Raw genomic sequence first — 72,089 nt, 5'->3', positions numbered from 1 at the left:
TGATGGCATTGGTTATAACTAATATTAAAAAAACCTGATAAAACTTTGTTGCTTCTCCTATACTTCTGTAAGTCTACCCAATATCCTGCTGGATTGCTGTACCTCTGCTGGAAGGGCTTTGACAGTTGTGCTGAATTGCAGGACTGCCAAGGGAATGTGGCTTTGGCCAAATGTCCACTAAGCACTAGGACAAAATTGTCAAACTTGGTCTTGCTTTTATGATCTATTCTAAATTGTGGGTTCAGCTCAGAAGTCAGCAACAGAAAATAGTGTGGCAGGTCATGAAGCCACTCATTTTTCTGTTTAGAAAATGCCTAGTGGTGAAGAATTGTGTGTATTGAATGACCAGCATGAGATGGGCTTTGGCTTATACTTGGGTAAACTTCCACCTACTTTTGGTACCTGCAGGTTGATCTTGAACTAAATCACTGCTTTTTTCCTTTAAATCTGCCAAATCAGTTTTGCTGTCTAGTGATCTTGATATAAAAGGGAATGTTCTTCTGAAATGGCAGAAGGAAATTTGGAATCACTATGTTAGCTTAAACTAAAGAATTTTAGTAAGTGTGAAACTACAGGCAAAAGGATTTGACAAGATTACCTCCTCAGCCTAGGAAAAGGAGGATTAGGAGAGAACTGTAGATGCATTTTTCTGTGGATTTCTTGTGCTTTCAGATGAATCTTTCCTGGGATCTTTATGTTTAGTGCAGGGTTCAATTTTGTAACTTGCATCATGTCTTAATAAAGTATATATTGTGCCTTTATGAATATTTAAAAACAAGCACTCAGTAAAGCTTTAATAATAGCTTCTAGTAAGCTTTTATGAACCATTAACAATGTTAGGATGAGCTAATTTTTGTGGTTTCAGCACAGAACCAAAGAATGGAAGATGGGAAGGTGTAGAATCCTTGCGGGATAAGAAAACAATTAATTGATTATTAATTGCCAGCAGAATTTCAGCCCAAGTCGATTCAGCTCTCATGTAAACTGGGGAGGGAGGACTCACCCAGTAAACCCTCACTGCTTAGCCCATGGGAGCGAAATTGGACCTCTGGGTATTTTTAGGGCAAAGCTCAGCAGTGGCTCATTAGTTGGCTGTGAACACAGTCCCTTGGGGGGACTGACTCCCACACACAACCTCTGGCCTGGCTGGAGTCCTGCCTTTGGACAGTAAGGGGCAGAATTAGAAAGAAGGTGGCAAAAAAGCACTTTTAGCACCTTCTGCAGTGGAATTTGGGAATAAGAAAAGAGGTTTTTAGGGTAATAGATGGACCAGAAATGGATGATATGTTATTTTATTGTGTAACAAAGAGATTCTTTGTAAAAGATTGAGGTTGGGAAGAAAGGCACGGGAACTGAACCAGCTTTCCACATTTTACAGTCTGAGTGTAATGTGTAGTCTATTTTCTGTCCTAAAAGGGAGGAGGGTTTTGGCAATTACTTTAAAGCAATCTATATAGAATTATTTGTGCATAGGAGCAGATCTGTTTCTAGAATTGCTGTGTCTGTGGATGACAAAGACAACAAATCTTACCTGCAGAGTATTTTTGGCAACACAATTTGTTATCTTTAATCAAAACATAGGCCCTGATTAATGTTTCAATTGTTAACAAGTCCTAAGAACATTAAAAAAAAAATAATCTCTACCACTTTTCTTTCTTCCAAAGAAATTTCTGGTAAAGGTTTTTTATGTTGGTTGGTTCATTTCTTCCTTGAAGCAATCCAGTTGAAGATGGTGTTTGGGGATCATTCTCTGTGAATGCCTTGCAAAAGGTGAAACTCTCCTCTGAAAAGCAAATCAACTGAGATAGACTTCTAAGTCTTCCACAAGGGCCATCTACATCATTATTGTTACAGTGTAAGGAGAAAGCTGATATACAACATCAGATACCTACGTGAGATCCTGCTTTGACAAGCCAGTGGGAAGTTCAGACCAATATATGCTCTGAAACAAATTAGTATAAGAATATTTTTTTCTTCTATCCTTGTTTTCTTCAGGCTTATGGAACAAGGTGACTGGTATCACAGGTGTGAAGAAGACAAAGGTGGGCAGGATTGTTCCTGCTTCCTTGACAAAAAAAGGCTGTGTATATACACTGTCCCTTTCATTAGTCACTGTAGGTGGTCACAAACCTGTGACTGACACTTGAACATAGAGAAGATTACAGTCTAACAGCAGCAGAGGGTGTTTCTTCCTGTGGCTGTTACAGGGGAGTTCTGAGCTCCTCATGGGTGTGCAGCCTGTGGGTGGCAATGTGGAGGGAGGGAGAGTGGGAAGAGCTAATGGAGGGAAAAGAAATCTTACCTTGGCTTCACCACTGGCAACATGAGCATATGCAATTATAAGATAGCTGGCAGATGACAGAGTTAGTTAATGTAACAAGCCCTGTAAAGCATTTAGCCACATTCTAGTGTTTAATCAGCTGTGTAAAGTGCAATATCTATCTTTCAATTTTATGCCATTAAGGGAGACAAGATTTTGATTAGGTACTTAATCTGGGCAAGAGGAAAACAGGCCCAGAGCAAGCCCACAATAGGCAGCAGAAGGGACATTCGACGAAGGATTCGATAAAGGAGAAAGACAGAAATTTAACATAAAAGAGAATTAGTGCAGCTCCTTTCAATTTAGTGCACAGATTTTTATGGACTAATCAATTAGAGGCTGTGGCTGTGCTGCTGGGAAGTGGTGCCGTGTTAGAGGCTTTGCCATATTAATTCTGTTCATTACACTGAGGTCACAGGGAGTGCTCTGGAGAAGCCCCTGCTGCTGAGCAGGTCACGTCGGGGGTGCCATCCCTTTGTTCAAAGGGGTAAATGGGCAAAAGGAACACTGGAAATGTGGGGCAGTTGCTTGGGTAGCAGCTCTGTGTGAGCACATGCAGGTGCTTTTGCTGTCTCCCGGTGTTTGTTCTGAAAGCTCATTTCTTGATTTTTTCCTCTATTGAGGAAACACTCTTTGAGGAGAGAAAATGAGATCCAGTGGTAGGATGCTGAAGGAGCACTGGAAGGTGTGAATGCAGTTTGCAGATCTACTTAAGTCTTCCTTCTGACCTTCAACAGGTTGCCCCAGCTGTTACCTTGAGCATTCCCTCCCCCAGCAGCAGTGAAGAACTGCCCCACCCCGTGGAGATGTGAAAGGAAAGCACTTGTTGGGTTCTGGGTAACCCCGAGCTGGGGACCAGTTCTGCCAGGAAATGAGGGGCATTCAGCTGGGCCAGAGGCATTGCTGTCTGGGGCAGACTGGCCCTCAGGCAGTGTCCAGGGCTGGCACCTGAGGGTTTGGGTCTTCCTGTAAAAGGGGAACTACTGTCAGAGTGGGAACTTGCATGGACAGAGACTGTACTTCTCTCTGAGGATGATGTGTCACAGCTTGGGACAGGGGTGGCAGAGATGCCTTGTTCCAGGAGAGAGAGCATTTGGATCTTTCAAGGGTTTGGAATATCTGTAGTGATTTGAGACTTGAACTGAGATGACTTAGAACAAACCCCAGTAAGGGTATTGGTCTCACAGAAGCATGGGAAAAGCAAAATGAGCCAATAAAGCCAAAGAAAAGACCTGGTACAAAATCAGCTCCAATTTTCTGCCACGGTTTTCCCAATGAAGACCTGCTTTGTCAACGGGGGAACTTCTGAAAGTGTAATGTAGTGGAGAAATTGAGGAGGAGTATTTTCAGGCTGAGAATGGGTAACATTCCTCCTCCTGCCGTTCAGGGGTTCTTCAGTGTTTCCGTAGTCTTCCCCTTTCCAGGCAAGAGCTGTCAATCCATAATCCAGCCTGTGTCCCTGGCAGAGCTTGTGTTTGTGTTCTGACCCATGAGCTGTTCAGGGAACAAGAAGGTCTCTTTTTCAGTTCTGGTGGGTTGAAGTATTTAAGACAGTATCTACTCCACAGTGTATGTACAGTCCTCACGAGGCTGGAAGACAGAGAATATCTTAGGAAAACTACTTATTTTGTTCAGCTGTGTCTTGTTTGTGGTGTAGCCTCTAGGACTTGCACCACAGTGTGCTTTCTGCATTGATTTCAGACCAGAGTAAACCTGTAAAGATCAAGGGAGAAGAGACTGCAGCTGTAAGAAGAGAGTCTTGCCTGATCTGTTCAATGCAGATTTTAAAGTAGTTCATTTCTTCCTCGAGAGTTTTTCTTTTTCTCCTCTGCACTGCTGTTCTGCCTCTCAGAAAGCAGTGCCTGCTGTGGGGCTCTCTGTCCTCCAGCAGCCTCTAAGGCTGACCCCACCACACTGTGAGAGTCCCAGTAGGACTCTCTGTGTTTCAAGTGGAAATTTGTCAGTCATTCTGGGTACAGGTGTGCAAAACAGTGGTACAGGTGTGCAAAACAGGCAGTTCTTGGCTGAGATGAGCTGATTAGTCCATGGTCTCTAGAAGAGCTTAAAATAGAATTACCACTTAGCTCCCTGTCTTTAGTGTGTGTGCTTTGGGAATTTTTTTGTCACCTTCCATCTAGTCTTCATTTGCACTGGGTTGTGTTGGGCTTCTGATGGTTCCCTCTAATTCTATGAAACCACAGAATCACTTTTGCTGTTCTTAATACAGTGGCTCCTTCAAATCCCTGTCTCCTGAGGATGATATGACGGAGCATATTAGTTTATGGTGAGCTGCAGAAAACTTGAACTCCCTGACTGTTCAATTCATGCAGAGCTATGACAGGTTATGCCTCCAGGCTACAAGTTAGGGAAATTATTTTCTGTTCAAACATTTCGTTTCTCTGCAACTCTATAATTCTGTTTTTCTTCCTTTCTTTTTTGTCTCCTCACAAGGGAAGAACTGTGATATAAAACACTTTGGCTCTGGCTGCTCCTTCCCCCCATCTGTAGATGGGGACTGGGAAAATGAGATACATTTTTTTCTTTAATCATACAGCCATCTTGTTTGCTAACCAAAATCATTTTATGGAAGTCACAGCTGAAAGCATAAAATGCAAAGGGAAAGGAACATGTTTTTTTAATCTCATTAAGTCTGTAAAAACTTGACATTTGGAAAATACGGCTGAAGTCCAATGTGAAATGGGATAAATAAAGGTGAATTCTAAATTATCAGGAGCCTTCAGCTAAGATTTGCTCCTGTACAACTGGAGCCAATAGTTGTTTTTTCATGGAGTGTAGTGGGACTGAGGTTATACTTTATTTAATAAAAATAAAGGGGAGGAGGGAGAAATATAAAATAAACTCAAAGGAGAATCTTTTTAAACTCTCCATTTAGAATAAAACTGGACAGCTGAGACAAACCTACCTGCTTGCACTTGTTCTTTTGCAGACAGATTTTTAGCTCTTCTAAAACTGTGTGCAAAGACTTTCAGCTGTGTTTAAAAGTCTGGTTTTGGACCAGACTTTGGTTGGTTCCCTGATAGGGGGACCATAAGGTGGAAGGACAAGCTGTCCTGGGAGTCAGGGACAAGTTGAAACAAAGGCACAGTTACCTGCAGGAAGGCTCTGAGCATCCCAACATGGTCGTAACTTTTCTTGTCCTTGAGGAGCTGCAGGTTCCTGCTTTATCCTCTTTGTGTCCACGGACTAAGCCAGGATCTGATTTGAACTGGGATATAAATGTACTTCAGGCAGAAAAATCCCTGTTGGCAGTTCCCATAAAACAATAAAATCATGTCAAATTTGACTAATTCTTGGGATGCATTGCCAGCAGAAAGCTGACAGTCTGAATTTGTCATCACTGGAGGGAGAAGTGTGTGTTTCTCTGTGTCTGTGCATGGGAGTGGGAATGGACTGGGGGAGAATAAAGCAACTATTAACAAAATGGAGACAGCATGGTACTCCATTAATGTTATTAATAACCCTATCAGATTTTATTGAAAAGATGTTCTCTGTATCTGAATTTGCCTCTATTTCAACCCATTTATTAAAGCTGAAATAGCTGGAGTCACTTCAGACCATATTTATTATTATTATTTGCTGAATGAATGCTGTGATTATGGGTCTCATGAGAATTAGAAGAGATAAAGTGTCATCTTTCAGTCTTTTCTCACCTTCCCCAGGGAGCAGTGGAGAGAATGTCTTCCTCTTTGTCTTTTTCTATTAGACTTCCCTCTAATTTCTATTAATAGGGTTCTGAGACCTGCTGTAACACTTGAAAATTTATCTCTTACGTTTGGAATGGTGATATTTAACAATAATGGTATGCTCAGAGGAGTATTTTCCCTTTATGTTTCCTCCTGTGCCTTCCTGAGCTGGCCATTGATTCCTAGAATTTTACTGGCAGTTCAGGGATCTTTCTGGATGTCTCCAAAATAACCTGTGGGCTCATTCTTGCTTAGTTTTAACATGAGATGAAAAGCTGTTTCTGTTTTTAGACATAAAGCTGTGTCAGACCCAGGGAAAAGAAGAGAGGGGGGTGGTCCCAGCCCAGTCTGGGTTACCTATGAAGTCATCCACGGATGTGGGTCCCCTTCTGTGGTTTTAGGCTCAGGTTATTCACACTCAAACCTGGCTCTGACCATCTGGTATTAGGTATGGAAATTATATCACTGTGGAAAACAGTTGGAATTGGTCTGAATGAGGTCATCCTTGGGAAGAACAAAGGACATGGATGGTGCTGAGGGAACTGATGGCTGCTGGGCTGTGCTGGTCCAGGGGAACACCAGTGGTAGCACTGATGTGACTGGGGCACTGGTGAAAGGGGAGATGGTGACCCCCAGCAGCTCTCCTCGAGGGGACCCTGGGACAGGAAAGGCCTCTTGTTCTCCTTGGGGGATTCACTCAGTGCAGCTGCAGGTTGGAGCTCTGGGTGGGAGCCCCAGAGCCATGAACTGCTCATCCTCGGCACAGGCTGAGGCTTCAAGGCTTTCAGTGAAAGGGGTGAGGTGGCAACCATTTGTGAGGATTAAGAGCCTTCAGACCTATTTATTTTATTCCCCTTTTTATGTACGTCTGAACTTCTTTATTTGCTTTGAAAAGAAAGAAAGAATGGAGAGGCTTCTCTCAGGTTATCAAGACAAGCTGATTTGTTTGTTGATTAGATGACTGGAAGCCATTCTGGCCCTTTTTGGAGAAGCTGTGGATTTCCTTCATTTGTTTGTGTACATCACCCAAACTCCTCTGTTAGTTAGCATACCCCTCTCCTTGGACTGTTTAGAACTTTGCTTATGCAAATATCTCCCAGCAATTCCATATACAAATTATTGTGTCACAAAGCTATTACTGGAAATGTGGAAAAAAGGTGAGTAATTACAGATACACAAATGCTTCTACAAGCAGTTATTTTCATGCACAGATAAGTCTATCCCTTGCAAGCCGCTGCTTTCACCAACCTGCATTCTTTTTTACTACCCCACTAGTAATTTTAACTGAGACAGAGGGTGGTGAATTACTAATTCTCTGTTTTTTCTCAGAGTATCCATTTGTTTGAGGTGCATGTTAGAGCCAGGCTGGAGCAGCAATCACATGAAACAACTGCACAACTCCTGAACAAAGCTGTTCTGATGGAGATTTAATGACTCTGGAGTGATTGCAGCAGTGTTCTGGGGCGGGCTGGCTGCTCTGAACCACATCTGTTCCCTCCTTCACTAATGTAAAAATGGTATGAAAACAAGAGTATTTGGGCTAAATCCAAAAGTGCACGTGTTACACTTGCAACTTTTTTGGGCATCTTGGGGTCAAGGTTGACTCTGCAAGAAAACACCACTGAAAGCAGGGTCTGTGTGTTGCTTCTTTACCCTGTATCTGCCTATTTTCCACTCCCCGAAATCTCTCTCCCTCTAATTGGAGAGTTTAAACTTCATCGTCAAAGATGAAGAAAAACAACCACTGTGTAAACAGAGTGAACAACCATAGGGGAAAACAAACACATATTAGAAGCCTGGAAACATGTTTTCCTGCCTTCCTGTGCAGGAACAATACCAGAAGGAATAAGGACAGCAACCTTATGCCAAAGTAGGGTTGAAAAACAAGTGTACAGTCAGCTGGATGTCCTGAGAACACATCAACTACTTAAGCTAGTAGAGAAAACTGAACTGAAACAAGACACAGTGTGGAGCAACACCTCATTGTCCCCTGCTAAAAGAAAAAGGTTGTCTCAGTCTAAATTCTCATCCTCAGCACCTTTGCTGTTTGCACTAATGCTGTTGGATACTTAACTGGTACATCTTCTTGGGGCCTGCTTTTCCCAAAGTCATCTGGTGAGATGGGGTGAGGAAAAGCTTTTTGAATGTACTGCCTTTTTTTTTTTTCCTTCATCTTAAAAACCTTGGCTTGATTAAGTTTTGGCATTACATTTGTTGCATGAAAGACAGGAACTCCTCTGATTATTTGGATTGTAGAGTCAGGTAAATCAAAGGAACAGATCAAAAGAAGAGGAAATATTAATGAAAATCTATATTCTCTGGTCAGCATTTTTAATAACTCTTGTAGAAAATCAAAAAGGAGAATCAGCTGTACCTTGGAAACTTGTCTGATAAGGATGATATAATGCAGAGCATTAATGCAAACTTCAGTACTACATACAGCTGGAAACAAAACTGAAAAATGGTGTTCTAAATAATAAAGCAATAGTTGACTGTTTAAAAGCCTCACAGTATGAAATTTGTCAAACTTTGACTGTTACGATTGGCCTGGGGAGGCAGAGCATAATAATAAAGCCCAAATCTGAGAGGCTGCTGCTCTTGCATCAGACATGTAAGTGGAAGAATTAATCACTCCACTTGCATTTCCTTTATGACAGTTGCTGAGTGGAATATGGGGAAAGTGTTTTTTTTTTTTAATTTTTGGATTCTTTTGGCTTCTCTGCTTTAAGCTATGTCTGATATTGCACAGCAAAGTGGAGAACTGGGATCAACAGTGCTGGGTAGATTTGCCTGCCAAAGCTTATCTGGAAAAGGCTGGTTAGCATAAGCTAAGTTCCATTCTGTGATTTGACCTGGAGCTTTCTGCACCAGGTGCTTCACCTCCAGGACAGTCAGGAGTGGAGGGTGCTGTGGGACCAGGATCTGGGGGCTAAAACTGAATTACTGGCAAACTTCACATTTTGGAATAAGTCAACCTCAGCCCTGCATCCCTCTTCCAGAACCTGTAGCAGGAAAAGACTCTGTCTGTCTGTGCAGAGCTGAAGGGTCAGTTGTGTGGAAATGCAGAGGGAGCACCAGGACTGATCTGGGTGTGATGCAATCTCAGCATCACTCGGTTGCTGTCAGTGTGGAGGCTGCAGGGTGTGCTCAGCCTGCTGTTCAGCTCCTGTGCACAGCTGGGAATGGCCAGCACACTTTAAAACCAACAGTTTCTTGGGTCACTGGGTTGAGGTAGGGGATGTTTTGGCTGTCAATGGGGAACATTCAGGAGTGGAAATGAGCTGATGTCCATTTCTATGTCCAATTCCTGTCCCTACCTGTGCTACAGTGAGGAATCAGGTGGGAAGGAGAAGCTGTGAGCCCCTCAGCATGGCCTCTGAACTGAGAGCACTTTGTCCTAAAGTGCTTTGTAAACAAAGATGGAGAGGCAGCAAAAAACCTGTAGGGGAGAACCAAAATATAACTAGATGTGCTTAAACAGTGTTTTAGAAATATTTGGACCTGAAAGATAACCTTTAATCTTTATGAAGAACCTTAGTTCCTTCCCATTGCTTATCTTTATTTTTAAACTCCATGCTAGTGGGTTTTAATAGGGTGGTTTTTTGGATGGTGGTTCAGTTAGACATGGAACTGTTAAATATTTTCAGCAATAGTATGTGAAATTTGGATAATCTGGGACCTTGGAGTGTAGGATTGTGAAAGCAGGTTTCCAGAACAGTGGGCTTGGAGTGAATGACTTCATGAAATGTACTTGGGGGGGGGAAGAACCCACTAGCTTCTTTTGGGGTCATTGTCCCATTCTAGTCTTCAAGCCTTTCATTTTCTTTTTCAACTGCAAGAACTGGAAAACTTAAAAGAAAGCTGGAGCCATGAGCTCGTGTGACTGTCAGCACTGTGGGCCCAAGCACAGGCCTAGTTTGCTTTTGTGAGGCAAAGCTGGACTGAAGCAACAACAACAGCAAAGCCCAAATGCTTTAGTTTGTCCCTGAGGCCCTGCATGGGCTGGGCTGGACAGTGCTGGTACCTGGGAACTTCTACAGCAGCTCTGCACTCCTTGCTGAGAGCACTTTCTAACCTACTGGAACTGACTTCTTTGCAGACCAGTGTGGTGGGTCCCCCAAACTCCAGAGCAGTCTGATAGCCCTCCAACAGCAATGGATAACTGGGATCCATCTCCATTCCTCAGCTGCCACTGTCGATAGCTTTGGATGTTGAGGTGGATAACAGGTGGCTGTGGTGCACACCGACCCCATTCTGTGAAACCCAGCGGGGCTCAGGGCAGAGAAAAGCTTCTTACAGGTGTTCTTCTACAAAGCTTCTTACAGGTGTTCTTCTACAAAGCTTCTTACAGGTGTTCTACAGAGTTGGGAACTTGGGGCTGGAGGGGAAGGTGTTGCTCGTAGCAAAAACTGCATTGCCCCAGCTACTGCTCTGACTTGGGCTAACAACTAGATTTATTTGTGCTTTTACCCTCATAGTTGCACTTGTTTAAAAATTGCTGGTGGAGTTTTCAGTGTGGGGAGGGCACGAGGTGTTTGTAGCAGTAATATTTCTGCTGGGTCTGTGCAAAGTGCCGTGTTCAGCACAGGAACAGAAAATGAGTGTGTTAAAAGATTGAGCTCACTGTGGAGCTGGAGGCTCAACCCTCCTGCCAGAGCCAGTTTAAACACTGTTACAGGGCAGAGTCTTTCTCCAATTTTGGTTTAAAACAGTGACAGACGTGGAGGTGCCAGAAATCTCAGAGTATTTCCTTGCCAGCCCTGCAGCTGTTAAAGGACACAGACTTGGGACAAGGCTCAAATAAACATCCAAGTTTTTGATTTTTTTTTCTATTGAATGTTTAAATGAATGAAAGGTGAGCTCCTAACCTTCTGAGATTTGTAACTTATTAAACTGAGGAAATGCAATAGAGAGCTCCACTCAGTTCCCAAACTTCCCTGAGTTCCGATGTCCCCTCCTGAGCTCTGCTGTTGATCCTGTCTGCCAATTACAGTTGGAGACAAACTGCAGAAAGAAGCTTCCTTCATAAGCCAGCCCAATATTAAACATATAAATAATGCATCCCTCAGCATTATTTATAATGCAGTAGCATCCCTGTGCTATATCATATGCAATTCCATGTTGCTGCTTTTTAACTGCTTTCCTGCCAGGCACGCCCTTCAGAAAGTTCTAAACATAGGCTGCTTGTTTGATTTTTCCCTTTCTAGTATGACTCCTAGTTATTCTGAGAAGTTTTCATACACAAAACATAGACATGGTTTAAATTACAACACTAGTGAGTGTAATACTGTGTATAATACAATATAAATTACAATACCAATTGGATCTGCTAGTGAATAACATTCTAAGAAAAATGACCAGCAAGACTATAGTATGCTGAGAAAACTGTTTTAGGTTTGCTTTTTGGTGTTAATGCTGTGTTTGGAGTGACTTTTAAGTTATTACTGAGGGATAATAGCAGAATATACTCTTCCACTGGTTAATTGTCCCAGGTAGACCAGTCTGGTTTGTTGTGTTCTTTTTTTTTGTTTTTATCAGAGAGAATGCTTTTGTGTCCTGCACACACACACACACACACACACACACACTCCGGAATAACAATGCCGAGGCTTATCTTTGTAAGATCAAATGAAAGCCGCAGTTGAATGTTCCATTTGTTTCTTAATGAGTAGTGTCAGGCTGCACCCTGTGCTTAACAAAAGCACATGTGCAGATCCTGTTCTGTTATGATTACAGTACAATTATATCATGTCTCTGAGAGATTACTGCATCTGGCCTTTTCTTGGATTAGGAAGTCGAGAAGGAGATAAGTTGATTAACTTCTGAGAATGCACCTAAATAATTAAAAAATAATTCCTTTCTTTGTATATATTCCTCTATAGTGAGCTTTGGGAGAACAGTTATTTTAGGTTTTGAATGGCAAGTTGGTTTGGATTGTTTTGGTCTGTTTTTTTTTTTTTTTCTTTTTTTGGGGGGAAGGTGTGTGGGCTTTTTTAATTATTCATTTTTACTTTAATGAAGACACTGTTTTTAATTACTCTGCAGTCCATAAGCCTGTTTTTATTTTAAAACAACCCAAACAAAAGCAACAAAAAAGTGAAATATGAATCTAAGGATGTTTCAGCTGGGAAATCAAGTATTTCAATTCATACATGGCAATGTGCTATTTTACAATAATTTCATGTTCCACTATTACCTCAGTAGGTGTGACACCTGTAGTTTCATGCAAGAGCCTCCTCTTGGGAGGAAAATGGAGCATGTAAAGTACAACAGTGGCTTTTCACATTTAAATTTGCTTTTAATTCATACACCGAAGTCTCAAAAGCTTGTGTGGGTAGGAGGAATCAACTTTATTTGCTTTTCAGCCCACTTCACAACATACATCTGTTTTATATAATCACTGCCTTTTACATGAGGACACATCCCATTTTCCAAGGACTGGGGTAGTAAGAGTTAAAATGATGCCTAGGAATGAATGGCTGCTCTCAGACTCTGCTGGAGCTGAGATTCAGTGCCTGGGCTTTGAAACACTGGCTGGTGCATGAACTGAAAAGGTGCAAAGAACTTCCCTGGTGTATTAGTTACTAATCACCATCTAACACACCTGAGCTTTCATTTGCTGCTTCAGGTCCATTTTCTGATCAGAAGCTGGTATTTGTTTATTACTGGGGTTTAACTTTGGCAGGAGATAATGAGGAATGCTGAGGCTTTGGGTTGTTGGCTCCAGTCTGTCAAGGGTGAAAGTGCAGTTAGTTCTCAACACGTTCGTGCTTTGGCTTCTCCCAGTGAGGGCACAGTGTTGGTATTAACTTGTAACAAAGCCTTTAACCACCATGGTGGTAGAACTTTCCTAGCTATTTTTAAATTATTTTTTATCATCATGAAGTTGAAGGAATGGACTGAAAAGGATCTTCCAGGAGTCCCCTTGATCCATAACTTGGCTCAAACTGTACCTGACTGCACAGTGTTCTTTCTGTGGGCTCTGCTCCATAACAGCTGCCATTTGCCCACTTTCTTCCACAGCTTCTCCTTGGGTTTGGCTTCCAGAACACTGATCACTTATTATTGACTGTCAAGGGGTGATAACAATCCTCACCCAAGCTCTCTTAAGAAAGTTCCTCACCTGGGAGATGCACAGGTGATTTGATGGTAGGGGACATGCTCTGTCTGCTCCCTCTCCTGCTGCCTCAAGCCATCACCTCGTGCTTCCTCCACTGGTTTTATTTCTGTGCAGTTTTTTCTTTTTCATTGCCCTGAATTTTGATTTTGGGCAGACCGTGTTCTGGCAGTGTTTGCTGAACGGTGCCTTGATGTGTGATTAATGCCCTTAGGTGCTATGGTAGTACAAATAATTAATGAAGGGCTCTTTAATTCTTTTTCATAATAAATGTTATGTGGCATGTTTGAAATACAGCTAAGATGGAGCCATGTGCACCGAAATAGGCACATCTATAGTAACTCTGGTGTATTAAAATGCACAGTTTTATTATCAGTAACTTTGTATGCCCTGCAGGCATTTAAAATCCTACTATCCTGAGTAGGAATGAGAAAGTAAGAGTTGCCAACAAGGAGCTTCCTTCATGCCAAAAGCCTGATATGGGGAGGGCTCCACAGTGCCTCTGTTCTCCTGCTCACTGCTCTGAAGTTAACACACACGTTCTCCCAACTTCTTCACAAGTTTAGCCTGGACCTGCTGTGTGTCCCTTTGCCTGTGCTGGGACCAGCACGGGAGGATTTAGTTCTTTGCTCTGGCTCTGAGTTGTGTTTCAGCAGCCTCATTACTGAAGCAGCAAAGCACCCGAGGTCATAACAAAGCAAAGAGCAAGGAAGTCGAGGTGCTATTTTCTCTGTGCTTTCAAGCTCTTATGATAAAAGCAGATGCAGGTGCAGTTCCAAGCCAGGGCTTAAAGGGGATGTCGTGGAGTGCCAAACCTAGTGAGGATACTTGATTTATATATTTTTATGTGTGAAGCTGGGGAAGGTTTTTACAGTTACAAGTTTTTTGAGCCTCCCTCCTGCTCAGAGTGTGAGCATGTGATGCCAAACTGTTTGCCTTGCATAGATAAGAGAGATTATTTCTCTCTCCCCCTTAAATAACATTTCAATCAGCACTGCTGGTATGAAGTTATGCTCTGCATTCAGTTTAGCTTGTGTCCAGCAAAAACACCTGGTTATTTTGGGGTGTTAGAGCATGGTAACTACTGGGGTATAATCCCTGACAATGATTGCAGTGGGGAAGAGGAAGCAAGAAAGGTAACACTGAAAAATCTTATTACCTTCATGAGGAAGGTTGGACTGTGAGTGTGGACCAAAGAGTACCTTCAGAGACAGGGAGAAAAAGCAGAGTTGTTTTTTCCACTTATGAGGTGTGTGTGGATCCATTTCTCCTTCAATGTACCCATATTTTTGTTGCTTTTTTGTGTTAAGAACAGAAACATCATTTGATTCATGAGACTGTTGTAGCTCTCAGCTTGTGGTGTGATGTGGAGGTTCCCCCAAACGCCCTGCCCCAGTCACTAGGGGATGAGACTGGCCCATGGCTCCCCTCGTTCCTGAGGAGCGTGAGGGCAGTGCCCTGGGCGAGGAGCCCACATGGAAACCACCGCCGGCCGCAGCAGGTACTGCTGGGCCCTCAGCGCACTGTTTGCTCTTGTCCTTCAACTCAGCCACCCAGCAGGCATTTATTTTTCTTTAGCTCCTGGAGAAAACAAACAGCAGAGTCCAAAAAAGACAGGATTTTCTACTCTCCCATAAAAAGGTAATGGAAATTTGAGAGGAAAGGAAGGCGATGGTATCGCCGGCTCTGAGGCGGCAATTCTGGGGCCTGGAGGAAGTGTTAAAGCCTTATTGAGTGGAGATGGCTGAGAGGGCTGCAGGGGCCTGCATGGTGTGAGGAAAAGGCTGGAGGAAACCCTTATCAGACCTGTTATCCTGTCTCTGTCATTCCCATGCAGATTAATGAGCTCCAGGATGCCCTCAGCCATGTTCAGACCGGAGTCTGTTTATCCCAAAATAGAAGGTGCTGTCTTGTGCCAGAGTGTCATATTCCCAGGCCAGCAGCACCATTGTGTTTTATTACCCCATTGTATTCAGGGGTTATGGCCAAACTTTTCCTCTTAGCTCCTTAATCACTGTTGATGGATGAGCTCCCTGAGAAAAGCTGCTGCGGGGTGGGTGTTGCTGGCCAGGACTCTGGATGGATCGAATGGTGCCCGGCACTTGCTGAGCCTTGGCTTGCTCGTTGTTCTTGCCCCAGCTCTTGGCAAAGCAAGGCAGGGGTCTTATCCTGCCTTGCCTGAAGGTGGGAGGAAGGAGTGGGATGGAGAGGAGAGGAGAGGAGCAGCTGAGCGAGTTCTGCCCTCACCAGCAGTGGGGGCTGCGCTGCCCTGCCAGCCTGTGCTCAAGGACACTTGTGGGATGTGCTGGAGAGGGTGAAAGCCAGATTTGTGTGTCCTGGAACATCCTCTGCCCTGCTGAACCCCCAGCTGTCCTTTCCACCCCGGTGCAGTGCTGAGGGAGCCTGACAGCAGCCCCAGGAATGTGCATCATTAATGCTGCAGGACCTGCAGCTCTTGCTGGAGGCTCCCGACTGCTCTGCCATTTCCCTCGTGCAATCCTGGGGAATTATCCATATCTCTGACAAGAGAATAGGTTACTAATGCACCAACACAGCTGTTTTGACACTTTTGATGAATAACATTCAATACTATTAATTGGAACAATTGCTTTTCATTTAACTAAATCACTAGAATTGCTAAACTAAATTGAAACGGAATGTAATTTTGCCTCGCTCTCCTTTAATATGGGCCTCTAAATGTCTTCTCCCTGAAGAATTAGTAACTTAATCACCTACCAGTGATAACTGTTTCATAGCCCTCAGCTGGAAGGCTTTCCTGCTAAGCAGTATTACATGGGAGTAGAGTGTTATAACAGGGAACAAATCCCATCTCTTTCCTTTCTCCCACTCTCTGCTGCAATATTAATCATATTAAAAATGATTCTCTTCCTCTTTCTCTGTTCCAGCAAGATCTTTATAGATCATCATAATTTCACCTCGCTCCTTTTTGCATTGTATCAATCACTTGGTGTGTCTAACAGGGTGCACAACAATTATATCTGTCCGTTATGTTAGAGATGGATTTTTGCTGTCAGGGACTGGGAGATGGGCTCTTGTTCATTTTCCAATAAACTTGTCATCCAGTGCACACAAGGCAAACACCACAGCAGAATACAGTCACCACACTGACCAAAAACCTGGAGAGATATCACTATATGGCAAATGTTTAGCTGCCTTTATTTATTTATTTATTTATTTATTTATTTATTTATTTATTTATTTATTTATTTATTTATTTATTTATTTATTTATTTATTTATTTTTAAAAAAGCCCCAACCAGTCATGGCAAAAATAAAAATAGCCTGAAATGTGTTTTCATTACCTTAAATTTACATGGCTAAAGAGCAGGTCCTCTGGCCAGGAGTTTCTGCACTCTCAAGACAGAAGAGAGTGGGAAAAGTGAAGGCAAATTAAATAAAAGGCAAATAGATATAATTCAGAGCATGTCAGATCCTCATTTAGACTTTGCTTTGTTGGATTGGGTGGAACAAAGTGGTCTTGTTGCAGATGAATATTCCCACCTGTTTTTTGGGTTACAGTTAATGAACTGAAATCTGCTGCTGGGGCTTTGCCAAGATTTCCCTTCAACACTTCTAAACTACTAATGACAAAAGGCCTTTCCTAAAAGCAGAGCTGGGCAGATTCCTGCAGGGCTCAAGGCTGTTGATGTCTGAGGATAAGATTCTCTACGTGCACTACCACTGCAGTTCAACCCATCACACCCCACTGATTCAAACAGTTGACTTTGGTTAATATGTCTGGCGAATTTATATATCTTTAAGATGTTTCTGAGGTGCTTGAACACTTTTTCTCTGTCTGTCTCAAAAAACTTAGGGTTTTTTAGCCAAATGTCTTGCCATAATTAGCTGTCATTAATTCTTATTTTTCCATGTACATATCTGAAAATTGTCTGCATCCGTAGTCTTTTAGTTCTGTGTCATCTGAGTGGTTAATTTACTTCTCTAGCTGTTGATTCTGTTTCCTGTCAAAGGACTTTTCAAAAAATTAAGACTAACATGGACTCTCTTCAGAAATTTCTAGTGAGTACCTGCAGCTGTATGAACCATGAATAACTAAAAAAGGTACTTCAAGGTGGAGTTGGAGCAAAATTTTCATTTGCATTAAAGAGGGAACTCTAGATTAAGTAACTTCACAGAAAAGACATGGAGAAACAGCTACAATATTAGGTGCTTATGTTAATCAAACTGCTGGAACTTGTGTTGCTGATGCTGTTTCCCTCTCAGTGGAGTCAGATGAGCAGACTATTGTTTCTGTGGAGTAGAGGCTGATGTGCTGCTTTAGTGCCTGTAGGATGGAACTGCATGTTAGTTATGCACCTGGGCATCCAGTTCATCTAAAATAGTATTCCTGCCCTGTTTTTAACACTCTTATAGCCCAGTCCTGTAGTGTGCTTACACATGTGCTGGGTTTCCTACATGCCATACAATGTGCTGGAGTCCTAAAGATTATTTTAGAGAGGGAATCATGGCTAGAGATGGGGTAAGGAGAAAGCCTGCAATTCTTCCACATGTGGCAGTGATTTACAGAGATTCATTGACTCACAGTCTGGCCACTCACAAGGTATTTCTAAACATAACTGAGTTTAGACCAGTATCTGGGAGGGGAAAGGGAAGTGTGATAAAGCAAGTGATGGAAACTTGCAGCTCGAAGTGTTTTGGCAGCTGAGGCTGGAGCGGTGCTGCTTGAAAGATGAGCACTCTGTGAATTGAGGGCATCTCAGGAGAAGTAAATCTGCCTTCTCCAACACAGACTGAGCACTGGCCCAAAGACCCCGGGTAAATAAGAATCAAACTTCACTGCAGGACATTTATGTGGTCATGATTTATTGGTGCTCTCAAAGCCTTTGAACCTTTGCAGCCCTTTGGGGGAAATGGTGTGTTACAGGGACTTAAATAAATAAATAAAAAATAAGAAGAAATACATGCCTATAGCTACAGGAAAAACCTATTGTGCCATTTGTTCCAAAAGCCTTGACACGTTCAGGGCTTTTTCCTGAATTTGACTTCTTTTCTATTTTTTTTATAGGATTTTGGTCAGTCAGCCAGTGCTGTAGGAAATAAAACAACTCTTTGACAGATTCTTGTTTCTCAGTCCCTTTCCCAGCAACTTCCCCCTCTGGTAAAGTGAACTGAGCTGCAGGATTCTGATGGAAAAATCAAACAAACCGGCCGAGCATGGCTGAGAAGTAATAGAAAACTACTTGGATCTCAAGGCCCTGCCAGTATAAGTTTAACATAGTGTTGTTCCTTCAGCAGATGTCAAATACCCTTTTTCATTTCCTACAATGTATCGTGTCCTTGGTTCATCCTCCTCTGAGCAGCCTTTGGTGCTGAGAGCTTGGGATGGAGCAGTTACCCCTTAGCAGTGGTTTTCTAACCCTCTGTACAGCCCCCCTTGCTGTGATAGAATCTCAGAAGGGTTTGGGTTGGAAGGGACCTCAAACATCACTTTCTTCCAAGCCCCTTCCATGAGCAGGGACACCTTCCACTAGCCCAGGTTGCTCCAAGCCCCGTCCAACCTGGCCTTGGACACTTGCAGGGATGGGGCAGCCACAGCTTCTCTGGGCAACCTGTGCCAGGGCCTCCCCACCCTCACAGGGAGGAATTTCTTCCTAGTATTTAATCTAAATCTCTTCTCCCCTCTTTTAGGTCTTTAAACATTCCTGCCTTGTCCTATCCCTATAGTCCATTTCCAGACCTCTTGTAGCCCCTTTAGGCACTGGAAGGTCTCTGGGGTCTCTCTGAAGCCTTGTCTTCTCCAGGCTCGACAACCCCAGCTCTGTCAGCCTGTCTCACAGCAGAGATGCTCCAGCTACCTGATCATCTTCATGGCCTCTTTTGGACAAGCTCCTGTGGTCTAGGATGGCACAAGGGCACTTGGCATAGAATGAAGAGTGTTAGTATTATTGTGGATACCATTTTGGAGATATTTTAAAACATACTTTTGAGAACAGTTTAAGATTGCAAACTCCTGAGAGAAAGGGTGGAAGAGCTGAGGCTGTGGGATGTAATGGAGAGAAGCTTCTGGAAGTGGCTCCCATATCCACTCTGTTCTCTGCTTTTGCCAGGAGTGTTCCTCAGTGTGGTTTCTCAACCCTTGCTGCGTTCTGCCTCCTCTAATTCTCCCAAAAATTTGATAATGGATGTGATAATGGGAGCTGCCTCTCCCAGGGAATGTGGAGCTGGTTGTGCACATCATGGATGGGGCAAAGTTGGCTCAGAGTGTCTGTGCATGGCTGTAAGCTCTGCTCTGAGTCCTTCACTCGGGAACTGAGCCCCTGCCCAGTGTGCTGTTCTGGGCACATCCCCTGTGCTCAGACACGAGTGTGTGCTGGCAGTTAATGAGAAATGCTGGAAGCCGAGTCCCAAGAGACGATTAAACCCCCCGAGCCAATTAAAAGAAGTGTAATTACACAGCAGGGACAAGTTGTTAAACAAGCTGGAGGTTATTGTCCTTCAAGTCAACGTACTGGAACAGCCAAGAAAAGCCTACCAGGAAACACTGGCAGGGCAGTTTTCTTGGCCTGAGGCTGCTTTCGGGGGAGCTCAGGAGCTGTGGGGGAGGAGGGGGCTAACACAGCACTGCCTTTTGTCTGTGTTTCTAAGTGGTCAGTGCCTAGAGCAGAGAGCTCTGGAAGGCAACTGCCCTGTCAGGGAGCTGAGCTGCCTCTAGAAGGGTGGAGGGAAAGCCTAAGCTGAAGTGCTTCTTTAGGCAATAATTCCCTGTGTTGGGAGAGAGGTGTGGGCAGATCACCCGCTCCAGGAAACCCAGTGTGTGGCTGGCACAAGCCTGGATGTGTCTGAGGGTTTGGAGTTGTACTCAGCTGTGCTCTGAGGGAAAATTCATGCACAGAGCAGACACGGGGAGAATTTACGGTGTCTGAGGAGTTCTGTGCTTTTATCTGTCCGTGGGTCTGCAGACTGATGACAGCACTGTTGTTGAAAAACATTGGTTTAACTCTCTGGGCTTGAATCGGTCATAGGCAAAAAGGAATTTGGTATTAGCAGTTGCTGGTGTTGGAGGAAATGAGTCACATCCCAGTGTTTCTGTACATATCCCATCACATGTGTAAACCTCAATCTGCCTCATCCTGCTTGTAGTGCTCTTTGTTTGATAAGGACCCTGGGAAGCTTCAGCAGGTACCTTCAGCTAGTGCAGGGATTAACAGAAGATGTTAATTGGCTGAGTCCTGTGTGTCCTGACCACCAGTGGTGTCACACACTCGGTGTACTTTGTGAGCACTTCCAGGGGGAATGTTCACACCTGACTTGCAAACTTGCTTTTGCTCGTGCAAGGCACAAGTCCATTTTTCAGCCATGTTTTTACTTGAACTCCACGTGATAATAAAAAAACCTAAACAATGTGGATTTTAGCATAGAGCAAATGAATTTTCTGAAAATGAGATGGTTTGCTTGGGTAGAAATTGAATTAGCTCTGTTCCATTATTGGTCAAACTGTTTGTTTGGTGGAAAACCACAGAAATGCTGCATGGATTTGGCTATGTTATGTTCTCAAATGCTTGTCTGTGTAACCTGTGACACTAAAATCCTCTTTTTGTCAAGGTGGCTGTAAGCAATGGCTTTTAAAATGCCCATTGGAGGGAAGAGGAAAGACTAAGCCTCACAGCTCCTCTTAGGAAATTAGGGTTGCTAAAGGATTTTGCAATTAATTTTTTACTGTGCCACAGGGCATGTTTGTGCATTCGAGCTTCAACCTGTAGTTAGGAAAATAAGTGCAAAATTTTCATTAAGGCAAATGTCTCCAGAGGGCAGAAGGGTCACTCACTCACCTGTGAAAAGTGACAACTGGGAGCCAAACTCAGCCTGGAGAAAGCAGATGTAACCTGGAACATCCAGGGATAGACTTGCTCTACTGTTGGGTTTTATTCCCAGCATTCTGACTAAAAAAATAGCTCCCCTGATGGAAAATCCCGATGGATCAGCTTCTCAGTCAAGGTCAAATCCCCATCTTTTGTACTTTTCTTGGCCGTTATTTTAGGTGATAGATGCACTATTGACTGGCAGCAATGACAGAGCTTGGAATGATGGGGGAACTGAGGCATATTCAACACACTGGCACACAGCTAACTCATGCTAATGTTCAATAATCCTATCCTGCTGCTACACTCTAATGGCTGTGGGCTTGATAGAGCCCCCTCATTGAACTGGTGTATTTCTTATGGGCCTGCCCGCCCATCCTTCATGAATTTTTATTAAACAAAACTGTAAGCGGATTGATTTTGTACTCCTTTATTGCATTTTTATTTAATTCCTTTCAATGGTGGAGGCTCCATCATGTTATCTCGACGTAAATCATGCTGGGGCAGCATGCCAAAAAAATAAAAAGACTACAGGATCATACTTGCATCCAGCGTAAATTTTACTCCTATAACCTTTATTAGCGTAGATTCATTGATTTTTCCCAAGTCCCCCCTTCCCCTCCCCATCCCTGCTTTTGGTTAGACTTAGGTCAGAACCTGACAGCTCTCCTTTTAAATAGAGGAGGACAGCCTCTAATTTTTCTTGCTAAATAATTAAAAAAAGTAGTGTAGGTTGATTAAACAAGACTATTTTTTTTCTTCTTCCATGTTCTGCACAGCCAAGAAAATAGTGGTGATGCCAACAGCATCCTGGGCAGTTGTGGGATTGCAGGAGGAGCAGAGTTCAGGAGGGGAGTGAGCAGAGGTTTGCTCTTGTACCACCTCTTGGGGTGTGTGGGGTGGTTTGGTTTTCCTACCCTTCTCATGACGGATTTGCACAAGCACTGAGCAGCATTTTCTGATCTGAATTCCCTCATGTTGTTTCTTACCATTTTTGTGGGTGCTTGAAGTTGTCAGCAGTGATAATTTATCATCCTTTAAGGTACCTAAACATGGACATCCTGTCTTCTGAACTGGCCCTTGTGCCTTTTCACTCGAGTCCATCAAACAGTGAGTTTGAACGCTATCCATAAATGCATCATGTATATGTGACTTTCTGTAAAATACAGTTGGTAGATAAAGAAGGCACCAGTAGGTGGCATGGGAGAATATACAGTATAGTTCCAGATGCAACTATAAATTCCTACCTTGAATTTCTAAAACAGACAGTGTCTCCCAATGCCTTTTTGATTCTCTGGCACTCCAGTGCACTGCAGAAGATGGGGCTTCCCCATCCATTGCCTTTGTGTAGTTTGACTATGGATAACAAAGCAGAGTGTTAAACCTGGTCTCAAAGTAGCTTGTGCTGCAGTGTGCATCTCTTCCTGCCCCTCATTTCTGGTTGGTTGTTCTTATGCATATTCTCCATCTAGGGACAGTTCTAGGTGAGGTTCATATTGCTGCTTTGAGCTATAGGTGGTTGACACAGTTGTACAACATAAAAGATGATAAAAACAAGAGTAAAAGACAGTTAAAATGTTTTTCTCCTGACTGACATAGGAGCTGACCCTGCCCAGGATATGTTCTTGCAATGTTAGAAGCTCTCTACAACTACCTTGAAGGAGGTTGTAGCCAGGTGGGGTTCGGCCTCTGCTCCCAGAGTAGTGACAGGGCAAGAGGAAACAGCCTCAAACTGCTCCAGGGGAGCTTCAGGTTGGACATCAGGAAAAATTTCTTCACTGAAGGGGTTTTCAACTATTTAAATGAGTTGTCCAGGGAGGTGGTGGAGTCACCATCCCTGGAGGTGTTCAAGAAACGACTGGACATGGCACTCAGGGCTCTGGTCTAGTTGACAAGGTGGAGATCAGCCAAAGATTGGACTCGATGATCTCAAAGGTTTTTTCCAACCTAAATGATTCTGTGAAAACAAAGTCTCAAGTTCTTTCAGGTTGCCACTGCTGTCAGTGAAATGTGGGATTAGTATTGCCTTGCAGGGCTGGAGTCTGGACTCCCAGTGAGTGCTGTCTGTGGCACAAGGGCAGTTCTCTGCTGACCCACAGGGCTCTAGTTTGTCTCCTGAATTTCTGGGTTTGTGTAGAGAGCAAGATTATGCTCTGTTCTAGCTCTGTGAGGCTGTTCCAGTAGAGCTGCAGCAATCCCTGGCAAGGAATCCTGGCCTGAGCAAGCAGCTCCCACCATGCTGTGGGCAGAGAGAAGGATGGAGCTCTGGCAGCTGAGCCTGTCCTTCCCTGAGCACATCCCACAGGCCAGGGGGTTCCTCGCTCAGCCCTGTGCTCTGCTGGGGCTGCAGCCCTGCTGACCCCAGTGGAACTCAGCCAGGGGGAAGGGGTTGTCATTAGGGCTCCCATTTTTCTGTTCACCAGTAATATATCTGATGGTTGGCCAAAGCAGACTTGTCTCTTCAACCTGGGTGAATGAAGCCAATGAGGAATTTTTAATTACAGATGAAAGATGGCTGAGTTATGACAAAATGGAGAATAACTGTGTTTTTACTGTTTGCAGATCGTATCAGAAACATAATTTCTGTGCTATCATGGAACTGGTTTTTTCCCTTTTCCCTCTAAAAGTATTTTTGTTTAAAAATTCATAGTGAGTTTTGTTTTTGAATTGCTGTAGTAATGCAACAACGGTGAGGGTAAGACAGTGAAGAAGTGCTGCTGTTGGTATACAGCAAGAAACGTTTTGGCATGCATTTTTCGTGGATTACTTCTGATGATCTCCCCGAGGAAGAACAACTGAAATGGAAGCAGAAGGTCCTTGGCTTACCTGAGTTAATGTCCTTTGGCTAGAGATGGGGTCAGGTCCAAACTGGATTGTAGCCAAGAGGCATTGTCTGTGAAAACATGCCACAATCAGCAGGGAAGCATTTTATTGCTTAATTTCTCCCCCATTAGGATAAACTAACAAATAAAACATTTGTCAAACTAGTAATTTTTATGTCTTAGTGCTTCACTTATACTTATTAGTGCTAATAATTGCTAGTCATGGTTCCTGTGGTGGGACTTGTTCAGAAACAAAACAAGAAATCTCTTCCTGCCCCAAAAGTACAAGTAGTTTAAAGGTAGGATAAGAACCAGGATGTGATTCACTGGGGAAGAAACACTGAATAAGAACAATTCAGTGATGTTATGGCTAGACAAGTGATTTTCAGAGATCACTGAACATTCACTGAGCAGGCAGTTCTTTTTAACATAGCTCAAGTAGAGTTTAGAAGTGTTTAACCACCTTCTTAATTCAGTTATATGTTAGTCCATTATTGTTCTTTAGCTCTCAGTGCTACCGGTGTATTTCCCCATATGAACTTAACAGGAGTGTTGAGGTTAAAAGGGGGCTGAAATGGATAAATAGTGCAGCTTGCTCGGTGCTCAGGGATGTCTAAAAGAAAAATACTCAGAAGCAAGCAAGGGACTCTTCAGTCACTGCTGGTTTGGTTTGTCCTGTCGAGTCCTTGCGACAGATCCATTGCAGATCCTTCTGCAAACAGATCAATTTGTGGCTGAATTCTGCAGGGGGCTATTCATTTTAAAATGTAAAATGACCAACAGCTTGCAAGTATTTCTGGGTCAATTTATTGATAGGGAGAAAGAGAGGTACAACACTTTTTGAGGGAGATGGGAGAAATGGTGAGACCCCTCACTTGGTTAGTAAATGGTACGTGGCAGAAATAATCTGAGTGGGGTTAATGTCCTAGTTGTTTACAGTGGTTAAAAAAAAGAGTATTTCTTACAGGAATCACAGTATTAATCAGAAAAGAAAAATGGCAATCGAGAAAGCTAATAACATTCCAGTTGATTTGATTATAACATTAAGATTGTTTAAAACTCTCATTTCCAATTTTGTTAAAAGAAATATCACGACTTAGATCCATAGCTTAGTGATCTAGGAAGAACATTTGAAACGCCAAGGAGAAGACTCTTAGGCCATTAGAGATGTTCTGCATTTAGTGCATGTTTGGGAAGGGGAAATGGATTGCCTCCTTCATGCTAAATTAGCATAGAGGGACTTGGAGTGTCTTGACCTTTTCTTAACCTTATATACTCGAGCCTTGGAATGAATTTGCTAGTTTTACCCTGTGAGGGAGGAACAGTAAATTGCTGGCTTGGGAGGCAAAAGGGAATATTTATAAAAGTCAAAGTGGTGACTGGAGAGAAAATGTGATGTGGCTGTTTTCTGCTCTGATTTGGTTCACCTTTGCTAAGTCACATCAGGTGTTCAAGCACTTTATTCATTAAAAAGCCCACAAATTGAACAGTTTTCTCCCTCAGTCTTGTAAGATTTAGAAATGTTTTGTAGTACTCTTGAGATGTTGAAGAAAATATCATAGGAAACCAAAGCTACAGCTATCCAGAGTGTTAAGGTTTAAAATGAGCCCTTTTGGTGTGAATGGCTTTCTTAATTATGTTGGGTTTTTGGTTTCCTCCTTCAGTTTGCCAAGGCAGCAGAAATGCCTACAGGGACTACTGTTTGTCTAATCTGAAACATCTGATGGGCACTGAAGTCCACGATTATTTTGGGATGCAGAGCAATGTGGCCATACAGATAGAAGTTTACAGCTTGAGAAAAGTTTGTGGGCATCCTCCTGTGGAGGGGGAGCTGTTGCCTTGGCAGGAGGCTCCAAAGAGGCAGGAAGGTGAAGGCAGAGTTGGTTTTTTCCGTAGAGGAAAAGCAGCATTTTGCCCTTTGCCAAGGTCACAGGCACCTCCCGAGTTTTGTGAGCCATTTCACTACCTGTGAGATTTGCACCTCCCAGAGCCCAGTCTCTCAAGTTAATGTGGAGATCTCGGTGGGTTCACTGGAATTTCGAAGCTCTTTGCCTGTATCTCGTCTCTCCCTGTGTCCCAGACTCTTGCTTGCCCGTGCTCCCCAGCCTGGCAAGCTCCGTAAGCAGCGCAGATAGATGAGCGTGCTCGTCCCCATTAACGGGACTGTGCGGGCTAATGACGGCACCTCCCGCTGCTCCGCTTGTTTGCTGCTGATTGTTGTGTAATGTTCGGCAGCGGGAGGTAAATTCCTCTCCAATTTTGAGCCCCGTTGCAGCACACAAACCCCACTGTGAGAAGTCACGGTGATTGAGCTCTCGAATCAAGTCCCACGCTGGTAACTATAAATCAGCCCTATTATACACTGAGCCCGACAGCTGGAAACTCCCTCCGTGTGCCCGTGGCACAGAGAGCTGGAGCTGCCCCGGGATGTTCTGGGTCTGTGCAGGGCTGGCACTGGGCTTTGGGGGGTGTTTGTGCTCATCGGAGAAAGGCCTGAGGTGGCTGTGCGTGCTGAAGGTCAAGCTGATGCTTGGGGTGTGCCTTTGAAGTGCTGTTCCTGCTCTGCTGTGGGATCCCAGGGCTTGAAGTGTGGCGGCTGTTTTGGGGAGAGGAGTTTGTTCCAGCTGCTCTTCAGTCCTCTGTGCCAGGCAGGATCTGTGGGTTAGGAGACGCTCGGAATGAGCTGTGCATTCTGCATTTTCGTGAGGCTAAAGTGATGCACGTGGGTGATGCAGTTTACTGAATAAAAACATGCAAACCATTTCAGTGCAGTGTGTGGAAAAGAGGTATTTCTGTGAGTTTTAAAACTTCTCTTGGTGTCAAGCTGCTTTCTGTAAGCACATGGGAAGCAGCAGGATTTCTATTGACTATGTACTGCTCTTTTAAATGCTAGGAAAAAAAATCTTAACAGAATGTAAGCATTTTATTTCTAATATTGCAATTATTAGCCTCAATAGTAGATAGAACAACTCTTTGACTGCTGCTATGAATGCAAGGCAACTCAGTATCGTGGCTGGGCTGAGCAGAGGGATGAACTCAACACAGCCTGAGCTGCCCAACTTGATCTCTCAGTTCCTGCAGTAATTTCACACCTGCAGGTACAGAGCTCCCAGGTTCAATTGTTAATGCTGCAGACTGATGCTACAACCATTTTGGCTTTGTGCAGCTTAGGGGGGGGGTTTGACTCAGGAAGGGTGGAACATACAGTTAAAAAGGAAAGCAGGCGGGATATTTGCCCTTTGGGAAGTTCCATTTCCTCATGTGGCTTGGAGTTCTTGCACTTTTCCCACTTCATTCTTGCACTGCTGAACCTTGCAAGGCTGTTATAAAGCTTAATTACTTTATGGGTACCTTGAAAATGTATGGCCAGCTCCTCAGCAGGTGTGATCTGGCATGGCTCCATGGAACTGGGCAGCCCCACACCGATGTCCATAACCTGGGAATTTGGCCTGGGAGTGCTCTGGCTGAGTAGCGTGGTGTGCATGGGACAAGTCCTAAATGAAGCGTATGTTCAGCTCTCTTACACACGGAGCTGGCCACAAAGGAGATCCAAAGAGTTGAGTGACAGGCCCCCAGTATAAAATTTGTGGTTTATTCCTGTTTAATAGTCAAAGATTAGCAAGCATCCAGGTAGAGATATATGGTCTAGTCAGCATCTGATGGGCTAATGATGAATGGGAGCTTGAGAGAGGCTTCAGATTAACTTCACATGCATAAATATCACATGTGAGTGACAAGGACACTGAGGTCACTGAACTGTATTTGTGCTCACTCATGGCCTTTATAAACTCTGTACTACTTGAGTGTGTTCCCTCTGGGATAAAGGGAAGCACGGTCAGACTCATTGGAGTTGGAAACCTTTTCCTCATGATATGAGTTTTGCAAACCTGTTGTAATATGTGTTAGTTCTGTGGAGTGCATGGTATACAAATAGGTATTTAAAATATTTATGTGTTGCTATTATTCCCTTTCTCTTTCCATGGTCCTTTCAACTCTTTCCCTACCTCACACTATTTTTAGTAAATTCACACTTCTTGAAGCTACAGGGAAAAAAGTTGTCAGATAACTCTGACTTTCCCTTTACAAATGCTAATAAACTCACTTTATAGTGCATTTTCTAGTTTAATTGCAGGTTACACACACAAACCTTACTTATGAAGACTTGTAAAATTAATATTGTAGGCTTGAGTGTATTTTAACTTCCAACAGTATCAGCTAATGAAAACAACAGTCAAGCAATGGCAAAAACTTCAGCTGTTAGAAAGCCCAAACCCACAAAATTAATGCTGCTTCATTCAGTTAAGAGAGACAATCTAACTCCAGTGAATTTCTTTTGTTTCTAATATTAAGTGTTAACGTTTGTATTACTTTGTTAACTCTAAAGGCTGGGAGTACATTAATAATGATTAATGATAACCAACTTGTCTTTGGGATGCTGGGAGAGAAGGTGTGGGATCAGCAGATAGGCCCAGGGTGCATTTACTCCCAGCCTTGTCCTTAGATTTGGGCATGTGGATAATTAAAACCTTTCCACTCTGACTGATCCCGAGCTGTATTTCTTTGGCTGTCACAGTGTGAGCTGGTGTCCATTAGCATTGGCTGTTCCATGCTCTTTATTTCAGAAGCATAAGAATAACAATAAAAGCAAGTGCTGGCCTATGAAGCCTTGGGAAGTGTTGGAAAGGGCCCCAGCTGTCATATTCTGTTCTTCTTTGATGGGAAAAGACACAGTGTGCACATTTACTGCTGTCCCAGATAGAGAATATACTGAGTTTGGGTGTCTTCATCCCTAATCCCCAGAAATAGGGTGTCACATGTTTTTTGTCAGGGGACTGGGAGAACTGGCACTGAAAGGTTGCCTGATGGAGCCCATAATTACACCTCTGTGTGAGCTGAGGAACCCAAAAGCTTCTGGAAAAGTCATCAACCCTGTCCCGGGCACCTGAGGCAACATCAAGCCTTGGGGAGGAGCTACAATAGGAAAGCTCAGCTGAGTTGAGGAGTGGCTGTGACAGAAAGGGGACCTTCAGCTCCCTCTTTGGGAACAGGGCCTGGGGAGAGGCCACTGAAGAGCGAGCTGTGCTTGTCTGCCTTGGAGCAGGAAGGCAGGGCTGGCAAAATGCAGCTGCCAAATTTGGCTGAGCTCAACCAACCCAGGCTTCCCTGAGGCCACCTGTGACCAAAATGCTGACTGTCCCAGTGCACTTCTGGGGCTGCAGAAGGGCAGAGCATTAGGCAAGGAGACACTGAAAATGTAGAACTTATGAAATGGTGAATTGTGTTTCTATCCAGCAGCTGTTTGGAACATGAGACAATTTGAAAGTGGCAGCAAAGTTGCTCGAGCTCTGGTCAGGTCAGAGGAACTGGATGTTGGCAGGAGCTGGTTCAGCATGAGGAGAGCAAGGAGGCTCTGCTGGAGCCTCTGCAGGGCAGGGAGGGGAGATGCTGTGACCTGCTGTCCCTGCTCAAGGGGTGAGCAGAGCTCAGGGCTGCTGTAGCCTTTTGGAGTGCTGGGATGGCATCACCCTCCTGCTCTCTGTCTCAGGTTTGGGTTGTGCAGAACATTCCCAGGTGCCTGAACTGTGCTGTAGAACTCTCCCAAAGCAGAGGCAGGATCAGTATTTCAGGTGCTGAACTTTCCTTTGAAATCCTTGTGAGAAGGATACAAGCAATTAAGGGCAAGAGCAACCAAGCTGAGACAGATCACAAACCTGTGCACTATCTTTGAATTACCTTTGTTTTATTCAACTCCCCCAGGCAATGTAACCAAAGCCTTTTAAAATATCATCAGACAATTCTTTAAATAGTCTGATTTTGCTACCTCCCAACAAAAGGAAAAAAGATGACTTTGAAATGCAGAATTTTGAAGATGCCTGTCTCCCTCTCTTATTTCAAAGGAAAGAGAAGTGGGGAACAATAAGGCTTTTTGTCAGTTACTCCTTACTATGGAATCATTGCTATTTTTGTAGGGCCCAAAAAATTACAGTTCAACCAATTTTGCAGGTAGAGACAGTGTGCTAAAAGGATTAACATTTTAAATACAAGGGTTAATCTCTTCCTCCCTCTGGATACAAACTAGAGATGGTGCTCAACTACTTGCTAGGAGGGAAAAACTGACTGAAAAGAAATAGTTATCTCAAATTATCACATAAATATCCTTCTGTGAAGTCTGAGCTCCATTCTGAAAGCATTTATGAGTCTCAGTTCACTGGAGCCTGCACAAGGCTCTTGAGAGCCCGTGTTGCAGGATCAAGTTGTTCTCAGTTGTAGTAAAGCTGAAAGGAAGATGGACCCTCGTGTGTGTGTTGCTGGCAATGTGCTCGTGGATGCAGGCACAGCCCTGGGAGCACAGCCTGGGCTGGAGGAACCTTTCTTTATTGCCATCTCTGGAAGCAGAACCTGCCTTCCGAAAGGTGACCAACTTCTTGTCTTTAACACATGAGACTTCAGCTGACTACTTGTAATGTTAAGTGTGTGCTTTGCTAAACTGGGACCTTGATTCTGGAGAGGGAAGTGTTCTTAAGCTTTTGGTACGTGAAGAGCATTTCCCATTAGATCATAAATTATTTACATTTAGGTCTAGTGAAATCCCCTCTGATTTAGAGTGATGTATGGGAAAGTCAGACCTATAAACCTAGTTTGAATAATTCTTCTGGTAGATCTGGAAATATTTAAACTCATTCATTTTTTATAGTACTGTAAATTTAAAGAATTTAATTTTTTAAAAACTTGTTTCTTCTGCTCTCTTGTATAACTTGACTGTCAGGGCCTGGACCCATGGTAACATTTGCATGGTGTATGTCATCATCTGAGATTTATCACTTTTGTGTGGATCTTGTATCAAGCCACAAAGAACTTACAGAATTACAGAATATGCTGAGTTTGAAGGGACCCACAATGATCATCGGGTCCAACTCTTAACCCTGCACAAGACCATTCCCAAGAGTCACACCATGTGCCTGAGAGTATCATCCAAGTGCTCCTTGAACTCTGTCAGCCTTGGTGCTGTGCCCACTGCCCTGGGAAGGCCGTGCCCAACCACCTTCTGGGTGGAAAGGACAGAGCCAAGTGTTGGCTTTAAGCTGGTCCAAGTGCAGTCTGGGTGCACAGCTGAGGGCAGGGCCAGGTGTCAGTCAGCCATTCCAGTTTGGATTGTTTGGCTCCAGCCTGTTAAGTGTTGTGGATATCTTGTGGACCAAAAAGTTTCCTCTCCGAGTCTCAGTTTATCTCAAAGGAAAATGGATGTGTCCTTGCCCTGAGTGTTACAGAGCTCTGACATGGTTGGAAGGAAAATGTTCCACCCTTTGGGACAGGATGTGGCAAACTCGCCTGACCCCCCAGGGCAGCGAGTGCTGATGGGAGGGGGGGGAGGTACCAACCTTTGGCATCTGCTGGGAACTCCAGGCAGTCCCTCCCAGCTGCATGTGGAGCCTCTTGGAGGAAGCAGCAGCCTCTGCCTCTGCTCCCTGAGCCTCTGCTGCACATGAGGCAGGAGCAGCTCAGCCTGGCAGGGTGCTCTGTGCTCCCAGGTGCCTGCTGGCAGGGATGGGTCAGGGTGGCAGGGATGGGTCAGGCTGGCAGGGATGGGTCAGGGTGGCAGGGATGGGTCAGGCTGGCAGGGAGGGTTCAGGCTGGCAGGGATGGGTCAGGCTGGCAGGGATGGGTCAGGCTGGCAGGGATGGGTCAGGCTGGCAGGGAGGGTTCAGGCTGGCAGGGATGGGTCAGGCTGGCAGGGATGGGTCAGACTGGCAGGGAGGGTTCAGGCTGGCAGGGATGGGTCAGGCTGGCAGGGATGGGTCAGGCTGGCAGGGATGGGTCAGGGTGGCAGGGATGGGTCAGGCTGGCAGGGAGGGTTCAGGCTGGCAGGGATGGGTCAGGCTGGCAGAGGGGGTTCAGGCTGGCAGGGATGTTTCCCCTGCAGCAGCACAGAGCTGTGCCATCTCTCCCCCTGCACAAGCCCTGACAGAGGAGGACAGGAGGGGAGCTGTCAGGCTGGAAGAACCTGAAAAGCAGTGGAAAGGAAAGGTGCTGTGGTTTGCTCAGTTTCCAAGACTGACGTGGATCAGTCTTGGAACGTCTCTTGGGTTTTGAGGACATGAAGAGCTCTGGAGCTTCCAGGTTGTTAGTGGTGTAAGGGCTAAACCAAGAGTCAAAGTAGGCTTTTCTGCTTGTAAAGCATCCCAATGTGGCAATACCAACATAAGGAGATGAATAATACAGTAATTCTTTATCTTGAAGGCTGAAAGGGAATTGTAAATAAAGACAGAAATGGGAATTCATCTAAAGATACCAAATCCAACTCACTGGAGCGTCAGTACCTCAATTATAGAACAAGGTGATGAAACAAAGACAGTTTCACTTAAGACTGCTTTTATCAGTGACTATTTCAACAGAATTTAACAAATGAAAGTTAAAAAAATAATTGTTTTGTGCATCTCTATACAATTCAAAAGCATATAGATGAACTAACTCTGGATTTTAAACACTGGCAAGTGACCTTCTATGTGATTTGGATGTTTGGGGAAGGTTATTTAGGCTTCTAGATGACTCCAACAGTTTTGAAATCTGTTCCTTCTCTGTAAGCTAAATGAGACATGAGCTGCACATTCCTGTTTTTCTAGGGGACTTCTGAAGTTTTTGAATCCTGCAACATTCACTGTAGCATCATGAAGAAATAGAGAAGGCTGCAGGAGCCTTAACAGAGCCAGATAATTTGCAGTCTCTTGTTTCTAAGCAGTGGTTTGCTATGACCCATCATCAAGTTTTGTCTGGCTAATCAATAAATGCTGTTCCCTCTTCACCTCTGGGGAAAGAGTCGCCTTACCCAGGCCCTGGAAAGCTGCTCTCTGGTTTGGCTCTTCCCAGCGTGGTGACAGGAAGGCAGGTGCACTGAACTTCTTCAGTGCAGAAGCAGAGGATGCTGCAGCATAACATTTCCCCTTGCCCCACCTCTGGGGTGCCCAGGGTCAGACCTGTGCTCCTTCCCCTCCTCCAGTGGCACAGATGGCAGGATGGAGCCAATCGGAAGCACTCGATAAAATGGCAATTCAGTTTGCAATTCCTTCAGCATTCATGCTGACAATAGTGGGCCTGATGGGCTCCTTGGGCATGAATGTCGCTCTCAATATGCAATTCCACAGGAATTACAGCACTGCTCGGCTCTCATTAACTCTGCTTTATTGTAAAGTGTTGCTGAGAAATCCTCCTATTACTGATACAGGACAACTGCTTTGCTTCAAAGAACTGCCTGATTTCCAAAAGCTCCTGTGTGTGTGTGTATCTGCAGGGTTTTTTTGATACTCTTTTTACAGTGCATTATCTCACTTTGTTTATATTTTGGACGCTAATGTGATGTGTTTAAGTATGTAAATTACCATAATGTGAGGAAATGAGATGTAAAAATAGCTATGGAGTGCTGAAGAGAGCGGGGTGGGGTAAGGTGGCCAGTGTGGGAGGAGGTGCTTTTGGATCCAGAATTTCTCTCTCCATCTTTTTAGGGAAGGTAAATCCTCCCTGAAGTAAAAATAATAATATATATGATTATAAGGCACTGCCTTCTAAAACAGGTTTTACCTGCTTACGATGGGGAAAAACCTCATGTTTTTAAAAACAACCCGTGTCTGCTGGTCTGCAGATGGGGATTGAAGGCTAAACCCCAGCCCTGCAGCATCACTGTAACCCACTTTCTAGAGAAATAACTGGCATCCATTTAGTCTATCCACGTGATTTAAATCAGAAGTTAGTAATCCTCATCTGAGCCGTGAAGGGAGGCACTGATTTACCTGCCAGATACCAACATTTTGTCCACTGTTGATAGCACAGAGTCCTAAAGCCCTGGGACTGTCCCTGGAGCTGTGGCTGAGCTGCCTGAAGTGTAGCTTGGAGAGGTGTGAGTACAAGGTCAGCTCCCAATTCTATTAACCCTCAGTTTTGGGGTCTATGTACATTCTTTCCATCCACTCTTTCCAAAAGCTCTGGGCAAAAGCAGTTGAGTCAGAATGATGAGGTGGTTTAAATAACATCATGCTTGTAGAAGAAATTTTGAGGAGGACTTGGAAAAGGCACAGAATTCTTCACCTGTGTTTGGCTGAGTGAGTCAATCATTCCACAAACAACTTGATGCCAAAGTAGTGAAAACAATGAAAAAAATCAGTTTCCCAACTCCCAATTTCAGGCAGCCTGTCCTCACTGCCACAGGGAGTGACAGGACTTGTCACACCTGTCCAGCCCTCATTTCCATTACCTAAAATCCCAAGGCCCTTAACTTGACTCTGTCTCATTAATCACTTCCCAGAAGTTGCCTGGGGAGGTCTGAGATTTACAGTCTTTTAGTCATGGTGCTGAAACTCCTCTTCACTTGGATGATCTCAAACACTGGTGCAGCAAAAGGCCACCACCTGCACTTCTCTGGCTCCTTCCCTCCCTTTCTGGGTTACTTTGTCACATGGCAGGGTCATGAGGGTCATGTAGGGCCCCACAGGAGGGGCCAGACTGCCAGACTGCTGGACAGAGACAGCCCCTTCCAGGCCCCAGACACACCTGAACCAGGGCTCAGAGAAGTGCTGGTGGCTCTGGATGTCCCCTGGTGCTTCCCAGCCCTGGGGCCTTGGGTTGCTGTCTCTGCTGTACCATCCCATGAGTTCACAGTGGAGAAGCAGAGCTGTCCCCATAAAGAAGAACCTCACAGTTCCAGCCCTTGGGGGTCACGTTGTGGTGACTGATGGGTGCTCAAGCCATGAGGCTGCATTGGGATTGTGCATTTGTTTGTGGAACACTGGGAAGTGTCTGTGCTTGGCCTCCAGCCCCAGAGGATGGGTGTGAAAGCCCTGACCATCCAAACACCATTGCCTGCTGGCAGTGAGGCTTTAAAATCAGTTCTAATGAAGGGTTCTCTGCCATCTCTTGGGATTTTCTGTCACACCAAATCCTGGGCCCTCCAGCTGGGAGGAAGCCTGGGGACGAATGTGGCAGAGCCAGTGAGACCCCCACGCCCACTGCTGGATTACTGATTAGCATGTTAATGGGAGGGGTCCCACCTGAGTGCTGGGCAAAGGACAGTACGTCCTTAATTGGAAATGTAAAGCACTGCTCATGGCCCAGCTTGGACTGGGAGGATTTATGTCTCTGCCCTGGATGGGTTGAGGGAATGCTGTGATTCCCTGAGCCTGCACGGGGCCTGATTTACTGCCCAGCATTTACAGCCCACTGAAGTCAATCAGTGCAGAAGGTCATTGCCAACCTGAATTTTTTCACGTTAAATCTTTTCTGTCCCAGACTTACAGTGAGGCTGGGAGAGACTCTTGGCAACCCAGGCTGCTTTTGAGGTTGTTAATTTTAAGTCTCCAATTAGGAGAAAGGAGACTGTAAAACAAAAGGGGACCAGAAAATGCTTGTGTGTCCATTGAAGGAGTCTGTACACGTGATAAACTCAGCAGACCCAACAAATGGCTCATTCCCTCATATTAAATCTGTACTTGCATATTTGTCATGATGCTGATGAATTCCTTATGCTCTGGGTCAGCAAAGCCAGTTCTGCCAACCCTGCCTAAATCTTGTATTTGGTTGGTTGCCTAAAATTTTACCCTGTCCCCCTTGAGATGAGCTGGTTGAAGACTTCAAATATGACATGGTTTAGATATGTCCCACCCCTTGAATGGTGCTTTGAACACGTGTAACCTGAACATACTAGTGAACACATTAAAGCTCTTCTAACATCTTTGTAATGAATCATCGGCCAATGAGTTATGAATATACTTGCAGTGTACTGGCAATTTGTAGCAGAAAATTAGGACCAGACTTACATGTTAGATGCGTGGTCTGATTCCCAAATCACAAGTGCAGCTCAACCTGCAAGCTTGGAAAGAGCTTTAAAAGTTTTACACAGCTAACCATTGTGCCTGTTGATTTGCTTGTGTAATCCTCTGACATTTCATGTGACTGGGTTTTGACAAACTTATGTACAGCCCTGAATTCTTACTCTAACAATTTATTATCAAATGCTCATAATAGGGGGTGTTTGGTTTTGTAAGATTTGGAGTAAATAGGAGCTGAATTGATAGAATTGTGCAACTGTTTAGATTGGAAAACCTTTAAGATCATCAAGTCTGACCATTAACCATTGCCAAGCACACCACTTTGAAGTACCCCCAGGGGTGGTGACTCAACCACTTCCCTGGGTAGCCTGTTCCAGTGCTTGAGTTGTGATCTATTGGCTTGATTTTTCTGTTAATCTGGCTATGAACAAATAACACACAAGAATTATGAACATCCATCTGAATTAGAAAGTGAGATTTTAATTACAGTTGAACAATGTGCATTTAAAAGTACTCTTGTGGTGTCTTGTAGCTCTAGAGAACATTGCTTGTTATAGTAGAAGGGCAAGTAACTTGAAACTTATGCTTTATAATATATTTTTTAATATGTAAAGAGAGAAGCTTTAGAGAAAATCTAGCTCAACTTCTTCAGCTGTTCTAGTCTTTTCAAGTTTTGATATTTTGAGAAATTATTAAATAACATCTTTGTCTGGTGATTTCTCATTAGGAAATGATCAGACAGGGCACTCCTCAGCAGTTAAACTGGTCACTGTGGTGGTTAGAGAACGTGCTGTGTTCTGCAAAGTAGAGCTGATGAAGTCATGGAACTGAGACACTCCTGTGTAAAATGGAGAACTAAAGAACAGTTGAACATAAGCTATGCCGGGTTTGTGTAGCTTGGTCAAGGGGGGTGTGGTTTATTTAGTGAATGCTATGGCTCGATTTCCATGGCACTGTAGAAATCTGTGACTTTTAAGAGTATAATTGGCTTTCTTCATTGGGCTGTGCTGGTGAAGAGCTTGTCCTAATTAAGCAGCCTTCCTGATTAACTCATGAGAGCAGCTTATTGGTGACCTAAGCCCCTTAAACACTTCAGGGGATTGCTGCAGCTTAATAGTGAGAGGGTCATCTTAAAGTATTTACTGACATCCCTAAACTGGTGAGAGCTGCAGAGGTCACCTGCTGTTACCTGGGAGAGCAGGTTCCTTCTAGCAGGGGTGTGTCTGCACTGCAACATTAATGAGCCTCAGAGATGATCCTTTGTAGCTCTTAATCAAAAATTATTTTGAGTCAAAGTGTTATTAGTACCAGTTCCATCTGATGTTCATCGTGTGATGTTGCTGCTGCTGCTCCCCGGGAGCATCTCTGGTTCCTGCAATATCCTGACTTCCCAGACTTCTCTGGAAATTCCTGGTGGGTTTGTGACAGTGGCTTAAATACAGTGAAGCTCTTATAAAATAGATTCTGTGGCTTCTTAAAGTCTCTATCAAATTGCTCAAATTCGGAACATGTCTTAACAGCAGGGAAAAAAGTGATGTTTCTCCACACCCCTTGAAAATCTTTTCTGACAGGTGTTGGTGTTCCACTTCTATGTTGGATTCAGGGTATTCTCAAGGTCTTAACAGATCACTTATAATTAAACTTCCCTGACCTAACTTTATGCATATTTTGTATATGAAATTGAGATATTTGTACTTTTTTAATGTGAGTATAATTATATGTCTTGGCTATGGGAAGGGTTGCCCTTTTTCTCTCTCTTCTGTGCGGGGATTGTTCACATTTAGATAGAATCTCTTAGTGAAGTAAAAGCTAATTCATCAGGCCACTGTTATGTGCTGCACTAGTGCAGTTTGTGACAAAGCTGTTCTCGTTGCTGGGGGTCACTGGAGGTCTGGTACAGTTCGCTTAAAAATTCATTTGGAACAAAACTCAAACCTAGATTTTATTTTATTTTTATCCTTCTAGATTCCCTATGATTAGACTTTTCCTTTATGGAATAAAAGGGCTCCCACTGCCTGTTGTTTCCATGATGCACACAGTGCTGGGGTCTCGCTGCCTGGAGCGTTATTGCCGCAGCTCTGCTGCTCCTTGTCTGTTTTGAGCACGAGCTGGTTTTGGCAGGGGCTGTGCCCTCTCATTTATCTGTACGTTTAACAATGCTATTGCAGGGCAGGCTTTATTTGGACAGGGATACCTTGGTTCTTTTCCATCCCTATTTCCCTAAGGACCGTCCTGATCCAGGTTTTTTCAGTTTCTTTGCAGAAGACATAAATATCACTTTGTAATTACATGTAACCAAAGCTTTTAGTCTGTCTGGATAATGACTGTAACCTGTGCCAAACTACATTTGGGATGTTTTTTGGCATCTTTGCCTGTGAAAGGTGAGAATAATATAAAGATTCTAAAATATCAAAAGTGGAAGGTAAAGCAGCAAAGGAATCTCAAACTTTTATCTCAGTGAAACTCTAGTGATAATTTATTAGTCAACCTACTGTAATAAGCCTATATAAGGAATGAGAAAGTGAGAATGGATTGTCAGAGTAGCAGCCTGTAATTTACCTGAGCTCACTTATGTAGACTCAACAAACCCTTTGGTGGTTTTGAAAGCAATAACGTTATCAAAAATCATGTTAACCTTTCCTGTCAAAATTAAGTAATTCTGGGTTGCAATTTCTGTTTTTACTCTTGTGCTGTGCCTCTTTTTGATTTTGTGCCAGTAGATTTCCCAAAATCTGGAAGTGTTGTAATGATCTTTATTATTTGGTAATTTCTGCTGCATAAATATCCTCACATCTTTTGTCCACAGTAAAATTAATGCAGCTGAAGGACTGAAGGACAAATTGGAAAACAGATTTTCCCCAGGATGAATGTGGAGGTGCTGAAGGCATTTGTGGTCTCACTTGTTTGCTTTGCCTGGGTGTGATGTTGAAGGGTCGCATGGCCATTTAGCCCAAGCTGGAGCGGGTTGAGGTGCCTGATGTTGGCTGAGAAGGGGGACTTCAGGCTCCAAATTCCTGTGCCCAAATGCCCTTTGACTCCTTGGCTCTGCAGCATCGTGAGCCTCACACGTGTGACCCATCCACGGCCCTGGGAGGGACTTTGGCACAACTCTGTTCCAGAAACCTGTTTTGCCAAAGTTTTCAGTCTCTAGTGCAAGCTAAAAAGGAAACCCCTTTGAAATATGCATTCACATGAGAACTTTTATTTCTGAATTCCTGCAGAGATGTCAACTTTTGACTACTATTTTAAGGAGAAAAGTGTAATTTTTAAGAATCACTGTTAATTCAAAGTTATTAATGCGATCTCCCTTTTAAGATGATTCTGGAATTAAGCACCTCCTTTTCTCCTCATCAGAAGTGCAAAGTGTGTATGAAGTGAGCTATTTTGGGGCTGGCTATGGATTAAAATTCAGAAGGGTGGTTATTAGCTTTTGATATTTTTTTGGAAGTTGATGCTGTTCTTCCCCATTCCCCTTCCCTGAAGGTTGTGGAGAATGCTGTGCTTAGCAGAATAATAAAAATAAAATAAACACCTGCCTTCAGATTGGTTCTGTGATTGGTACCACAGCAAAACAGGGGGAAAAATCCTATCAAAATGCTCTTTAATCTCAGATGGGCAAGTTTAAGACAAAAAGCAGAAATGTGGCCCATATAGAAACCTTATACAAGATTTCTATTATGAAACTTGAGTTCTTTTTAGGAAGCAGTGGAAGACCATGAGTTTTCAAAGGATTTGGCAGCTCTTCACGTGGGTGCAAACTTGCAAGAGGCATTCTGTGAGGATGTCATTCATATATAAAGACAGACCCACAACTCTGGAGACCTATAGATCTTTTCTTCAGTTCTGGAACAATGATATATTCTTGTTCCACAGAATGGTGGTAGTTTTTGAGACACTTGTAAGTATTTTAGGACATAAAACTCATGAAACGGAGGAAAACAAAGGTAAAATCATCTTAAACATTAATGAGACCAAATGTATTATACTTTAAAGGTATTATTCAATGAAGAAAGTGCAAATATTTTGCCACGGAATGCTGGACCCTGGAATTACTGTGTGAGAGAGCATTAGCTCTGTCTTTGGTTTATGGCTCAAGACCACCCAGTGAGCTCCTGGTAAGAGGGGAATGAGCTGCAGGAGTTTCATTTCCAGAGGCTGTGTTGTATCTTGCCTTGTCTCTGTGTGGTCACCTGTACTTGTGTAAATGGAGTAATGAACTGCATCCCCCTTGCAGAGCAGTAATAAGGCAGGACACAGGCAGTAAAGAATTGGTCCCCTCTGTGTCCTGTTCCAGGCAAATCCCAACGTCCTTCTGGCCATGTTCACTACACAAGGACAATGTTTGCCTTTATTTGCCTTTCCTTATGTCAGTCTCTTGTGTTTCTCCACTTTCTTTGCTTTGCAGTGGAGGAGTGTGAGCAGCTGTAACCACAGGGAAAGGATAAATCAGCTACTGCTGGTCAGCTGAAATCTCAGCTCTCACCACATTGCCTTCCCAGGTATGGAAGGAAATCAGCCCTGAGTTGAACAGAGATCCAGGGTCAGCACTGCAGTGCATTCATCTGGAATGTTTCTCAGGGCATGGCAATGGCAAGGGAAGACTGTGCTGTGTTGAATACAGCAGAGAGTGCCAAAAAAGTGCAATTAGACCTCCTTGCTGGCACAGAAAGTAATTGCAGTTTGAGTAATGGTTTCTCTTATTGACTTTGAAAAGACACTATTGTGGATGCATCCAATCAGGGATAAAACCTAAGGAAAATTATCTAAAACACATGGTTTTTTTCTTTGGAATTAGCTCCATTCTTTGTTTAGATACAAGATTTCTTGACGTTATCTTAATCCTTTACTTGTGTATCATGCACCTGCCAAGTTATATAGAAGCAGGAGAACTGTTAAGAATCTCCTCCCCAAATTTTCTCTCTCCTAAGTAGACTTACCTCTCTGCCCACTTACAGGTTTGTGAGCAATCTTTCTTAGTGCAGGCTCCACTCTAACAGGCTATGAGTTTGCTGTTTATTCTATTTCTATCGAACAACTTTGCTTCTCTCAGTGTGGTACTCATCCTCTCTTCTGTTCTGCACTTCTACATCCTCCTTAACCGTGGTGACTAACATTTGGCCATGTCAGGGAGTAAGTTTAATTTGTGCCGTGCGCCAATTCGTTGTCAACTCTCGAAGAATTGTCCTAATGATGTGTTTCAGCCACATGTTCCAATGAAGTCACATGCTCTTCAGGAAGCAACACTGACTCTGCCTTACAGGCTTGTTTCTTCCCCCCTCACCTTGTTTTTTCCTTAGCCAGGCACCACTTTATCATTTTCTGTGGTGCAGAGCTGTGGTGCAAGCACACACAAAGTCAGCTAATCCTCTTATTTGAGGGCTGTTTTGCTGTGCACCATTTTGTTCCTTTATAGTCCCAGTGCAAACATGTCAAATGGAAGCGTCCTTAACCCTGAAAGATGACTGTTCTGGTTGGAGCTGAGTCCCACAGCTCAGCCCTCAGCACTGGGGCAGGACGAGGTGCTGCAGTTCAATGAGCAGTGCAGGTCCATGCCCCTGGCCTGGGCTGCCCATCCATCACAGGGGGATTGGTGCTGCACCCAGAGCTGCCTTGTAAAGACTCCTGAGTAAAGGATGGGAAGTCTTTGCTGGATAGCTTGGTGTGAGAGTTGTCTGTGCTGTTTGTGAACAGCATTTCAAATCCTGGTGCTGACAAACACAGAACCAGCACCAGGAAGGAGCAATCCCTGGATGAGCCCTCTTAGACAGCAGGTTTGAGCCATGTATTCCATGAACTTTGATTTAAAATTACAGTGTTTGTAGATATTGTTCGAGGTCACTCTCCTTGGCTTATGTTGTCTTTGACTAAAGAACCTGAGAATTTGGTGAAATATGCAGAATATGAGACTACAAAGGCAATGTGATGTTTTCTTGTTGTGAAGAAAGCAGGAGCTGATGGAACTGGTTATGAAAAAGTTTTGATTGAAATGCAGTAAAAACATGAGGAGTGGACAGTCTTGTAAGAGTGCTATAAATTCTCGTCTTGGACAGGGGGCAGGCATTTTCTCAACAAAATATATAAAAGAAGAAGGTATTTCTTTGGAGTTCATCCCTTCATTGATTGCAGATTTTAAAGCAATAAAATTATCTGAGGGCAAAACCTGTGCATCTTTGCTCTTTTCCCAATGTGATTTGAGTCAAAACACATGATTTTGCTTCCTTTTGCAAATAATGGTAACAGTGGGGGTTGTGTGTGTGTCCCCAGTTACATTTAATTATATCTCTGACTGCAATGGGCTGAATGAGTTCTTGATGGATATATACCTCTTTTTGGTCTTGGAATTTTGTTCTTGGAATTAATTGGCCAATGTAACACTTTTGCCAAATCTTCTATTTCCTGTCCCACCAAAACTGTGGGGGGCCCCAGTGGTTTGCTGTGAACATCAAACAGAGGAGTGTTGCCAGGAGAGATGTCATAGGAGGTTAATATTTGTGGTAGTCAAGGTACATTTCAACACTTGAGGTCAGAGGGCTGATTTCAAGGTCTTGTTTTGTTGGCCATAGTATCATGGCTTTGGGCACACTCCTTGCAGATAATAACTAGCAATTATAAATCTTTAAACATTGAGGGCATGAGATTTTTTTTTCCTATTTTCCTTTCCTATATAATTTACTTACCCAGAAAAGTTTAGCTCAAATCTCATTTGCCATCTGGAAATCTGTGTGGTCCAGCTCTTCCCTGCATTATTACATCCAAGAATGCAGAAGGTAAAAGTAAATTTCTTGAAAACAGAACATGAGACAGAGGGGCAGGGGTACAGTTCTATTGTAGCCAGATAAAATTGGTTGCCCACCTCTGTGGGCTTTCCTCGAGGAAATTAATTTTCTTTCTCTTGCCAGTTCAGAGAACTCCTAAATTATAAAGCAACTGAATAACTTTGAGAGAAGTATGAGCCTCAGGGTTACTAGGACTCTAGTCTGAACTTCAAGCCTTCATGTGATGTCCTTTTCTGTCTCTTGGGGGCAACAAAACCTGCTGGAAACTGGTGCTTTTGTTCAGCCCGAGGAAAACCTGGAGTGGAATGTCCTGCCCTTGTTCTGAATTGCCCTTGAGAAGGGCAGGAGGGGGTGCAATGGAACTGGTTGTGTTTGTCTGTGTGCCCAGGCTGGGGAGTGGCCACATCGGTCTGGGGGTGGTTCATTCACACACAAGGTTGTTCAGCTTCTTGTAGCTTCTTGACTCTTGCCGTTTCCTTGAAAAAATCAAGGATAAAATTGGCTTATGCTTTTGCCCTCTATCCATGGAAGCTGAAGAAGGAGTTAAAAAATCACAACTTGCTACTGATTTACTTATTTTAAAATATGACCAGGGAAGAGGATGTTCTCTTGTGATTTATAAAATATATTAATTAGCAATCTGGACTCATACAGAGTGTGAATGGGAAATTCACCTGCCAGCAGGGTCTGAAGGGTGGTTTAGGAACCAATATGCTTGCAGAATATAAAGGAAAAACCTCAGCTTTTTATCACGCTGCTGGGCTGAGACTGAACTGTGACAGTCCTTCCACTCCCTCCTCCCCTCAGGTTCTCACCCTGCACAAACACAGGGTTTATTGCTTAAAAAAACCCACCCACCCAAACTCTTTAGTGAGTGTGGGGAGCACTGCTGTGGTGCCCGAGCTGTGGAGCTGCTGCTGCAGCTCCTGGGTGAAGCTCCATCCTGAGCTGAGTGATGTGTGACCCACAGGTACCACATCTGTCACTAATGACCAGTCACTCCATTACAGCCTGGCTGACATGTTTATAAGGGTGAACTTTGCAGGGCTATTAGGGGATGGACAGATGAACTATACTGGTGCCCTCCGGGCAGATTTCACCCAGACTCCTCTGCCTCTGTGGACCCATTACACAGTAATTAGGGTGATTTTTAAGTAGGATGCAAGGAGTTAAATGACTTACCTTATTATTGCTTCATTTGTCACTGTGGTAAGTGCTGCTTTGGGGGAGGTGGCTTGGAAGAAAGTGAGAGAGAGAAAGAAAGAAAATAGAACATGAGGTGTAAAGTCTTGTCTACCCTAAGTCCACATGTGGAGAGCAAGATGAAGAAGAAAAGTGTGGGTTTTTCCTAAGCTAAGACTGGAGGAATCTTTGAGCAATGTGACTTTGGTTTAACCATGTCATGAAGCAGACCTGCCAGTTGCATGGGGGTGTATCATTATAATGGTGGTTTAGCACTAATAATTTCCTTTACGTTCTAAGAACAAAATCTGCATCTTGTGGACATACCAACTTACTGACTTGAGTCACCGAGCCCTTTTCAGAATTTATTTGGGATGTTTATTTTTGTCCTATAGAAAGAGAGAGAAGCACACAGAACTGAGATCTGTGACTCTCCATCATCTCTGGGCTGGGCCCCCCTGTCCCCAGTGGCAGTGCTGGTGGCAGGGTTGGCTGGTGTCCATCCTCACTGACCCTGGGGCAGCTGCTGCAGTGCTTTTCTTGCTGGAGGCAAAGCTCCAGCCCTGCCCTTCTGATGCTCAACCTGAGCCTTTGATTTAGCAACAGGGAGAGCATGTGCTGATTTACTGGCTTTGCTCATGCATGCTTTAGTCAAGGACTCCAAATCTTCAGTTACAGCCAGAGATTTGCTTATGGGTGACTGTGGAAGAATTCACCTTCTCTGCAGGCTTTTTCTTGCATGTCTCAGTTTTGGAAAAATGCTTTTCTAATTAATTGCATGGGGATTTTGTTGCAGAGGGGAAATGAATGGTCATCTTCATTAATCTGGGTTTAACAACCAATTGTTCTTGAAATCTTAACTGCAGCCTTGAAGCAGAGAGTCGTGTGAGTCAGTTGTTGGTTATAAGGTCAGCTGGTTCTTTGCACTGTTTATAGGAGTGACTGCTCGAGGACAGAGTTTTACCAATACCCTTGAGTTTCCTTTCATTCACTCAGCTGAGTCTCTTTTCAAGTAGTAATGGAGGAAAAAGCTGCAGGGCAGATTTGCCTTGTTTTTAGGAGACAATAATTGCTGAAGGGCATCACTAATTGAAGGCAAGGAGATAAGTTTGCACTTCTCAACCCACACTTTGCCCCAGCTGGGTGGGGGCCAGTTCTGACCCAGGAGCAGTGTAGGTGGTTTAACCAGGGATGTGTATGAGCTAAAATGTCCTGCTGGGAAAAATGCAAGTGAGCTGGATGTAAAGATGATTTTTTAGGGTTTTATGTGGTCCAGCTGTGTTGATAAAGGGGAACGTAATTATGACCCTACTGTACAAGTGCTACAATGTTCCTGATTTTCTCAAGAAGCTCAGGCTGTGGGAAAGTAGTTGTTAGGTCTTTGAGTACTTGACTCTCTTGCATTGTACAGTTGGACTTGGTGTCATCTTTCTACTACTTCTCTCTTATCCATAATGACTAGCTTGCCACTCATTTCCCTGAGCAATCTGAGCCTGGAGTTTCCAGGTAGCTGTTTTAGCTGCTATTCACCTCCGACTATCAATATTTGCAGCTGTGGGCTGAGGATCCACGGCTGCAGTGTGATTTCTGGGCAGCAGGCTGTCCGTGGGGCAGGTGCTGGAGGCAGTGACCCATCCTGGAAAGGTGGGGATGAACCACTTTGGGTGGGTCTCACACTCACGACAGCAAAGCTTCCAGCTCTGCCTCCCCACTTCCCCTGGCCCATTCTCCATGGAGATTCCTGGCTTTGGGAGAAGGGGCAGGAGGCTGGGGTGTGCTCTGGGTGCAGCTGGACTGTGTCTGTCCACAAGAGCTGCTCAGCAGGTTCCACCTGCCCCTGGGGAGTCCTCAGAGCCTCTGGAGCAGAAAGGTGTCAGCTGAGAAAAAACCCAGCCCCAAATATTCACTGACTTCCCCAAATTCCTGCCAGTGAAGGGGTCCCTGGCATTGCCAGGCTCCAGAGGCTTTCCCTGGGGGTGGTGCTGGCTGTCCCATGGGGAATGGTCCGTGGTCCATGGCAGGTGTGGGGCTCACAGCTAACACTGGGTTCCTGATAAATGTCCTGGAGCATGACAGGATTGATTCTGTCAGCTGGGATCAGATCCCTCGGCAGGTTTTGTGTGAGAGAACCTTCAGTCTTAGTTGTAGAAAAGCCCCTTGTTTAAGAGCTGTAATGGAACTTTTTTTTTAAGTACTGAAGTAACTTCAGGAGCAGATTAAAGTAATTTTCTCACAGAAAATAGTGAAGATGAAATAATTAAGAAGTTGTCAGAAAACCTCACTTTCTGATTAAAAATGTAAAAACTCTTCTCAGTCACAGCAAAATACCAGGAAATAAAAGTTTATATGTTGGTCTGATATTGCAAAATCACTCCCAAAATAATAGTGAGCTCTCCAACAAGTTATAGGTGGAAATATTTCCAAAAGTCTTACAAGCTTTTGAGGGAAACTGTTATTGGGGTTTTTTTTCCCCCCAAAAATGAATTATGGCATTTTTTGAAAAGTGTCCCTCTCCAAATGAGAAACATGTTAAACTTAATGTCACAAATGATTTAACATGACCAAATGATTTTAAAGAAAAATAACTTTGCTGAAAGAAAAATTGACCACTGAAACAAGCCATAACTTCTCTTACACTTACTATCATTGTTTTGATATACTTAACAAAACAACAGGGAATTTCAAATTTCTGCCATCAGATTGAACTCTTTACAGACATGCAAAATAAAATTCAAGATTTTTCATGACAGAATGTTTTCATTTTATGGTTGGAATGTTTGAAATTATTTTAATTTCCCCCACGGCCCTAATGTTAGAGCGGGTTTGGGTGCGCGAAATCCGGGTGAAGTCACCTGTGGTAGCTGATATTTCAGTTAACAAACAAGGCAACTAATGTCTTTAATATAGTTGGCATAACAATTAGTAGTGACTTTCCAGGCTGAATTTTATACCAAGTGCTGTGTATCCTCCAGCCGTTTGAAACACTGCCACAGCCCACCAGGTGGGTTCAACCTTAGAAATCATACAGCCTACCTTAATGCTGGTATCTGCCAGCGAATTCCCCACAAGTGTTTTGCTGCTGGGAGGCAGCAGGAGCAGCAGGGAGCTCCTGAGGTGTGGAGGAACCTGAACCACCCAACACCGTCAGGAAATTCCAGGGCTGAGTTGGAAGCTGGTACCCAGGAACTTTGGGGTTGGGAAATTAATATCAGATGACTCTGAAATTTGCCTACTAGATAAATAGTCTAAGTGTTCTGAAATGAGCCTGTAATTTAAAACAGCGTGGGGCATTCAGAGAATTAGAAGCCAAAAAAATAGTTGGGGTGTGGGTGGAGGAAAAAAAGCAATTTGAAACTGTGCTTTAAAGAAGCAAATCAAGAACCACAATGTTGACAGGAAAATTCAGGCAGTTATCAAGTCCAAGGGTGTAAATGAAATAATTAAAAGCATACAGTATGAAATGGCTCTGGCTGCTGTGATAGACATGGGGATGCCCTACCTACTCTGTAGAGCTTTTAAATAACAGCAACACTGGGGGCTGGACTGGGCCAGGACTCCCAGGAGCTCTGGGCTGGCCCTTCTGTCATTAGTTCAGCCAGAGCAGTTCATTACTGAGGCCGCTCTTTAGTGCTGAGCTGGGAAGGAAAGCTGAGTTCAACCTCCTGCCCCTGCTGCCTCCTAACCAGGGAGAGGTGCCTGAGGAGGGAGATGGGGGGGAGAAGTTGTAAGGAATTGGGAAGGGACAAGCCTGTTGCTCCTGGGCAGGAGTGTCACTGCCACTGCTCTGCACTTTTCCATCAGAGAAGGTGCCTCTTCCATTCCTCTTTCCTTCTGGAGAACTCCCCCTCCAGGCTGGGCTGTTGGTCCTGTGTGTCCCCAGCTCTGCAGGCAGCTGATGGCTCCTGCTTTCCGTGGTGCTTTTAGGTACTTGGTTACTGAGTGTATTCCCTCCTCATGTCCCAGCCTGCTTGGGAGCCCCTTGACAGGGCCCTTTCAGAAGGGTGGGAAGGCTGGTGGGCCTCTGTTCCATCTCCCCAGTTCCTGTGTCCCTGTGGAGAGGGAGCCAGGCCCAACCCCAGTCCCAGTGCAGGATGGTGGCAGCCAGGAATGAGTGCAATAGGATGACTTGGCACTGCTGGATGGCTTTGGGAGATGCCAAGTAGGTCCCAGTAAGACCCAGCTTCAACATTCTTGCACCTGTCATGCAAAGGAAGGTATTTTGCATGCTAAGATATATTGCTTGCTTGATAGATGCTCTCAGCAAACTTAATTTCTATTCTTAACTATGAACTCTAAGGAAGAAAATAAATTTGGGTTCAAATTTAAAGGCATTTAGAAAGAAAAAACCCACCCAGAAGCATCTGGCAAACCCTTTCTTCTGAGGCAAGTGGAATGTGTGGCTTTAACCTCTGCTGTAAATCATCTCACCCCTCTGGGCTTTGAACTTTTATCAATTTCTGAAAATGAGCTTCCAGCCTGTTGTGTATTGATCAGGTCCCCGTGTCAATAATGGCTGGTGTGAAGGTGAGCCTTGCTTGGAATTCACGTTAATGGTATTCGTGGGGGTAGGAGGGGGGGAATGTGTGTATGTACAGTGAGAGATTTATTCCAAATTCTCCAAATCTTTAGAGAATAGTTGGTTGAACATTATTTGTGGTGTTGCTGCTCCATAGGCCTTTGATTATCTACATATGTTACTTAAAAACAATTTTAGTTTTTTTAAATCAAAATATCCATAAGAATTATTTCCTATATCATATCCATAATTCTTTTGTGCATCCTAGAAGGAAAATTATAAAGTCACTGGGAGACTGGTTTAAATCACTTAAAGTAAAATTTAAATCTACCGCAGCTTTTAAGGCCCTACCACAAGGTCTTAAACACAGAGCCTAAATTATTTTTTTTAAAGGAAATTATCTTTTCTTTTAAATAAACCAGAAAGAAATATCCCATTCTGGAACTTCTTGGAATTCTCATTGCTGAAAATTAAATACTTGCACTATAAAAAGAATCCACCTGTTTTTCTTATTTCACAAGCAGTTGTTTTTCAACCGAAATAAGAAAGGCTCAGAAAGACAATATCCACAGAATGTCTTTCCCTAATTTCCTCACAACTTTCAAGGAAAAATAAACTTTAACCAGCATTTTTATGAACTCCCACTGAAAATGTAGCATTTGCTGCTGTTCTGAGCTACTTCCTTTGCCACTTGCAGTATTGATTAATAACCCGGTTATGAAGTTGTCCTGCTGATCTATTTTGAGCCCTTTACAGAAGAGTTCCCACAAGTGTGGGGAAAACCATCTCTGTGGGAGAATTCCAAGTAGTGAATCAAAACCCTCTTCCCAGGGGGGCTGCAGTCCTGGATTGAGGGTCTTGTAGGTGCAGGACAAAGGAGCTGCAAGCCCAGTGACACGGGAGGTGAGGGTGGCACTGTCCCTGTCACACACTGCACACACAGCAGGACACTTCGTGGGTTGTGTGTGTCAGTGTCATTCTTTGGAACTGAAAGAGAGTTCTGCAGTTACTTTTCCCCTTTCTCTTTTCTGAAAACAAACAAACCCCCAAGTATTTTTATTTTCATATTTATTTTATATCTGCACTTCCCTTAAGGAGGAGCATTATTGTTATTATTACTACTACTGTTGTTGTTGTTTTATTATTATTATTTTAACCGAGAGACAAGTGTGCCAGTTTCTTTTCTGAGCCTGAGAAAACCCATTAAAGTGGTGGTTGGGACCATGGGGAGCAATGTTTGTGAACGTGTACCAGGGTAGTGGCCTGACAGTAACTTGTGGCAAGAAGGAGATGGGTGAGTCAGGGTTTGTCCAGAAGTGTTGGGAGTTCATGGAGGTCTCTCATGGGAGTGCTGAGCTGATGGCAAAAAAAAATCTGTATGTGCTTATAGCAGGAGAATTATACAGCTACAAATACACGTACTTTTTTTTTATGTATTATATATAATGCATTATAGGTTTGCATGTATAAAAAGATTTGGAATACATCTTTATATATATATATTCATTGATTTGCATGTTACTAACAAACCCAACATTATCAGGGAGTGAGGTTGAGCCCAAGTTAGGTTTCAGATAATCTGTGAAAGGAGTTAATTAATTGTGAATCGTTCCTCGTGGAAGTGCAGGGTGGAGAGCCCTGTGGTAAAAGACGGTCACCCCAGCGATCAATGTTTCATTAGCATGTCTATGGGAGATGTCGGTTCTGGTTTGCACAGAAAATGAAACAAGAGCTTTCATCTCCCTCTCTGCCTGGGAGAGGGAGAGGCAGTGAGTGGCTTTGTTCATTCAACTCCAAACTTTCACCGCTGGACACCCCCCTGTGCTTATTTTCTTTTGCTCTAAAGCTCTCAATCGTTTAAAAGGAGAGAACCTCCATTAAGAATAAGTGTCAGGTAAATGTTTATTATCATAATGCATTTATGAAGGTGTAAAATAGAGGGAAATGTTGCTGCAAGGACCGGAATGCACTTTCCATATTTCTGCCCATGAACTTCTGCACTGAAGTTTCTGCAGCCAAGTCAGCCTATGTGCAGTACTGATTTTCAGCATCAGGCAGACCACTGAAGGCAAATTATTTGCATCTTTTAGTCCGAAGTCTGAATTTTGGCAGTGCTACTTCTTACACTTTCCAAGTTTAGTCAATAATTTTAGGGAGCAGGGCAGATGGCAGCAGTGTTTGTACAGGTCAGGTGATGCATCTAATGAAAATATACTTGAAATATGTCAGGTACATTCCAAAAAGGAGGAAGATATTGCAAGAAGGGGGCTCTGCTCTGTTGCTGCTTAGCACCAGCTTGTTTTGAAGCTTTACCAAATGCAGTTTAAAACATGTTGTCTATCCTCAGTTTTTAGAGTTCTAGCAGTCTAACACCACCTAGATTTTGGACATGATGAAACCATAATTATAAATAGCATTATTTCTAATTATCCTACTAAACAATTAAATAGTGGTTTGGTTTACAATCTTCAGACTGCATTATATTTGGCTTAACTACACAAGTGTCTGTTTGATTTCCTTTTTATGTGGTTATATAGGTGCAAATCAAGGTATATCCCATTTACCTACTTTAAATTACTCCTTGTGACATTAGAATTAGACCCAGTCTGACATCACTTAAGTAAACAGGATGTGACTCTGAATAAATTGGTATAATTCTTAGCAGCCATGTTATAAAAGAAACATTTCTGATCTGTTTTGTCCATTATTGTTGTGTGCTTCAGCTCATTAACCAATTCTGGGTCCCTCAGCAAGATATTGATATTGTATGTGCTGGTGCCAGTTGTCATGACTTTAAATTTTGCATTACCTGTGTATTTTCTTCAAAGCCCAATTCCTGAATTCATGTTATTAATGAGATTCTTAGCTGCATCTTAAATAAATTTCTGGCCTGCAGGCTTCAAATGTAGAACTGTAACTCAAAAGCACCCTGGTAGATTAAAAAATAGAAAGAGAGGGAGTCTCAAATCTCGTGATTTTCAGGGCATAACTCATTCTTGAATCCATTGGTTTGGCAATATTTTTCATCTAACTGAACAAACATTAAATACCTGGGTTTGTGTCTTGGATGTGTTTTCTTTGTGCAGCATGTGTTCACTGTGCTGATAAGAGTGCTGAGGGAAGCTGAGAGAGCATTTCCCCCTCTCCCTGCCACTTTCCTGCTTTTGGGAACTAACAAAAAATCTCAGCCCTAGCCAGAAATTTGACCAATATGCAGATATTTCATAGCAAGTGTTCTGAATCAGACCCTTCATGAGGCCCAAAAACAATTGCAAAAAAGCTTTATTCTTCCAAGTGCTTTGTCCTTTCTATACAAGTTCCATTTCAGGTTATCTTAGCTGGACCCAGGTAAATCTTAGAGTCAGCTTGGAAAGGTGATCCTCGGGGAGGCAGGGGCACGTTTGAAAGCAGATGGCTAAAATGGCTTGGTTGTTTTCCAGGGTGAGGAACTTTGACCTGGTCATGCTTAGATGGCTGCTTTGGCTTGAAATTTCTGCAGCAACCAACAGGGAAATCACCAGGTCATGATGCCTCCTTCAGAAGTGCTCTTTTCTCTTCTTAGGGCACGAACATTAGCAGGTTGTGTACCAGAACCCCCTAAATCTGACTGTCTGCAGAGGTTTAAAGTGAGGACTGGGGGTCTCCATTCACTTGATGGGATTTGCCTTTTATTTGCCTACAGCACTTTCATAGACTAGTTTTTTGATTGCCTCCTTTCACTATTTTTTACATCAGCATAACCACATTTAAAGTAGTTGCTGTTCTTCTGTGACTGAGTTGGACTCCTTGGAATTCTTGAAGGGAGGCTGCAGTTGAGCCTGTTTATGATCCAGGAGCAATTTTTCCAGGGTCCTTTCCACATTGGGAAATGACAATAAGTTTCTTCCTATTCCCAAGAGGCACCAGTGACTTGATGATGTGATGGAGAATTGAAGATCTTTGACAAGGTTACTAATCAAAATCTCAGCAAAGGCTTTTGCTCCACCTGACCCAGAAAAGGCCACGTGCTCGTTGACTGGAGCCACACCTCGGCCTGGCTGTGAGTTCAGAGACAAGGCCTGTGATTAACCAGCACTGTTATTGGATGAGTGAGTGTGGAGTTAACAAAGCAGACATTTCTGTGTATGTGGCTCTCCTGATTTGCTCATGAAAACTGCCCACCATTTTCATCAGCATATTAAGGTTAATTAAAATGAATTCTCTTTGTATCGACTGCCTCTTCACGTATGCGAAGTTTGTGCGAATCGAGTGCGTGGCCGGGGCCTTCTTCCCTATAAAATCCATAATGTTTGCTTTCAGAGCTCGGGGAAAGGGGAATCAAAATTGCAGGCTGTTTGAAATTTAAATCAGAGCAGTGCTGGTCAATAGTACCAAGGTTACAGTGCCCTGGCAGGTTTGACTGGGTGCTGCCGGGGCCGTGCTGGGCGACAGCAGCTTTAAAGGGCAGCTGAATGGAGGTTTAGGGTTTCTTTTTGGTTAATGCTGGGAGTCCTGGCTGAAAAAGTCATGGAGTGCAATTATACAGTAATTTGTACAGGTTGTGGAGGGAGAGCATGAGCCCAGTGTTTGCACTGTGCTGTTGTAAGAATCCCCTGGCTGAGATAAGGGTTTCCTTATACTAAGCCTTGAACAAATACATAACAAGACATAAATGTTGTCCTGAAGAGCTTGCAGTTTAATAGTGGGACTGATGGGCTGTGTGAGAAGGGAAGCACATGCACAGGAACATGGCCTGACTCCCTGAGGGTCATGTTGCAACCTCTGAACACTGCAGTGGGCTCTTCAAGAGCTGGAAGTGAACCCAGTATTCCCAACACAACACCACAACTCTGCCTACACTCCTTCCAGTGTCTTCCCAGCTCCTGGATTTCTACCAGATGCTTAAATGGTTACAACTTTGGTTAGATGAGAGTTTTCATGAAACAATCTGAAGTAACTGGCAATGCAGTAGTCATTGGCCATAGGTAGCACCTGAACAGGACCCCAGGCTTGCCAGAGCTTTCAGGTGGGTCTGGCTGGACCTCTTCCTCAAAGTGAGCTTTTCAGAAAAACATTTTAAATTACAAAATCTGTGTTTTATTGAATTGCAAACTGAGACAATATATAAATGCTTTAAAACAGCAAAAATTCAGATCAACAGATTTGAATTGGGTTAAGACAGACTAAACCAAGGACAACATAAACAAATTCCCTTTGCTTGCCCTTCTCCTGCAGCAAGATCTTTCAAATTTGCTCTGATTTCATCACTTCATTGTCTTTCTGTGTAACAACAAGCTCAAGGCAGTCCTTTGCACACACTTATTTAAAGAATTCTGTCCATCCCTCTTTGAGGACCCCGTTGTGGGTCTCTCCCTGCTCCTCTCAGCGTTGTCTTTGCTCCTGTGCAGCTCCTGCTCTTGGTGGGTCCAGTTCTGCCCATCCCTCCCTCTCTGCACTGCAGGGACTGGGCACACTCAGCCCTGGCAGGAGTGGGGTCATCTCCTCACTGCTCACAGGGTTTCCCTGTGCCGTAGGAAGGGTTGTGGGACAAGCTGCTGACCCCCTCACTGGCTGCCCAGCCCCACCCTTCTCAGGGGAGCATCATGTGCAGAGAGCTGTAAACAAAGAACTTCTTTGTCTGTCCCATTTGCCATTTCATTTGCCCGTTTGTGAGCTCGTGATTAGCTGGGAGAGGACATGGGCTGAGCTCATTCCTGCAGCCCTTGGTACAGACTCTCTGCAGGCTCACGACTGTACCTCCACATGGCCTTACTCTTGATTTATGTTCCTTTGGTTTATTCCCCAGGGAGGGAAATCTCTACAGGCTGTAAATCAGGTTTTTTTCCCCTTCTTTTTTTTTTTTTTTTTTGCAGAGACTCTGGCTCATAATTCTTTCAAATGTAAATCTGAACATAATTCTGCAACAAGGGTGGATTCTACAGCTAATCATGTGGCTTCAGGCTTTATATCTCTGTAAAGCTTTAGGCCATTTCTGTAGAAATATAGAGAACATCTTCCAAAGAATAAAATAGTAATGTCCTATATCATGCAATTGCCTTTTCATAAGCCCTTGGAAAGGTGAACATATTTTGGTTTGTTTATATAACGGTCCTATTGTCGAAAAAGTAGGAAAGCAAAATGTAGGAAGAATTTTTTCCCATTAAAGCTGGATTTTAATCTGCTTCCTTGACAAATGTAGTTGATGCTGATGGTATTTTTCCATTCCTGTCTACTCCCAGTAAGACTGAATGATGTGCTTCTGTCTCTCTCTTGTCTCTGATGATGTTTTTCTACTAACATAACATAATGCCATACAATTAGAAATTATATGTTAGCTGTTAGTCATAGCCCAGTGAGTTTACATCAGACAAAAGAAATTAAATGGGAACCAGAGGAGACCTAGTAAGTGAGTTTATGTTGTTTTTTATATTCAGAAATATCACATTTCTATTGATGAGCATCATTTATGCCTGTTTGGGGGAAACTAACTGTGCTACAGGCAAAAGAATTCCTGGTCATTTCTTCACTCATGCAGAGTTTGTAAATGCAAAGTTAAGAGAGTTTTTCCTCTGTCTAGGAATTGATGGGTTGCTTCAAGATTTGTGTTCACTCCCTGAAAGGAAATAGGATTATTTTAGCCTTGATTCTCTGTAACACTAAATGATGCCTTGTAAATTGTTTTGTTCTGGGGAGTGAGAACTCAGACAGCACCGAGGCATTTGATTCCTTGTGTGTTTGCTCTGTAGGAGCCTCCCTTTAACAGGCTTTTCTCAGTTGAACCAGTGGTGTTGCTGGTCTGGCACCTCTAGGTCTGGTGGTGATTGGGAACTTTTACCTCAGAGGAGCTTGAGGGGAGCTGTGTCTGCAGGAGGGTTTCCCTCTGTCCCACTGTCAGGTCTCCACACCACCAGCTGGGGCTGGTTGCAGTTCTGAGGTACCTTTCTCATCCAACCTTGAATGTTGGCTTCACCCATGGCAGTGTCAGGTTAGTGCTTGGACTAATGATCTTAGAGCTCATGTCCAGCCTTAATGATTCTGGGATGATCTGGAGTGCAAATACTTGTAATCTACAGGGCAGATTGTGCTGTGACCTCCCTTTGTGTCTCAGTAATGTCTCAGCTCTCAGTGCTTGCTTTGACACACTCCTCCTGTTTGGGCTTGTTCTCTCCTCTTTGGGATTGTTCTCTCCTGTTCTGGGATGGTTCTCTCCTCTTTGGGATGGTTCTCTCCTGTTCCAGGATTGTTCTCTTTGGGATGGTTCTCTCCTCTTTGGGATGGTTCTCTCCTCTTTGGGATGGTTCTCTCCTCTTTGGGGTGGTTCTCTCCTCTTTGGGATGGTTTTCTCCTCTTTGGGGTGGTTCTCTCCTCTTTGGGGTGGTTCTCTCCTCTTTGGGATGGTTCTCTCCTCTTTGGGATGGTTCTCTCCTGTTCTGGGATGGTTCTCTCCTGTTCTGGGATGGTTCTCTCCTGTTCTGGGATGGTTCTCTCCTCTTTGGGATGGTTCTCTCCTCTTTGGGATGGTTCTCTCCTCTTTGGGATGGTTCTCTCCTCTTTGGGATGGTTCTCTCCTCTTTGGGATGGTTCTCTCCTGTTCTGGGATGGTTCTCTCCTGTTCTGGGATGGTTCTCTCCTGTTCTGGGATGGTTCTCTCCTGTTCTGGGATGGTTCTCTCCTGTTCCAGGATGGTTCTCTCCTCTTTGGGATGGTTCTCTCCTGTTCCAGGATGGTTCTCTCTGGGATTGTTCTCTCCTGTGCCTCACATGCCGGAGCCCTTTGGATCAGGGAGCCCCAGCTGGAGTGTTCCAATCCAGGCCCATCTGCCCCCTCTCCCGGGTGTCTCAGCCCCAGGCTGGGACAGGAGCAGTGATCTCTTCCTCTCTCATGCTCAGCCACAGGGATGTTGCAATCCTTTTCTTCTCTCTATTCCCAAGCAGGTGTGAGAGATCAGCCAGCCTGTTTTGTCAGCATGTAAGTGAAAGATTAAAAAGAATTAAAAAAGAGGATGGATGGAGAATCCTGCATTTATTAGTATAATTTTTGGAAATTCTGTTAGTATTGTAAATATTGAAACATTACATGTTGGTAGTTTAGACTCTCCTGAGTTTAACTGAATGCAAAACAGTTTTGTCTTAGAAAAAAGTTTTAAAACAGCAAACAACACACCACAAACCCAAACTTTATTTTGGAGGTTAATGATGTTATTAGTACAGTCTGACTTAGTCTGTTACTTATTAAGTGTGTCACCTGTAACCACTGATTGCAAGAAAAAGGGGCTTTGTCTACTCTGATCTCTCTAAAATGTTTTCTAATTGCAACTTCCAGATTGGCAGTTTAGGAAGAGAGGAGGATACTTGTGGTATCACTTTTAGGACTGTACAGATTGATTTCATAGAGATCTTTTATCAAAATATAGGGATTTGTCTTGGCTTTAATACTTTTATTTGGGAGTTAAGATGGCTGCAGAGATTTTTTTTTATTTTATTCACTGATCCTGTAAATGCAGCTGTAGCTGAAGGCACAGAAAAGCCTCAGTGCAACTTGGAGCTGCAACAGGGCAGACATGTAATAATAAAAAGCTCTTTCTAACAGTAGCTTCCTTGGTGCTCAGTGTGGCTTCCAGCTCCTGATATTCCTTGGTGCAAGGATCCAGTTCCTGAACTTCTTACCTTTGCACTTCATCAGAGATTGATTTTGCATTGGTTTAAGCTGTGGGTGAGGGTTCCCATTTGTTGTTTTCATCCCAAAATACGTTATGGTCTATGTTTCAGACTAAAAATTTCCTGTTAAATCTGAACTCCAGCTTGACTCCTGACCCACAGGAAATCCTCTGAGATCCACCACATCTTCCTTGCTTTTGTTCTCCATTTGTAAAAATCTTCCTCACTTTTTGCATAATTTCAGTTTGGTTGGGTAGGAACAGGCTGTGCCTTTTCTGAGCAGCACATGCTCGGCATGCCAAAAAGGTGTGTGAATTTTTCTCTTGCAGGAGAATACTTATCTGTAATGTTTCTCCTGGTTTTGATCCAGAATCCTTCCACTCTTAATGTCTCTAGCACTTTGCATCTGTGGATTTTATAAACATACAGGCATAGCAGTACTAGTTCAGTCAGATAAGGAATTATTCATATTTTATTTGGTGTTGCAGCGAGTAATATTTTATAGCTACTAAAGGCTTTTATAGATACCTAAGAGGGAATTTAAACCTTGGAACTTACCTTGTGTCTGCCTCAGAATTCTGTGTGTTCAGGTGTATTTCTGGGGTACCTGTTGAACTGAACTGGGGGCTCTTGTAGAGCTCAAAATCACATTGTTGAACTGCTGTTTGGACACAACCTCATGTTCTACTAAATGAAAATGCTCTGGCAGGGTGGTTAAGACATATCTTTATGGATCTGGATTTTTTCAGGTGTAAATCTTGATCTGGACTTTGGTTAAAGACAGTGTTGAGCTTACCCCAGTTATGGTGGCTTAGAACTGCCCTCCACACTGCTCTTTATTCAGGCTGCAGATGAGGCTGATGTCCTCTGGATGGTTCTTGCCAATATGCCACACTTGGCAGTCTCACAAGAAAAAATCCTGCACCACCTTTTGCAAGAGTGCTGGGATGAAATCCAGTGGTCTGGCTAAGATCTGACTAGGGGAGGTGTTCTGTCTGTTCAAGTTCTCTAGGAAGTCTAAGATTAAGAAAAAAATAAAATAACATCCCTCTCCCTAAGGGTTTGTGCCTTCCAAAAGGGTTGCCTTGTTTCATCCCAATCATCAGCACTTTCCACTGCTCTTTGAAATTCTCCCTCTGTAATATTTATTTTTCAGTTTTCCAACTACCTATGGGATAAGGCTCCTTATGAATAAGATAATTTGCATTATTTATATTGCCTGTAAATGCGTGGCTTCCTTGTTTTGATGGGTTGGTGAGACACTAAAAACATCCAGGTTGTAGATTTTGCACCAGAACAGCTCGTGTGCCAACCACAATTCAGCACCCAGGATGCCTAATGAGCAGCTTGGGTAGGTAATGGCAGCAAACAGACTCACTTCCCTTTGTACCAAAGGCTTGAATTCTTTGACCCCAAGTGCTCTCTGGGTCCTGGTGCAGCACAGGCACAGCAGCTGATGCTCTACGAGTTTTGTGTCTTTCCCTAGAACACAGAGCTGAATTCCTGGCCTCCTAACTGGGAAATAAAAGCACAAACCAAATGACCGCTTTCCACACTTTGATGATGAATAAAGTCTGCTATGGACATGCTTTCAGAAGGAGGTCTGAAAACAGGCTCCTAATCTGAGTGCTGAAAAGGGCCTTGTGCCTTAAGTGGCAAATGCCACGCTGACAAAGGAGTAGTCAAACCTTGAAGGTTGAAGTGGGGTTCAGGAGCTCTGTCTGAGGCTCCTTTTTCCATCTGAAAAAGGGACCTCCAAAGAGAAGTTTCAGTACTTGACATGCAGCTTTTCCTGCTCTGTTCCAGCCTTGCAAACAATGAAACAACCAATGGCAAGAGAGGGAAGGAAGACAAGAAAAGCTGTAAACCAGCTTGCAGTCATTTCACTCAGTGCTGAGCTGTTCCTCAGGGCTGGGGCTTCCTTTTGGTTATTATGAGTTTATTTCTTTTGTATGTTTTTTTGTTTTCTGCCAGTGAGATGCCCTTGTTTTCTGCAGAGAGCAGCTTGGAAGCAGGATATGTGGTACAGGAGTCTCTGTGAACCTGTGTAAGTCCACAGCCCAGAGCCAGATTCCAGCAGTGCTCTGTGTTCCACAGGCTGGATTTGCTGCCCTTCCTTCCCAGTGCCACACCAAAATAACTGAGCCAGGCTGGTGTAGTTTCTCTTTGTGTGAGAGGAACATGAGAAGGAACCAGGAACAGGCCAAGTAAAATTGCCCAGTGATTCAGAAATCCTTTCTGGCTCTGAGCTCTGCAGGTTGAGCAGTTGGAGACACTCTGCCAAGAACTGTCAGATTGCCTGGCTGAGAGTGCAGGGCATGGCCAGAGCCTGGCTGGGACACCTCCAAGGAAAACTCAGGTGCTGGAGGATGTGGGAATTACCAATTCAGTAGATAGACTTCTCTGAGTCAGTGCAGCATCTGGGGCTGATCTGGGGGATGTTGGAGCTGGCAAAAAGCAGGAGGTAAAGCTTGGCGGGATTATGACCCCGTAAAACATTTTGGAATTATAAAGAAATATATTGTGTATCATAATGGCACCAAGGCCTCTGAAAACTTGTTGCCCTCTTCCTCCCCACTCCCAAATTCCTCTGTAACCTGAGGTTGTGAAAGCCAAGATGCTTTCCTTACTTTTCAGAGATCCAAGTTCAAATTGCCCCTCTGGCATCATCATTCCTTGTCCAAATACATGTTCTGCCTGCCCAGGTCCATGCCACGGTGGCATGGGGCTGTTTCCTTCTCACTGTAACCAGTGATTTTTATCTTGAGACAAGAATTAGCATATGGGGTGGAAACCCCACTTTATTAACGTTCTCAGATACAGCTGAAGCTGCAGGGCATGAGCTTATTTCGGACCAAGGGAAAATGAGGCTGGAATCCAGAACCCCCCCACTTGTTTCTGGGACCTTGTCTGGGTTTCAATTTTTGGACTTCCTTGGCTTTCATTTTGCAAAACCTTAACTTTTAATAAGGTTATTCTTTCTGTTCTACCTTTCACTGTGCAGTGTTTCTTTATAAAATACCTGATACTTGTCTGTCTCAGGTCTCCCCAGCTCCCACAATTAGTTGGTGCAGCAGATTGGACTTCCTGAGGATCAGAGTTCTGTCTGGTGAATAGTAAATCATAAGTAGTACTTTTCTGTGCAGTGGTAAAAACTCTTTACCTCTTCACCTGAGGGCAATTGTTATTGATGTGGCTGAACAGCTGTTTAAACAGCTCTGTACAGAGAGAACATTGGTAAAAGATATATGAAACATCATTTAAACTTTGGAATAACCAACTTTACACATGTATTATGATGTAAAATCTATGGTTTAAACATGAGAGAGTTTAGCTAGATCAGGATAAAACCTGATTCAGTTTTTTTCAGTAGACTTCTTTTACCCCTGAGCCAGCTTATACATTTGAAAAATGTAACTTTTGCACTGAAGATAGAGACAGTGTGATGATGTGCTCTGAAGATGCTGAGAGGTTAACATTTCTGCATCAATTTAATCCATTTGTGGCACTTTCTTGTACTGTAAGTACTGTAGCTTGGCCAAAAAAGCAAATTCCAAGGTAACAAGACAGACTTTCCTAGTAGCTAATCTTTGCTTGCTGTTATTCTTTGAAATCACCGTGTGAATGGAAGCGACAGTCTGAAGTAGCCCCCTCTTCTGAGGGCCTCTCACAGGTTTGCAGCTGCTTTCTGCCTGAAATCAGCAGAGATTTTCTCATCATGGATGTGCAAAATATGTTAATCAATTATAAAAGTTTGTCCTGACTGAAACACTGCTATGTATATTGAGAAGGAGAAATATTTAAGAAAAATGTCAATTTTCATGCTGATTTCCAAAATCATTTAGTATTTCTACAACCTATTGAGGATAAGTAGTTATGAATTACGTTTCTTGCTGTGATAAGTTTTTTTTTTTTCATTGAAGATGCTCAGGAAGTTTTGCAACTTGGACATGGGTTACTGGGATATGCTGAAATGCAGTTTTGGCCATGACCATTTACCTGTTTCAGCCTTGAACTGTGTGCATCCAAGGTTGTTTGTTTTTATTTTAAACTAAAAATATGTAAAGAATACACTTTCTGTGGGTACAAAGTTCATACTCAGAATAAAGAAAAGCAGCCTCTTCCTTGCTGAAATGTATTTCTTGCCAAGTAGGCTGAGAGAGCATCTGGGTTTTTACTGTCTGGGGTGGTCTTCAGTGGATCCTTGTTTTCTCTGCAGTGGTGATTGCCTGTCATAGCTGCATCTGAATGAAACACTGTCTAGAAACACCATCTATAAACTCTTAGACCATGGAGTTTCTTCAGTGTCATTATCTTCTGGAGCTAACATAACTTTTGAGTTCTTTAACTTCTTGACTTCTGCTTTTCTTGCCTCTCTTCTGGAGTAACAAACCCCTACAGGCTTTACACTGGTTTTGAGATGTATATCGTGGTGCTTATTCTGTGATGCCTTGCTCTTTTGCACAGATATTCTTACCTCTAGTTCCTAAAGCAGAAACTAAATAGGAAAAGTGATGCTATTTCTGATTTCAGAGTTCCCTCTGCAAAACTTCTCACATGCCTTCAGAGAACAGCAAAACTCTTGTGTCTGATTTCTGAAAGGGGCCTTTCTAAAGAGCTTCAAGTTGGATACAAACATATAAACAGAAGAGGGAAGGAGGCTTGAGCAGCTGGGAAGAAACATTCCAGGCTGAGCTGCTGGACTCTGGTTGCAACAGCATGTTCTGTGCAGGAGTGAGGAAGAGCTCGATCCATGTTCCCTTTGCCCCCAGCACTGCCCTCTCAGCTCAGTGTGGGCAGTGAGGGAGCCACAGAACCACCTCTGCCCTCTCAGCTCAGTGAGGGAGCCACAGAACCACCTCTGCTGATTGCTCCTCCTCTGGGTGTTCAGACAGTGTGTCCATCCCCCGCCTTTGTGCAGAACCTGTTTGAGGGACACTGGCAGAGGGATTGGGTGGGGGTGAGGTGAGGAAAGAAGATGAGGCTCCAGGAACAAAGGCAGGACTGGCAGTGTTGAAGGGTTTTGGGGAGTCTGATTAATTCAGTGGGACTGAATGTCTTCATTAATTTCTGGATGGGAGATGAGTGGGTGTTGTTCATTCCAGGCTACTTTGAGTAATGTTTGTGTCCAACCAGAGGTGGGATGAGCAGCTGTGTGTGAGTGACTGACCTGAGGCCACCTGTGTCCCTTTTCCTGTTTATAAGCCACTGCTGATTTCAATGAAAATCCTTTGTGCAGGTTTTCTAGGCTTTCTGCTTTTCTAGTGTCTTCTTCTCCCCCCAATATTTTGTTCTTCTCTATGACTTTTCATGATATGTGGTAGACAATGGCTGCAAAAATTGCACATTATTGTTTCTGCTCTGCAATAACATATTTGAAATTTATGTTTTCCTTCCTGTCTTGAACTTCCCCTTCTCTCTTTCATAAAAATGTGTTAGTTTGGCTTCTGGGGACATTCTGTAGGTGTTGCAGCCTTTCTGCTTTGTATGGCTGACACAAAGAAGAAAAAGTAGTATGAATGCTAGTGGAATATTTTTGGTAAGTAACTGAAATGTTACATTTGTAGATAAAAGGCACTTTTGTTTGTTCCAAGGCCTGCTCTCATAGATCCTTAAAACTAAGATCTAAGGTTTTAGTACTGGAACTGATTTGTACAAGGAAGTTTAGAACTCATTTATATATTTTATATATTCTACCAATGAAATGGGCAAAGAGCCTCAGTCCCTAAAGGTCTCCATGGTATTCCATCATATTGTGCCTTCAAGATGTGTTCCTGCAGTCTTCCCCTGGCTCTCTGTATCTCGTGGGCAGGAATCAAATAAATCCCTAATGGTACAGGTTGCCTTCTTGGCTTAGTTCTTTTGGTGCTTTGACTGGGCTTTCGATCACCGTAGTCACTTTATTGAATCACAGCAGGATCCTTCTGGGATGGCCTCCAAGACGCTCCTTTGAAAGATGAAATGTAGCCACTAATAAGCCATTCCATTTCTTTCTCCCCCCTCTCTGGCTCCTGCCTTGGGCAGGAAGCTCTTTGGCTTCATATTTGCACTCCTGTAAAAAGTTGGAGATGTACTGTCTCTTTTATTAGAACTAAATTAATAAATATAAAATATGTACTGGAAGAGACTTGACCTGTGAAAATCCTTCCTTCCTTTTCCCTGTCTCTACTGAGGCATGCTCATGCAACTTCAGGCTCTAAAAATGGGTACCAAAAAAGGGGAAAAAGAAAGGTGGGGAAGTTTTGGGGTGTTTTTCCTGCCTTACACCTGGACCTCCCCAGAGGGATTTCCCTTGGCTGCAGCCTGGGAGGTTGACCTTTGCTGGTTGGTTTTGTTTTGCTTTGCATCGGAGCTGCCCCATTTGGACACGGATTTGACGTGTCCCGGGAGCTCTGGACCTGCACCCTCCCTCCCCCAGTGTCCTGATGCCTCTTAAAGTTCTGTGCATGGCTGTGGGTACATTTGAGGTGGGAGCCCTAAGTCATCTTGCAGGAAGAGATGGGAATGCCAGGCATTCCGAACTGGGCTTCCACAGGAGCTCCAGGCTGGCCCTGAGTGAGGCCCAGAGGCTCCACACAGACACCTCTGTCTCTGGTTCTGTCCTGTCCTCGCGTCGCTCCCGTCCCTGCCCTCCCATGGCCGGGTCCTGCTGCTGCCTCTGCTGGGAGCACAACAACAAAGCTCTGAGGAACACCCGGGCAGCCAAAAATAACAACAATAAAAATAAAGACATTATTAAAGCCAGATATGACTGATCTGAAGTCACAGCGAGTGTAACATGACTCAGTCAAATCCCCAGGACAGTTGGAGACAGAAAGGGAAGGAGAGAGGAAAATCTCTATCTGTTTAAAGTTCTGGGCCCCAAACTCCTCACAAGTCAGCTTTGATAATTCATCAGACGACCACAAAAAAGAATGCAAGAATTCCTCCCCCGCTCCAGATGCAACCGTGTCTTGTCCCAGCCTCTTTTTCCACAGCCTGTGAATCTCACCACATCAAGGGGCAAAGCAAATACATTTTAAAGTTCTCCTTATTTAGGTTGGGTAGGTTTGAAATCTCCTCCAAAGGCAAACGTGTGTGCGTGTGCCTGGAAATGTGTGTGCATCTCACATGGAGAGCTGTACTTGGGACTAGAGACAAACTGCTGGAAAAAGCAGCATTTGCAGTTCACACCCAATGCAATTAGAGAAAGAGGAGGCTCTGAGCCTCTTTATTGTGGAACAGTTGGGATGACTAGAGAAATAAACCCAAACCCACCCCAAGGAGTTGAAAGTGGACTGATGGCTGCCTGTGGTGTGGGGTGGGTGAGCGCACCCTCACACCACTGACTGCATTGGGTACAAGAGGGAATAACTCAGAGGACAGGCAGTGCTTCCCAAAACAATAAACTCTCCTGGATGTGTGTGTTTGGCTGTTGGTGGGACATTTGCTGGAAAAGCAGCTAAATGTACCAGGGTGAAACAGGAATGGAGGAGAAACCCAGGATCAGGCACTTCTTGCTGTTCTTCACTGGTATCAAGATGAGATGAATTTCTCAAGCCTATTTTTGTAGTGGAGGTCTGAAGGGGTTACCATGAAAGGGGTACACCCCCACATCATTTGGAGAGAGTGGCTTTGAATAATGGACTTGAAGCAAATGGTAGGAAAGGGGTCAACCAAGAAAACTTGGATCTGGTTTCAGTATCACACAGTGTGTGTGTTTTGTTCTCAGATTTTAGCTGAGGCCAACTCTGATATAAACAGATGGACTTCAAAGTAGTTGGTCTGAATAAAAGCTTACATAATATTTTAATGGTTCAAGTCTTTTGGGACTGTAAAACTAGATTGAAAATCTCAGAAGGTATTTATTTATGCTTTTCGGGTCAGGCAGAGAGACAAGAAATAGATCTGGTTCAGTGTTTTTGGTTGCTATTTTGTTTGTATTTTAGCATCCTATGACTTCAAGATACTTTTGCACTTCTTATAAGGGAAGATAACTTGCTTTTGAACTGTTACTTAATTTTTAAAAATTTTTATAGTTTTTCATTTAAGTTTGAAACTTTTCAGTCTTTCGGGGCTTGATATCCTTTTCTTTTCTCTTTTTGTTTTTCAGTACAAAGGAATCATGTCTTGCTGCTGATTTTTATTTTAGGTTTTTGATGCCATCTTTTTTTGACTTAATTTTATCTATTTTGAAAATGAAGATCTTTAGGAATGGTCATGTAGCAAAAATGAAATGTAAAGAAAATGTGTGAATTCAGAGGAAAATGTCAACATCTGTGATGTTTCCAATGCAGGTGTTCTTTCCCTTTCCCCCTACCAGCTCTTTGTCTCTATGAAATGTCACCTTCTGCAATTTTTTTAGGGAAGGTTAATGAGAATTTCCATAGGCCAGTTATAAGTGCAGGAAGTTCCTTGTAGTGACGCTGCAGCTCTGCTCCTGGCTGGAATCAGGCAGTGCCAAATGTGACTGAGGCATGGAGATTTCATTGCTCTCTTTCAAGCCTGAAAAACCTTAAATAATCTTTTTAGGGATGAGTGGATCTGGTACTGAACATTTAAACCTCAGTTTTGAGTATTTAATGTGTTCTTAGTCCTCTGGCTTTGCAGAAACCCAGTTCCTAATGTGCAAATCCCCAGGGATTTTTCATGGCTGCACAGATGGGCCAGTTGGACATTGTTCTGGGTTTTCAAGAGCAAACTGCAAAGCCAGTGTTTGATGTTCTCCTTGTGATAAACAACAAATCATGTGATTTGACCAAGCACTGCCCTCGGGACAGAAGTTGGGGCACAGTCTGAGGGATTTCCTCTGTTTGCCAATCGAACCCAGCAAGACTTGACTGCAGGGTGGGATGAGCTGAGCACTTTGTTTGCTGGTGCTGGTTGCACAAGCTCCAGACAGGCAGCGTGCTATGGACTGCCAGCACAGACAGGGTAACCTTTCAGATGTATTTGATGGCCCTGACAGAGCCGTGTCAGCTCTGCACTGGATGCCCAGGCTGTGAACAGAAGTTTTAATAATTTAGAAAGGCTACTACTTGCAGCTGTGTCAATATTACCTTAAAAAGTGTTTGGGGGGGGGGGGAGATGAGAGAACCATTTTTGACCAGATTCTTGGGATCCAGCATGTCAATATATAAAGTCAAATTTTATATCAAGGATTATATACAAAATGAAAAGTGAATGGTCTGAAGAAGTTTTTGTGAATCATTACCTAGCTCAGACAAACTCCCCACCTAGTTTTTAGTTGCTCTCACTGCTGTCAAACCTGAGCACTTTCCGGCGGCTGATGTGACTTGCATCTGTCACACACATTTTATTTTCTATTTCCCTAGAAGAACAATATGTTTTATTTATTTTTAAATTTATACACTGCTGTTGCCTGTATTATAAAAAAAATTAGGCTGCATAGGTCTGCTCTTGGTATGGAAGGCAGTAAGGGTGTGATGGTCCAGTCCTGCATTTATTCACAGGATGCTGGAAAAGCTGAGTCCAGCACAAAACAAGATGTGTCCTCTCTGTTGACAGAGGACCAGCAACTGTCCTGATTTTCTGGATTCAGATAGTTGTGTTTAAAGGATGAATATTTTTAAATGTTTTCAGAATCCACTTTTAACTATGGCTTTTTTCTTTGTTATAGCTTGGACTTTCATATGGAGTGAAAGGAGTTCCATGCCCAGTTTGGATGTTATGTAGGCACACAGTGATGTGCAACTGCCTCAGGTTATTCTGACCATTCATACCTATCTTTCAATTATTGCTGAAAAAATGTGTTGATTAAAAGAGTTAAAGTGTTTCCAAAATGTGCCAACTTGTTCCACTGCAGCTAAATCCAGTGGGCTATTAAAATATCACAGATTTAGGATCTGTAGTGTCAGTAGGTGCATGTGCATGTCTTGTCCCTGCCTGTGTCTTCCTTTGGGATAAAGTGTTATGCAGTCTCAGACAAGCTGGAACGTGGAATTCATTTCTGTGAGGTGTCTCATTTTATGAAACTGTTTATAGCTCTAGATTTAACATTGAACTGAACTTTCTAATTTCTAAAATATGTTAATGAATCTGATAATAATGAATGTCTCGTCTATGTGCTCTGTAATTTAATACCTATTTGGAACTGTATCCAAACACAGAACCACACTTCTGACCTTGGAGCTACTTTTTGTGCTGAGATTCTTTCTTTCCCGAAAGTCCTTATCAGCTGTGATCCTTTGGATGCAACCAGCCTGGACAGGAATGTTCCCAGGCTGAGGGACTCAACGTGTTTCAGGGGCTTTCTGAGACACCTGAGTTACTCTAAGAGGTGTTTGTCCTTCTGTATTTCTTGTAGGCAAATTTCTGGCTGTGTCCTCCCTATCCCTGGCATGGTAAGACCAACCAGTGGTGAAGCCTCATTTTTGGTTTGGTTCTGGTGCATCCAGGGCATTTTCAGAGCATTGAGTTTGAGTGTGAACCCTTAACCAAACAAGAGGCTGTTAGCAGGGCAGAGAGGTGGTGTTCGACTGAACCCACCAAAGTTTAAGATTTAATTGGAAGGATATTGTTGGATTGTTGCAACATATTGCTTTTCCATATTTCCATATGTGATCCTAGCTTGGGGTCATTTGAGAACAGTCCAAGTGATGACTTCAGCAAGTATCTTAAATAAATTAGGATCAGCAGTGACGGAAGAATTCTGGTTGTGGTTGGTCTGTCTTTTGGAAACTAGAGCATATTAGCAGAAACCAACAACAAATTTTGTGTCATGAATCTATTGGGAAAAGAGAAAAACTTCCACATTGCAGCATCTCTTACCTCAAAGTCAAGGATGTGAAATATCTCAGTTGGCCACCACATCATGAAGGACGAGTTATTGCATCTGTTTAAAAACAATTCTGTATTCTCTGGGGGCTCTGTCCTGCACTAGCAGAATTTTGGACTCAGTGATCTAATAGATCTTTTTCCATCTCTAACTTTTGTGGCTCACCATATGCAGAGATAACCATCTTTCTTTCCGATCAGCGTTGACGGACAGACTTTCAGGCATGGAAACATTATTGTGTGTGGGACAGGGGGAGGGGAGCTCAGACCCATTGCTGAGTGTTATTGTCTCCAGGGCACGGGATTATTGGAAAATGATAAATAGCTGGGCAGGCAAAAGGAATATGAAAACCCTGTTGTGGAACAGAGCTGCCCAAGATTTCTGTTCATATTGCAGTGACCAAAAGAAATTTACATTGGAAAAACCCTCCTGCCTTCGGGGCTGAATGTTATGAACCTTCAAAGTGATTCTTGAGAAGCAGAGGGGTTGGGAATGAAAGGAGTGGGAGGGATTGCCATGCTGTTTCCACGGAGCAGGGGTCACTGCACAATAACATCCCTGATGCTGTTGGTGCTGTTCTGAGAATGGGAACAAGGTGGGAGAGATAAAAGCAAAGTTGAGCTTCAATCTGGTATTTGTGACTTGTTCTCCTGTCCCATGGGAGCTGTGAATGGACTAAGGCCAAACTTTTTTTCTTCTGGATTTCATTCAAGGATTGTTCATCTGGCCTGTGGACTGGGTGCCTTTACTGTAATAAGTTGTTTTTCCCTCAACTTGCTTGGACTTCAGAGTTCCATTTGAACGTGTTAGTCACAGGTGTACGTGGAAAGGACGAGTGTTCTGCCAGTGTAAGTCAGTGTGGGTCTATGAGAGCTTGCAGGACATGAAGTTGGGGTCTAAGAACTAAAATCCTGCCTGTAATTTGTATCCCAAGAAAGTAAGGACAGTCTGTCATTGACATGTAAATATTTTCATTTGGGGTTGTATTCTATTCTAACATGTCACCAGATTTGTTTGTGTTATTTCAATTCCTCCCCCCACCTCACTCCCCAATCCAAATCCCCTGAAAACAATGAAGTACCTATGACTGAAATGTTAATGGGAGTGAACTGAAACTGCTCCTGTTTCATATAGAACCAAGGACATGGACTAGCCAGCCATGGTGGGTGATTCTCTGTGTTCCTTTACAACAGTGTAAGTCATGGGTGCTCTATAGGCCTAATGAGAGGAACTTGAAAAATGTGGGATTTTTCAATGACATTTAATTTAAAAATAATTTATTTGTTTGGCAGGCTTACTGTGCATTTCATTTTTAAAACGGGAAGCTGCATCTTTGATTCAGTTATTGGAAGAAGTGATTGAATTCAAACTGGAGGCTGAATTTTCAGAGTAACTGAGCACCCTTTCCTCGATGTTGTGTTTCCAAAGGCGGGGAAAAAAGAGTTGGCCTTTTGGCATCTCCTCTACCTCTGCATTGAAAGCTGCCATGAATTGCATTGCATTTTGCACAGGGGGTGATGGAAACAGTGCATCAGGCCCAGCAGCACGGATTCAGCTGCTGTAATTAAATGCTGTCTTTGCTTTTCAACGTATATTTAGACATACCAGCCATGCAAGGCATTGATTCCACATTCCTGTGGCTCCTTGGCTGGGCAGGCAGGCCAACACTGCTCTGCTACACTCACTAGCTTTTTGTTCTTGGCAAAAGTCTCATTTAAATTATCTCATTTGGCCAGATCTGTCAAAGAAAGAAGAACACTCTCTTGTTGTACCTTGTAATCCCTGTTTAGCTGTTTGATGTTGCTGTCCACCCCTGTGATGATACTTTGGTGTTCCAGGCTGACTGACAGCTGTAATGAGGTTGACATTTTCACATGAGAGGCATTCAGCACTTCACTTTAAGGCTTGTTTGCAAGTTCCCATTGCACTGGTGGAGAGATGGATTATCACTGCAGAGGCTGAGGATCAGTGGCTGCACTTGGTTGTGCTGGGTGATCTCAAGAGCTGGTTAGAACTGCAGTGCACTCCAAAGGTCCTATATGTTGCATTCCCATTTTCTTTCTAGAGAGTCACAGTCTTTAAATCACATTCAGTGCCAGTGCTGTCCTATGAAAATTCCTGACCACATTATCCACCCAGGGCTGCTTTCGTAGCAACATCTCAGAGATTGATAAGGGAGAAATACTTTTGCCTCAGGAACATAAATCCACAGTGGTCCCTGAGGAGAGGGATCATGTGATTTGAGTGTGCTGGAGGCACAGGCAGATTTGGGCTATTGAAGGAGCTGTGTAGGTTTTCCCAGAGCTGGCACACAGGGACAATCTACTGAGTCAGGGTGTAGCTGGGCAGTGACCTGGATTTGGAGCTGGACTGAGGCAGGTCAGACACAACAGTGTTGACCCATCCACTACATCAAGGAAACCTTGTTCCAAAAGATGCTGAAGTATTTTATGAGCTGTGGACGGGGCTTTGATGTCTCTCAAATAGTTATTGGATGTGATTTGGAATGGGGAAAAGAAGCAGGACTGACAGCCATTGCTGCCTGTGCCTGACAGCCAGGCTGTTATTCTGCACACACAGTGGATGCTGTGGGGTTTTGAAGTGGATTTTTCATTCCCCACATGTGGCTCACATTTGATGGGGAAATGCCTCTCTCCCAGTGTCTCTGCTGGGCACTCCCAGAGCCATCGGGATCAGTGGCACCAGCTCAGGCCACTGGTCCATCCAGCCCAGTGCCTCCTTCCAGCCAGTGGCCAGAACCAGGTGCAACTTCAGCATCTGGAAAGGCCAGTTCTCAGGTTCTTGGAAAGGCCAGTTCTCAGATAACTTGGTGTTCAGGGAGACTTTCATTTCAGTACAAACTGACCTTGCAGCTCTACAGCCTAATGCTGGGATTTGGATACAATACAAAGCAGTTTTTCTGGGGTCTGTAGGGAATCTGGTTTAAACCTGCTCAGAAAGAACCTTAAAGGGAATTGGGGACCTGTGGATTTTGCACTGTGGCTCAGAGGACTCTTCTCTTGGGACTGTTTTCTTTCTTCAGTACTTCTCAACCAATGTTTTCCATTTGACAACAGATCTTTGCACTAGCCACATATTTAAACCAAATAAACAAACAAATTCCGTAGTTTCTTCTTTCTCTGTAATTTCTGACCTGAGCTGACACCAGCTGTGACTGGATCAGGTTGCAGTGCTGCACGGAATGCCACAGTTTTCCCGAAGATGCTTCCAGCAGGCTAAGACCATTTAGTGAGGCTTGCTGTGGGCTCTGGGGGACTGGCATCCTGCAGGATGTCAGTGCCAGGCTCCTGGCAGTGCAGCAGCTCAGGGGGTCTCTGACTCACTGAGTGTGGTGTTCATCCTGCTGCTGCAGGCTGTGCAGGACAGGCCTTTTGCAAGTTCTTTCAGGATAACCCTCCTGGTAACTTCCTATCTCCAGACAGCACGTTCCTGGTCTCCTCCTAACACAAATCCCAGAGGTCTGATGCAAACAGCAGGACATGTAGGAATGACAGAGGCTGGACCAGTCAGGTCACAGCCTAACACTTGCCGACTCAACTGCTTCTGCTGTTGCATAAACACGTCTCACTTCGCATGTGACTGGAATAATTTACAGTGTTTTGCTTACCTTTATTTCTCCCCCTTGCCCATAATCCTTTAATACATTTACCCCCAGCTGAACTGTCTCTCAGACCCCGGATCCTGGCTGTCCTGGGCCATGGAGGCACGCAAGCACTTTCATATCAGATTAAAAATTCACCGACTGCAGAAACTTGGACTCTGTGCCTCCTGGTTGTCTCTTCTTTTATAGACTGTGCAGAAACTTTATCAGTGTTTCAGTTATTAATAGATTGTTTTGCTTTTCTCAATATTTAAGGCCTCGTATGACCCTACTAATAATTTACAAGAATTTTTGTGTGTCTGTGTTTTAATTTCACTGGCTTCTGTGTCAGCTGATGACCTTTGATTGGTTGGGTTTACCTCATATATAACCAAACAGAGACAGCAACTGAATGTGGTTTACTCAGATATGTAGTTTCTTTCTAGGCATGTGATTCACTGTCTGTGAGAGAGGCTGCAGCTGGACAGCAGAAACTTTGCAGGGAGAGAGACAAAGCGAGCTCTCTTCCCTTGCAGTCTCCTCGACACCGCTTCCCATCTCCCAGTCTTTCCAAAAGTCTTCAGAAAATTCATAACAGCGGCTCGACAGGGTCACAAAAGAAAAACTGTAAAAGCTCTGGGACCTTTAGAAAAAATAAGAAAAATTCATGTTGACCGTAAGTTGCCTCGAGAGTCTTTTCTCAAGACGTCTCAGAGCTCCCATGTAAACTTGTATACAAGGATATGTCTGAGGATCACAGGCAGTGGCCAGCCTTTTAATAGTTATAATGTAAAACATGCAGCAGTAACTGAAGAAACATGCATTCAATTCTATGCCTAAAAGGGTAGGAGAAAATATATAACTCATGCAACTCCTATTTTTCTAAGGGAAATCCAAGTGCTGGCTCTCTTTGCCTTAGGAAGCCTGACTTTGGGTAGGGAACTGGAATATATTGCCATGGGACTAGATATCAGCCCAGCAGCA

The sequence above is a fragment of the Pipra filicauda genome, unplaced genomic scaffold, assembly GCF_003945595.2.
Source record: "Pipra filicauda isolate LSUMZ 115617 unplaced genomic scaffold, ASM394559v2 scaffold4_size7858003_pilon, whole genome shotgun sequence".
Taxonomy (NCBI): domain Eukaryota; kingdom Metazoa; phylum Chordata; class Aves; order Passeriformes; family Pipridae; genus Pipra; species Pipra filicauda.
The sequence above is the reverse complement of the archived record's forward strand: the minus strand, read 5'-3'. Positions refer to the sequence as shown.